The following is a 72,089-nucleotide window of genomic DNA, read 5'->3' as shown; positions in this document are numbered from 1 at the left end:
AATATCCTTCCAATCAATAATAGATAATTCAATAAGTCTTTTAAACCATTCCCTAGCATCTTCAGTAAGTGACTGAACAAACAACTTCATTATAACATCTTTTGCTTCAACCTCATAGTCACTCATCATATCCAGAAAGCTTCTTAAGTGATCTTCATAGGTTATAGCATTATTTCCAGCAAATTTAGGCAATCTTTTTCTCATCTCTTGAGGAATAGGATTAGGGAAACCATGAATTCCATCAAAACATATCTACCTATATCCTTCTAAATGGACAGGTCTTCTTTGCAAATCAATCCTAGGATGGGAGGGAACATTTCTTTTGACATTATCATTAGCATTGCTAGTACTAGCATCACCAAGAGACTTATTTTGATCTACCCTTTGTGAAGAAGAGGATAAAAGAGGAGAAGGTACCTGAGTTGTATCCTAATCTGCCTTATCATGTCCACCATCTACATTAGCCTTAGGCATAGCTACAGATTGCTTCTTAGCAATTTCTAGGAACTTGATCTTATTATTCATCTCAGCCATAGCAGCCTCATTTTCTACAATCTCCAATTTCTTAGCTAAAGAATCTCTCTCTTTTCTTTTCTTTTCTAGCTCAATATTTGAAGGTGATAGAGAATCATGAATTTGGACAACTTGTACTAGCTCATTGATCCTAATAACAGCTTCCCTATGTTTTCCTTTGTCCTTAGCCCCTACAACTAGCTCCACATTTTTTACTCTATTGTTATCAACTTCTAGAGCAGTGTAGTTCTTTATTTGTTGTACCACAGGTCCTTATAAATTAATTTTCTAAGTTTCCAGCAATTTCTACTCCTGCCTCCTAAGTTGTTCAACTTGTCCTACAATCTTAGGCTACCAGACACTAGCTACTATCTCAGCTTTCTTCTTTAGAGCAGCAATTCTCCTCAGTAATTCTTGTTTTTCTTCATAGTTCTTTGTAATCACTTCCTCCCTTTCCTTCTAAAATTTCCTATTAATAGCTTCTACTCTGAACTTCAGTCACAATAAAGTGGTTGCATAGTGACGGATAGGCATCGTAATTGTGATGGTAAAGGATAGACATCGTAATTTGCAACTAAAAAAAAATGACGTCTATTACTGTCACAGTGGCCAAACATTATTGTCGTAATTGCGACACATAGCCTTCACAAATTGATGCCAAATGTATTAGTGCTATATCCAAAAAATTTGTCATATCATCTTCAACTTCCTCTACTATCATTTATACACTTTTTGGCTCTCTATTAATCTTTACAAAATTTCCATCAATATTAAAAGTAGCAAATGATAGGTCACATTGTAAACTTCCTCCCATGGCAGCACTCCATTTTCTAGATAATAACATGCCATATTGAGGTGGTATGTCAACAACCAATACACTCATACTGATTTCTTTATTTGGACAGGCTGTCAATGTATAGTGCAGGGCACTAATAGTTCCTATGACTGTAACCTCCCTTTTATCCATGGCACAACATCTTCCTTGAGTAGTGTCAACCTTTAGACCTAATTCTTTCATTATCTCAAAAGGCATAATAGTACTAGAAGCACCCTAATCAATCATACAATTCTTTAATGTTTTACCATTCACTAAGATACTTAAGAAAAATGGCTCAACATTTCCCAAGCATTCATTGACAAAGTTATCCAAAAACATCTGAGGAATCTGGGACACAACCACTTTAGTATCCTGTTCTTTCATCCTTTTCTTTTTCACTTCCTTAGGAACATGGTTTTCATTACACTCCTAACTTACCTTTACCTCAGTGTTCCCCAACCATGTTATAGCTTTATCTCGGTGCTCTGGGATTCTCAGTAACTCAGATAGAGGAACCTTAATATTAATCTGAGACAAAACAACAAACATATCTATAGCAGAATCAGAAAGGTTATCATTATTCACATTCCCTTTCTCATCATGCTTACCCAAAGTGTTCAAAGGATTATGATGATTCTTATCTTGCTTAGTGACATTCTGTGATATCTTGTCATCTCTTTTCTTGGAAATATTATTTGAGCACTCTATATTCTCTGGGTTGCCCCCTTTCCTTGGTTCCTATTTTTTATTTGTGAATTTAACCTTCATAGCAGGGGACTCTTTAGGTTTTACAGTGTCCCCTTTCTTTTGGTCAATCCCCTTTATGAAAATACTAGCTCCCTTATTTCCCTCCTTTCCTTGAACCATACTTCTAGTCTGAACCTAAGCCACCATATTAGTAGTAATTTGGTCAACTTCTTCTCTAGATAATAGGAATGTCAATAGGTACATCCATTTGTCCCATTAATCCAAAGGCCTCAACAAAAGAATTTTTGTCTAATGTGCATAATACACTCCCATTATGCCTATGGAAAGTCCTGGTTATTGGATTGTAGGAATTTATTAGGGCCTTCAACAAATCAACATCAATGAATACTTCTAGAAATATCAATTTTGTCATGTTTCTATTCCATGGGTTGCATACTGGCACATTTTCTGTTCTATTCTGATAAAAGTACATAAAAAGATCATAACCAGTCACTCTAGGGCATTCAGCATCTTGAACAAAAACATATGGGTGTCTGAAAAATATGGTCATTTGCAAAAATAGCATTTGATGACCCTGGAAGGAGTTTCAGCTAGTCTTCTACATGCTTGTCTTCTTTTCCGACCCTTGATTTTTTATTAGTCTTTACATCACCCTTTTTCCTTTTCCCTTCCACTGTGACTTCCATGACATCATCACCTTCATCCTCAACATCAAATTCCTCTTCAGGGATTTCCTTAACTTCTTTGTTAGCCATGTTCTCTTCAAACTGTATTTTGAATTCTTTTTGTAGTAGCATAGAACACACAAATCTCTATAACTTTCAAATTTTAGAATGGAACAGAAAATAAGCTTCTTCACAATGGAAAATACACTGAAATTCAATCAATATTTGATGTTTTAATCATACATCTACTAGCTTTTTCAATAAATTTAACATACACGAGCTTTAAAAACATTCATGCAAGTTGTCATCAGGGTATATCAACCACAAAATTTGATTCTGATGTACTTTTCAAAGCTCTATTTTACTTGGCTACAACGATATTGTCTTTCTTGCTTATCTAGCATGACACATCAGTTGCTTTCTTTCAAATGACGGCCTCCCATTCTTACGCTGAGTCAAACCTTCAATCTTCATAATACCAGAAATGCCTTTGATGGATCTCTATGTTCACTTGGAGATGCTTTAGCATACCCTAATTGTAAGAATGTAATGATGTCTGTGCACTATATTGAAAATCCCTTTTATGTTCTTATGACACCCTTTACCCCATATGATCTCAAACCTTATCACTTGATACTTCTGTTTTTATGATTTAAGCTTTTGTCATATAAGCATAAAACCCTTATCTTGGCCTTCATCACCTTTTATGCTTATATGCAACCCTTCACACCGCATCATCGAAAACCTTTCTACTGACATGTTTGTTCTCACGATTCAACCATTCCTTATATGAGCATAAAACCCTTGCAAGGCTTTCCTTCTACCCTTTATGCTCACACGTGCACGTATCTGTAGAAACCTTGAAAATTTCTTCTATGTTGCTCCACTTACTTCATTACCCGGGACAGCGTAAGACTTCAAAATTTATCTTCTGCTCATACATTTTTAGCTTTACCTATAGCATCGAAGTACCTTTTGGCTATCTTTTATTATTCCTTTACACCTTTATGGGTTACCTTTACCTTGTATGCACAGAGAGCCTTCTCAACTATCATCCTGCTCTTACGTTTACCCTTTCTCATAAAAGCATAAAGCCCTTTATCTTTATCTTCCTCTATTTACCATTTTACGCTTATACGCTGAGATTGAACTTGTAACCATGGAGAAAGGATAAAATATCCCTTTGTTCATATGCTTACCTTGCAAGCGTAAGGGCATAATGACAAAACTACCCTTTGCAAATATCAACAACCTAGATTTGATCTCAAAAAATTAAAAATAACATCGCCATTGATTTCGTGCACATGCAAAATTCATACCTTAAGTTATATGCCACACGAGCTAGGCCCATCTGATGTGGACATCGTGTCTTCATCTGATTTGCTTACACCAAGGCCCATTTGACACTTCAACAGGTCCCGCTCGACACCTTTACTACTAGAATAGGGCTTTACGGTTGTCCACAAGCTCAAAAACATATGCACGTAAACACATTTGAACCTTACTTTCGTTCTGATGGAAACCTTTTACCCATCGAACCGTAAAACCTTTCGTTGCTCCCTTTCAAATTAAACTTTATGCCATGCTGGGGTATTACACCCTTACACTATCCTTTGAAATGTATATGTGTAGATCACAACTCAATACCTCTCCACCCTTTCACTCAAACTGCTTACTCATAAACCCGTAATAAGATCTTTCAAAGCGCAATAGATCTTTACGCTTCTTCACTTTAAGACCATTTGTATGATCGAGAAGCTTCTGGACAAACCATTCCACTACTAAAAAAAACAAAAGCTTATCCCCATACAACATGAAATCCTTTACACTTCTTCACTGCATTCTAAAGCGCAACCATGGGAAAAAATGAATAAAGTATTCTGCTCTTACATGAAACCCTACACCGTAAGACCGTAAAGGGTGAACCTTAAGCACTTTACAAATCCTTTTCAAAAATTTGAAGGGAAACCTAGGGTTTTCAATCTTAGGATATTTTCATGGTTGTGTTAAGGGACAAACCTTGAGAATTTAATAGAATTTGACAACAAATGAAATAGGGAACAACTAGGGCAACTTAAAATTTTGAAAAATATGAGGAATGAAAAACCCTAATCTGCTTAATTCAAAGACTTAAATGATTTTTCACCCAAATTTTCAGAATTTTTCTACACTATGAAAAATTAAACCAAAAAATTGAATGCCAAGAAGATATTATAATATGTTTGATATATCAAAATAAACATTTATTCGTCATTTGTATATTCACAAGGAAGATGCGAGGTAGAAGTTTGAATATTATTAAATAGTCAAGCACTTCCTAAGCAGTGACGTCTAGACATGGAGATGTGTTACAGGCAATGATTATTTGTAGTATAATTCCTTGTGCAAATAACTAGAGAAGATAGTGATGGTTTAATTAATAACCTTTGAATTATAATAGTATGCTAAGAGTAGTTAATTATCATATTATTTCCTTAGCTATGAATCACAAGAGTTGATGATCAGCTCTTGACCATAGAAGAAATTCAAGATAAGGTTCGATGATCCAGCTCTAGATCATGGATTATATTTAAATGCCAATGCAAATGATTGGAATATTGATGTCGATAGGTAAAACATCTTGGTTTAGAGCATTCTTCCCATTAATTGTGCTCGAGTGTCATTGTTGTGTTTCATAACAATGGTCTATTGTGATCTATGGATATTGTGATATATCATTTGATGCTTTTCAGTTGCTCATAGAGAACTAATGTGATTATTTTGATTATCTTGATGATGCTTTCCAGTAACTTGTATATGGCTGAGGTGATCCTATGATTTGTGATTTCATGAGCTTAGGGTAGGTTATCTATATGTAGTGTCAAGAAGTGGCTTGCAATGGGGGCCAGGGCCCTAAGTGGCTACCAAGGTAACTCATTGTAGGTTGTTTTAATAAGTGAAAACACTATACTAAATGGGGATTAGAATGAACCTAATAAGATAATTGTATGTTCTCACCCATGCCTCCAGTGCTAGTAAATACTAGGATGGGAGTAAAGAGAATGCTTGGTTATGACCTTGCATTCTGTAGTATGCCTCATCAGTAGGAGAGTTTACTAGTGGGTGCATAGGGATCACTAGGGGGCTAGGATCTATTGAGAGACTACCAAGGTAACTCTAGCATGATTCTTTCAATGACACTTGCCCGCTTACATAGTATATTTCCTACGTGTCTTGTGTGCCTCTAGGTATAGATGTTGGTCTATGTTGGAACCTTTGAGTTAGTACACTTTTAAGATTCTTGGACTTAGAGAGTACTTGTGTTATGTTATTTGATATCCTATTTGGGACTTGAGACTATCTCCTTAGCATGGTGGGAGTGGGCCATTTAGGTCCCATGTGGTCGGGTGGTCGTGCTTTTTCACTCTTACCATTTGAGATCTGTCCATAGTCACTATGGATGGAGCATTCTTTGTTGGCATTTACCTTAATTCTATTCTTGGATCATTATGATGGATGTTATTTACTAATACATTTCTTTATATTGATGATTAGCATGTGATAGATGATGTTGTCTACTTTGTAGGATCATCTTATGCTTTGTTCTTGCATGTTAGATTTCTTTATGCATATGTTGTAGCATGTTTTAGGAGTGACATCCCTATTAATATAGTACCGATGATCTCTTTGGTGGCTTGGGATGTTACGTGTGGGGAATGGCTAGGGCCCACGATGGTCTAATGATGCTATTGATAGTTGGGAGGAACCGCACACTTAGTTAGATGTGTTTTATGATGGATGGTTATCTTTTATGATGGTTTTTATATCTTTATTGATGGATGGATGTATCATGTATGGTGGATGGTTTCATTTACTTCATGGTTGATGAGGATGATGTATCTTTATTTTTACATATGTTTAATATTTTAAGCCTTTCATACCCTGTGACATGTATAGTGGATGATTGAGTATTTCAAATTTCATTTGCCAACAAACATTCATAACAAATGTATATTATGGACTGTGGACCTTTAATTATTCTTTCATGTGGATGTGGTAGGTATTAGACTTAGTATTAATTAAATTAAATGTGACTCAACATCTTGAGATTCTTAAGGAATGTAACCTATCATGTATGCTTTTAATTGAATGTATGTTATTTCTTCCGCTACTATGTGTTTGATGTGAATGAGTTACCTTTCTTGTAAAAAAATTTTTTTTGGTAAACTTAGTAAAACTTTAGGTTAATTCTTTTGGATCCCTTGGCGGGGCATTAAAGTTGTGCTCTATAGGGGTTAGGGCATCTTCAAATAAGTTACTTGATATTGCCATCACATCTATATGGTCACGTGTAGTTGTCATGTCTTCATCATAAGAGAATGATATACACATGGATTCTAAATAAATGTTTCTTTGTCTTTTCACTATGAAAGATAAGTGAGTCAAAAGTTGCAAAATAGTTAAAAAGATTGTTTTTATTTGTAACTCTAAATTTGTATACATTTTATATACTTCAATGGTAAACTAATTTAACTATTAATAATCCATTTATAGTTATACCCATAAAATGTGGTACATCTATACACAATTATGTGCATATACCTAAATGAATACTCTTCGTGGTTGTCATGCTAGATATGTATAAAAAATGTGGGAACCAAAAACACAAGGTCAATGTATTGTTTGTCAAAATGCCTCTAGAAGTTGGTGGGAATCTATCAAATATTGTTTAGTATTTAAGTTTTCAAAGTTATATATATTTACAAAAAAAATATTATGAACAAAACTCACTTCCTACCCATTGCATTGTATACATGGAATACTAATTCAAAGTAAGGTTGTGTGGAATGCCATGATTGTAAGGGATACACAAAATGTTGTAAATACATTACCATGAAGGTCACATTTCAAATCCACTAAAGAAGATGAAGTGGAAGTGTGCATTTATTTTTGTATACAAAATTGCCATGAGAATTTTCCCTAGACCAATCCAAGAAAATCTAAAGAAGCTCAAAAAATCCCTAATTTAGTATATCCTACAAATCTAACATCACATGCATAACAAATGTGCCTAGAAGAAAAATAAACATAACTATTATAATTCCTAATTTAGTATGTCCCACAGAGTTTGATGTTTAATTAGTACTTGACATGCACCTTACCACATCTCTACAAGATAATAAGACTATGTGCCTTTTTGAGGGAGTAACATTTGCTGCTAGGAGACATATAAATAAGGATAACTTTGTTGTATTAGTCGTATGACATAGAAAAAAGGTGAATAACTAGGGCCAAAGGCTCAACCAGCTATCCAAACCACCTTGCAAGAGTTAACATAATGAAGGAAAACACAAGAACAACAACCAAAGGAGGAAGAAGAGAGAGATAATTTTATTGATTCATCAAAATGTCTTCATACATGCCCAGCTATAGGGCCTTCTAGGTTATGGCCAATCTCAAATACAATCACATTCAAATATCCAATTGTAAATTTTCACTTTTAGTTCTGCTCTCATAATTCCTCTTCTCCAAAAACTTGCCTGACTCTAAGCCTAAACACTCTATACATACTTGTCAAAATGGGTTATAGATTATTCTAGAACATTACATAAGAGGAAGGCTAACCCAACAACAGTCTAGACACATCATAAGAAAAGATCTTAGTATAAATTTCACGATCAAAATAATTCCCACAAATTGGCTCATAGAAATCAAGTCCAAATGCTAACACTCAGCATTCATTAGGTAACTCGGCACATGAATAGTCACTTGGCATACACTGGATAATTTGGCACATGAAGAGTCACTTGGCATACACTAGGTAACTTGGCACATGAAGGAACACTCAGTCAACACTAGATTGCTATAGTAACTTAGCATCCATTAGAGCTATAGTAACTCAACATCCATTAGAGCTACAATAACTCGAAATCCACTAGAGCTACAGTAACTTGGCATCCATTAGACCTAGAATAACTCAACATCCACTAGAGCTACAGTAACTTGGCATTCATTAGAGCTATAGTAACTCAACATCCACTAGAGCTATAGTAACTTGACATCCATTAGAGCTATAGTAAATCCATATGCAAAATGAACAAAAATGAGCAAGATAACAAGGCAACCTAGGATGCTCCTACATCAGACAACTAAGGTTGAAAGAAATGATTCTCTTGAATCATTGAGATGTCACAATCTAAGTTGAATCCAATATAGATTGAGAAATCCATGAAGTCTTTTCAATAGGCCTATTCTTCCACTTCACCAAATATTCAAAGTAATCTTTTCTTCTTGTGCTCTTGCCAACTCTCTGATCCAATATCTATTCAACTTCTTCAATCTACTTCTTAGGATAATCTTCTAATACAACAAGTTCATCATCTGACCCATGATACTTATACAAATAAGAAATATTGAATATAAGAGATGTATCCATGTCATCAGGTAACTCAACTTCATAAACATTACCACTGTCAAACTTCTTCAAGATCTTGCAATGTCCAAATTTCTTCATCTTCAACTTACTATATGTTCCAACTAGGAATCTTCCTTTCTTTAGATGAACCATCACCTCATCACCAACTTGAAAATTATGGTGTCTTCTAGAATTATTAGCATTCTCCTTATACTTCTGATTATTTTGTTCCAACTTCAACTTCACTTCCTTATGCAAATAATTCATAAAATCAGCAAATTCTTCTCCTGCAGTGCTTTTCTTTTCTTCACCAACAACATCTCTCAAATCTGATATACCTCTGGGATGTATTCTAGTAACAATCTCAAAAGGTGTCTTCCATGAACTCTTATTCACAGAATTTTTATATGCAAATTCAGCTTCTGCTAATACCATCTCCCAATTGATTGGCTTATTCCCAACTAAACATCTCAGCAAATTACCCAAGCTTCTATTCACAACCTCTATCTATCCATCTATCTATGGATGGAATGTATAACTAAACTTCAGCTCAGTACCTATCTTTTTCCACAAAGTCTTCCAAAAATAACCAACAAACTTACCATCTCTGTTACAAATAATACTTCTTGGTAATCCATGCAACCTCAAAATCTCTTTAAAGAAAAGTTTAGAAACATGCTCAACATCTGATCTCTTCTTACATGGTATGAAATGAGCCATCTTAGAAAATTTGTCCACTACAACAAATATGGAACCATACCTTTTCACTATCTTAGGCAATCCAAGAACAAAATCCATACTGATGTCAGTCCAAGGTTTCTCAGGAATAGTAATAAGTATATACAAACCTGTATTTTGACTCACCCCTTTTGCAACTTGACAAATTTCACAACTCTTAAAAATTTTCTAAACATCCTTATACATTTGTGGCCAATAATACTTCTCTTTCAGCAAACTCAATGTCTTATCAATTCCAAAATGTCCAGCTAATCCACCACAATGCTTTTCCTTAATCAGATTCAACCTCATAGAACTTCTAAGAATACACAACTGAATACCTTTGAACAACATACCTTCTTGAATGAAATATTCATGATACTTATTTATGTAATCTATCAAATTTTGTGCTCTACACTCTCTCCATGCCTCAAAAAAATTAGGATCAGCATCATACAACTCTTTCATTTCATCAAAACCAAGAACTTCAACCTTCATTTCAGTCAACAAAAAACATCTTCTATGCAATGCATCAACAACTCTATTAGTAACTCCACTCTGATGCTTAATAACAAATGTGAAACTCTGCAAGTACTCAACCCACTTCATATGTATTTGATTCAATTTATGTTGACTTCTCAAGTATTGTAAAGCTTTATGATCAATATATAGTACAAACTCTTTAGGAATCAAATAATGTCTCCACTTCTTCAATGCCTAGACAATAGCATAAAATTCTTGATCATACACAGAATATTTTCTTTTAGCATCATTTTACTTTTCACTAAAGAAATCAATAGGTTTACCTTCTTGACTTAATACATCTCCTATTGCATGACCACTTGCATCACATTCAACTTGAAATACTTTGTTGAAACTAGACAAAGCTAATACAGGTAATTCAACAACCTTTTGTTTCAAAGTTTCAAAACTCTTATCAGCTCTGTGTGTCCACTTGAATTCCTTTTTATCTCCCCTCATTGTCTCAGTCATAGCATTACAAATAGCACTAAAATTCTTTATGAACTTTCTGTAAAAGCTAGCCAAACCATGAAATGATCTTACCTCACCCACATTCTCAGGTGTAGGCCACTCCAAAATTTCTCTAACCTTCTTAGGATCCATCTTCAATCCATCAGTTGAAATCAAAAATCCCAAATACACAATCTCCTCTTGCATGAAGGAACACTTTATTAGATTAATCAACAACTTTTCCTCTTTCAACCTCTGTAATACTTGTCTAATATGCTCAAGATGTTCTCCCTTAGTCTTACTAAATAGCAGAATATCATCCAAATAAACAATCACAAACTTACCAAAAAATCTTTTTAGAACTTCATTCATCAACCTCATGAAAGTGCTAGGTGCATTAGTCAACCAAAAGGCATAACCAACGATTCATACAAACCATCTTTTGTCTTGAAAGTAGTCTTCCATTCATCACCTTCTTTGATTCTGATCTAATGATAACCACTCTTCAAGTCAATCTTGGTAAAATACTTTGCTCCACTCAAACAATCCATTATTTCATCCATCCTCGGCATAGGAAACCTATATTTCAATGTTATCTTGTTAATAGCTCTTGAATTAGTACACATTCTTCATTCTTTTTGGGTTCTAATACAACAAGTAAAACACATGGACTCAAGCTTTCTTTGTTCAAAACTTTTTGCAACAACTCATGCATTTGTTTGTTAAGTTCTTCATTCTCTACAAGTGTCAACCTATATGGTGCTTTATTTTGAAAACTAGCTCCAGGAATAAGATCCATACAATGACTTATACTTCTTACCACAAGTAAACCATCAAGAATATCATCAAAAATAATGTCTTTATACTCATTCAGTAATTATGTAATTTTACTGGTACTCGGCTATCACTATCCGCTTTCAATTGGTCATTACTACCTTTTGCTACTTGGGCATTACTACCAATGCTCGGTCCTCTAGGAACTATGGCAAAACAGACCTAATTCCTTTTCATTTACTTTTCAAATTGTTTTCCATTAACAATGCAAATTTTTACAGCAGTATAATTAACCTCATCTAGAATTTCAATCAAAGGTAGCAATGTTTGTTTCTTCCATTTACCCAAAGAGTATATTGATTTAGTCTTCCATCATGTATAGCATATCTATCATATTTCCAAGGTCTACCCAACAAAATATAACAACAATCCATGGGCATAATATCACACAAAACTATATCAAAGTAATGTCCAATTTTGAACTTCACAAGGCATTGCTCACTTACCAATATCTTATGCTCATCTTTGATCCACGAAACATGATAAGGTTTGGGATGTTTCAGCCTCTACAACTACAACTTGGTAATGAGCTCTTCTAATGCTAGATTTGTAGAACTTCCACTATCAATGATCACTTTGCAGCATTTTCTAGCCATCTTACATCTTGTCTTGAAAAGACTTCTCCTTAAAATAGGTTCCTTATCACTTAGCTTATTACATAAGCTTCTTCTCACCATCAGATTTTCTCCAGGTTTAGGTCCACTTGGTGAACCCTCATCATCTCCTTGAATCATAGTATTTCTATTACCTTTCCCACTTTCAGAGGATTTGCATTCAAAAGATCTATGTCCCTCTTTACCACATCTAAAACAATTACCATGAAATCCACCTCTAGAATAAGAATTACCACTTCCTCGGTAAGAATTAGTGCCTCCTCAATAAGAAATACCACTTTTTTATTTGTTCTTGCCTTTGTCATCATTCTTCCATTTAGATTTGCCTTTATCTTGCATAGAACTATTCGATCTACCACATTCTCCATAAGATCTATCTCTGCCTCTCTAGAATCTACCGTCTCTACCTCTTTTTCTTTGTTCATGCTTCTTTGTCAAGATCTCCTTAGCTTTCAAGGCATATTGATATGCTTCTTCTACACTTTCCAACTTCACAAAACTTATTTCATCTTGAATTCTAGATCTCAATCCATTAATGTACCTTGCAATTTTCTCAACAGCATCATCCACATGTCTAGATCTGATGTCCAATCTATAGAATTCCCTGATATATTCTTTCATAGTCATGTCCTTTTGTTTCAAGTTTTGCATCTTTCTCAACAAGCTAACTTGGTAATCAGCAGGAAGGAATTTGTTCTTTACCTTGTTCACCATCTTTGGCCAAGTTCTAATCTTCTCCTTTCCTCTGCTTTGTCTATCAGCTTGCAAGTGCTCACACCATAGTGATGCATGACCTTTCAACTTAGTAATTGCAATCTTCACCTTTCTATTATCAGGAGCATTTTCATACTCAAAGAACTTCTCCATATTGGAGATCCAATCCAACACAACATTGGTGTCCAATTTTCCATCATAAGGAACAACTTCTACAATAGGCTTTGAATTTTCCCTAAACAACTCTTGCAACAATCTTTCCTCATTTTGATCTTCTTTAGCTTCTCAATTATGGTTTGGTGTTGCCGCTTCATCATCACTTACATCATCAAGATGTGCTCCTCTCCTCTGAGCTATCTCCATAGCATCTAATCTGGCTGCAATTGGTCTCAACTGATCTAATATAACATTATCAATATTATTTCCTCTACCATGAACCATCTTTACAAATTGGGTTCCTACAAGACCGTAACCCTTTGCAAGTTATAGGTCAAATCAATAGATCTGCCACCCTAAAACCAAATTGAAATTAGGGTTCTACATGATCCAATCTCCACAAGAACAAACCTTAAGCTCTGCTACCAACTGACATAGGAAAAGGGTGAATAACTAGGGCCAAAGGCTCACCTAGCTATCGAAACCATGTTGCAAGAGTTAACACAATGAAAGAAAACATAAGAACAACAACCAAAGGAGGAAGAAGAGAGAGATACTTTTATTGATTCATCAAAATGTCTTTATACATGCCTAGCTATAAGGCATTCTAGGTTACAACCAATCACAAATAGATTCACATTCAAAGATCCAACTTTAAATTCACACTTTCAGTTCTGCTCTCAAAATTCCTCTTCTCCAAAAACTTGCCTAACTCTAAGCCTAAACACTCTATATATACTTGCCAAAATAGCTTACATATTATTCTAGAACATTACATAAGAGGAAGGCCAACCCAAAAATAGTTTGGACACATCCTAAGAAAATATCTTAACATAAATGTCACGATCAAAATAAATCTTTCAAGTCATCTCATAGAAATCACATCCAAATGCTAACACTCAACATTCACTAGGTAACTTGGTGCATGAAGAGTCACTTGGCATACACTAGGTAAGTCGGCACATGAAGGAACACTTGGTCAACACTAGATTACTACAATAACTTGGCCTCCATTAGAGCTACATTAACTTGGCATCCATTAGAGCTACAATAACTTGGCATCTACTAGAGCTATAGTAACTCGGCATCCATTAGGGGTGACTGCAAGAAGTTGGGTCGCAATTTCATGGAAGTCAGATCTACAGAATTGTACTTCTCAAAAATGGGTACCCATTTCTAAAATTAAGCTTTGGGCACCCAAGCCAAATTTTAAAAATCGGGTACCCGATATTGAAAACTAGATCGGGTGCCTGAGCTGCTCAAATATCGGGCACCCACCTTTTTACAAATGGTTTGTAAAAGTTTATTTAACCACTTTTTTGGCATTTTTGAGGTCATTTTCATGACCTCAAAAATGGGAGCCCGATTAGAGACGCATAAGGGAGCCCGATTTTCAGCCATATCGACTACCCCCTTGCTGCTAGTTTTTGATACACCAGGTATTTTAATATGTTTTATACTATTTTACTTTATTTTTTTCAATTTTCAATTTAATATGTATGTTAATTTATTATTGTTTCACTTTCAATATACGTAAAATTGTAAATTTACATTGTTAATGAACTTAGATGTTTAAATTTTTGTATTTGTTAATTAAAATATAGTTTTATAAATGTTTATTTAAAAAATTATTATTTTAGATGTTTTGAAATGTATTTAATTTATGTATTTATTACAATGTTGAATGATTAGATTAGATGTAAATTCATTGTTTAAACATGTAATTTAACAAATAAATATAACCTCGACCTAAAACCATATAACCTCGACCTTGTTTTAATTATAACCTCGACCTAAATTCATTGTTTAAACTATAATATCGACCTAACCATATAAATAAAACCCAAAACATAAATAACTAAGTACTTAATCACATAACAGCCTGCCAAGTGATCCAAACAAAAAACTTATAGTATTTAAAATGATTTTACTTAAATTTTATTGTACTTTGTTTCATGGATCAAAAATGGATGATGTAAACTATTTTATAAATGTATATTCTTTCAGCCTTTCATATCCTATGACATGTACAGTGGATGATTGTGCATTTCGAATTAATTTTCCAAGTGGCATTCGAAACAAATGTATATAAATTATTTAAATGGATTGAATTGGAGTAGTTAATATTCTTTCATGTGGATGTGTTATTTATTTTACTTTTAGTACTTATAATTATTTAAAAATGAAATGTAAATGTGCTCATTGAGGAATGCAATCTCTTATGTTTTTTTATAAATGTAAATTATTGTATGTATGTTATTGCTTTCTTAGTAAAACTTTTGATTAGTTCTTTGGATCCCTTGGCTGGGCGTCATTTAGGATTAACTATAATGTCAATTTGTATTGAATTTAACTCTAATCATAACCCTTACTATCATCTTAACCTTAATCTTAATTTGCTAAAACCTACACCAAGTAATATATAAATAATTAAATAACTTTCCTATCTTACCTTGAGTACTAATTTTATAAATGTCAAACCCTAAGATTGAAAGGTAACCCTAGCCCTTAACTAATTAATATTATACTTATAAACCAAATTGAAGTAAACCATGATCATAAACCTAATTATATATCCCAACTTAATAGTAGAAACCTTGAATTTAACCTTAAAAATCCTTTCCCCAACCATTAACCAAATTGAACCATTACCCTAGAAGATTGAACCAAGTTAAACGTTGACCTTAAGACTAAACCAAATCACCTTAAACTAGAACTCAATAATATATTGAACACTTTAAAACAAAATTCAAACCTAACTTTTTTGAATTAATGTTGGTTTTTAATCTAAAAGCTCTAACTATAATTCTATATCTAAAACCAAATTTATCACTTTAAAACTTAATTCAATTTATTAACTCTTGTCCTAATTGAAACCTAAGCATGCAAACCTAATCAAACAGTACAAACCAAATTGAACCCTAATCCTAAAACTAATTAAACATTGATATCAAGGTCTCAAAATGATACATCATAAAAAAATTAGAAGAGACTTGAACGAATCAGGCATCTAATTAAGTAACCCTCCCTTACCATCAAGAGGTGGAGGTGTCCACATCAGTGTGAGTAGGAGCCCGGGCTACACCCTTGGATGCCTAAGAATATATCTAAAGAAGTGAATAACTTGTCTTTCCACTAGATGCCTAAACCTTTATATCCTCAGTGAGTATTCATCATGTAATATCTAATTAGGAGGGTATTGAAGCACTCTAACACCCCAATCCCTAACTAGATAATTATGTTAGGGTGGACTAATTTCTATTTATCTTGGGTTGGAAGTGCCTAAAAGTTTTTTTTGGAGACTGGAGATTCCCCTATTTGTTTCCTATTTTCCTATATGGGTAGCCTAAATGTTTATTGCCTTTACAGAATGGAAGGCCACATAACAAAATATTGCCTTATTCTATAAAAATAAATACCCACCCCCTAGTGATATATATAGTAAGACCTTTTTCCTAATTTTACTATCATTTTTTTGGTTAGAAGATGATGATAGTTCAAAATGATTTAGAAGATAGGGATAAAATGAGAACCATCATTCCTAGAATGAAGATGCATTATTCGAAGTGATAAACCCATTTCTATCATAAATCAACTAATACATCCAAAAAATTAGTAATGAGAGATCCCTACATCAAGTAATCAATGGAGGGCTCATAAAATTGATCAAGTGATCAACGGAGGGCTCATAAAATCCCTAGGTCAAGTAATCAATTGATCCCCAAGGGGAGATAAGAATCTCATTAAAAATTAGAGACAGGACACTCTTAAATACATATCATACAAAAAAATTATTGCCAAGGTCTTAGCATCTAAACTAGAAGATATCCTACCCAACATCATTAACCCTACACAAAAGTGTTTTGTTAAGGATATTTATGCATATTGGAGAACTTGATAACCTATTGGAAGACTTTGGATTGAGAAACATTTCTAGGATAGAGTATAGGCATGCTCAAGTAATTGATTATGAAAATGTCTACAAAAGGGTGGAATGGAGTTTCACTATGATGATGTTGCAAGCCCTCCATCCAATATTAAATGTCAAATGGTGTCCTTTATTATGATTGGTATCAGGGTTTTAGTAAAGAAATTAATAGGGTTAGATCATAATTTTTAGGACTCTCTAGATCAATTATGAAAGGGTGTCCTCTTACATCCTCTTTATTTTTTATTGTTGAACATTGACTCATTACATTATCTCCTTAGAGATAACCAGTTGTCTCTAAAAGTTAGAGGATCTAATCTCCAAATAATTTATAAGTATCTAACATACATAGTTTTTTGATAATATATTTGTATTCTTTTTAAGCTAGAAGAGTGCAACACGAGTCATTTAATGATCAAATTGGACCTCTTTTCTTTGTATCAGGTAGTAAGATTTATGTCTCTACATCTATCTTATTGGAGCTAAATATTGAGTCCCCTACCTTGTGTAGTAAATATGGTATTGGATGGAGATTTCATAATTAAGTGGTTAGGTACCTAGGGATTCCATTTTTAGTAAACCCTAACATATAAATGAAATGTGTCTTTATATCAACAAGAAAATCTTTGGAAGACACAACAAATAGAACTCTAATTATCTCACTTTGGTTGGTAGAATTCAAGTATGTTAAAAGATTCTCTCCTTGAATATTGGGTGTAAGTTTCTCTTCTTGTTGCTCATTTTATTTAAATCAATTTGATCTTCTATATAAATCTATTAGGAACATTTTGTGGATAGCCAAGGGATTACTTTGGCAATAAAATGGATAGCCAAAGCTTCATAAGGTAATGAATTATGGATTATGATTAGAATTAAGATTATTATACGGTTAGGGATAAGGTTCACATGTATTAGTTCATTACCTGACATGATCTACACTTATAGTTTGCATTAAAAAGCAGATAATAGTTAGGATTTAAACTACAATCATAAATATTTTTTAATCAAATCATAATTCTATCTCTAAGCTTTCATTAGATAATTGTAACCTTAACTCTTGTCTTAATGCCATCTATTACATATCCTATAAACAATAGGACCATAATAAATATCTGAAACCTAAATATAATTCTAACGAAAACCACAATCCTAGGTAAGTTCCCTAACATTAAAGGATCAAAATCATTATAATAATCTTAAGCTTAGCCATCATGAAAATTGTTAACATAACAAAATCGTAAACCATAACCTTGTCAGAATCTTAACTTTGTTTCATCCTGAGATGAACATGTATAATCCATAATGAGTTCATACAATCCCCCCGTGTCACAAAATAAGTGTACATGAAAACAAAATTAGCTCGGTGGCTCCTATTTTAAGAAAAGAAACCTTGAACTAACCTAGATATATTTTTTGGACTATTATTTTATGATTAGACTTAAAAATTTAATATTTAATGTTTAATTTGACTTAAGTGTTTAAATTTATTTATTTAATTGATATGATTTTAATAAAGATACGCGCATTTATATAGATCTAGTTGATAAATTTTAGATTTAAATTTTATTAAATAGTAATTTTGTCATGTTTTATGTTGTGATGTATTTTTGTCATGTTTTATGTTTTATGTTGTTTAAACATATATGCAGATTATATTTGATGGACCCACTGCCACCCCCTCCCCCTCCCATACCCCCACCTTCAACCCTTCCATCTCCACCTCCACCTCCATCTCCACCTCCACCTCGACCTCGACCCACACCTCCACCACCCACCATAGATGAGCTCTGCGAGACCATGAGGTGTAACCTCAATGACCTCATGAGTGATATAGAGGCTATTTGACATGAGAGGCACCCCCTCACCTACTATGTCTTGCAGATAGCATGCAAGGCATGGTTGACTCCATCCATCATTTTGATTTAGACATTGATTCATTTAGATCATGGAGGGAAAGCATGTGTGCCTTCTACTTTGATGGCTTATCATACAGAGAGGTTTATAACCTGCATATAGGTAAAGGGAATTTTCAACATTATTTTGTAAACCCTAAGACGGGTGAACCAATTAGTGATAAGAAGCCTCACATTTCCATTAGGTGGTGTACACATCCACGCATAGCAGCACATTTTTGGGAGTGGTGGTGGATGGTATTTGACCATCCACCACATGCTAACCATGAGGTGCCCATGTACTTCCTTAGGAATTTATGGGCTGAGTTTGAGTTGGGTTTGAAACTCAAGTATTTTGATATGAAAGCATTTCAGGGGGTTGGTAGAGGGATGCCTCAAGATAGGCCTAGGGCAAAGCTAAGTGATAGAATGAGAAATTGCAGGTGAGTTGAGCCCCTTGTACCTCTTCTTGTTCCTGTTGTGCCTGCTCCTCACCATCATCATGTAGTTTCATCTGCTTTTACCCATTTGAGTGCCCTTTCGAGCAATTTAGTATAGCAATGGATGCATGCGGTAAATGCTCCTCCACTTGGACATGTTTGTACTAGCTGTGGAGGCATATGAACAAGCCCCTAGAGTGATCCTAGTGTAGCACACGATGGCCATTATGCTAAGGGTGCAGATTTTGATGATGATGTATACGTTGCCCATGGTGATGGTAGTGACGAGATAGACGTGTTATCATTTTTTGACCTCATGTAGCAGGGAGAGCCTGGAGAGAGTTAAGAGCAGTAGGTAAAATTTTAATTTCAATATAAATATAAAGTGCACATAATTATTTACTTTCTACATACATGTGTAATTGTATTAACTATATTAATTTTTACTTTTCAAATAACAGAGGATGGATGATACTGTTCCTCCTAGGAGGCAGTATAGTCTTTTTCTGAGACCTACAGACATTGGCATCCCTTATATGGTATGCACTTTTAATTACACTATAAAAATGTACATTCAAATTCAAATTTAATAACATGTGCTCATATGTTCTTTTTATTTGATTTTGTATGGATTGTCTGCATCTACACATATTGATGTTAGTACAAGTCCTACTCCAATTACCACTGAGGCATAGCCTCAAATACATGCGGTATGAACTTTTGACTAAAGACAAATAATTTGTATTATTTTTATGTATGTACATTATTATTAACTTATAATCTGAAATTTTTTGACTCACATGTATATATATTTTATGTGTTTTGATTTTATGAACAGGAGCCATATCATACTCATCCATACAGGCCTCAGTATGGTCTATTTTCGACTCCATCTTATGATTATCATGCTAGCATACTTGTAGACACATCTGTGACATTGACTACCACTCAAGTATGATATATACATTATATATACATGTTAAATTTATAGTGTATAAAAAATGTAGTGTACAAATTATATACTTCGTAATTTATTCATGTATATTTAATTTTGACTAAACGTTTATGTATCCATAATTTTAGGGCTACGTCACCATGAGTGTTATCGAGAGCATAGGACTTAGCCAGATAGAGGTACCTACATCATCATTTGAGGTCAGTATTGTGATTTATGTACATAATGTATAGTTCATTATGCTCTAAAATCAAATTTTAAAAATGTATGTATTGTAAATTATAGGACCTCATCACTGCTGCATTTGGTAGTTTTGATAGTGCGCCTCCTCCTGTTACTGAGGGATACCCATCTCATGTGGTATAATTTATTTTATTATGTAGTGAATATTTAATTTATTTGCAAGCTAGATTTTGAGACCCATTTCAATTAAGCATGTACATGATGAGACGTGCCTCATGTTACATAGGGTGATACATCTACCTCACAAGGTGTCTGACATGACGAGACAACTCATATTACACATGATGATCCATCTAAGTCCTCTTTATGTGGAGCAAAGAGGACATTTAATTAGATAAATTAGGTCTTGTTGGCACCTATAAATTGTGTTTTTATGATGTATATTATTTATGATGTATACACTTTGTGTTAGGATAGTTAAAACTGTACGTTAGACCATGTATTTTTTCACTTCATAGATCATGTTATGATGTATTTTAGACCATGTACTATTTTTTTATGACTTCTTATCATGCTTTTTTATGTAGTACATATATTATTATGTTTCACCATGTTTTAAGTATATTCAAACCATTTTCTTTATTCTAACATATTTTATTCATGAACATATGACACATTTTGTAAGTATATATGCAAGATGAACAATAATTTTAACTATCTATAGAGCATTATTGGATAAATATCACATCAAATTTATGCATTGAGATTCATACAAATAAAATTGACAGGTTACTAGATTAAAAAAATGTATTGATAATGTACCTAACAATGTATCATAAGTGATCTTAATGTGTTGTTTGGTAATGTAAGACTCATTATCACCTAATAAGACCTATTATGTGGCAGTAAAAATATGAATACCTAACATAACCTATAATAGACATAATGACCTATTAGGACTCACATGTCCCCTTAAGACACACATGTATGGATAACATACCTAACAATGTATCATAAGTGATCTTAATGTGTTGTTTGGTAATGTAAGATATAATCAATACAATGAATACAATGAGTAATGATCTAAAAAATAATCAATACAATGAGTAATCATCTTTAAATTATTATGTGCAAGTGACTTTTTTTTAATATTACAATCAATAGTAATTTGAAACTTCAAACAAACATTAATTTAAACATGCTTGAATGTAAAAGTAATGGAACAAAATAGGAGGTCATTACTTAAATTGACAATTAATTTATAATTTATCAAGTGCACATACCTTTAACTTTCAAATAGAAGTAAACTCTCATTTTTGAATTAGTTTGTACAACATATTTCACAATATATGTAAGACAATGTCAATGATATATTTATAGTTTAGTGAACTCATTTGAAACATAAAATTGGTTGAACACATCTCTACAAATGAGGTCCTATAAAATAAAAATGTAAAACAAAAACACACATGTTAATAAACACATAAATTAATATTCAAGGTATCCAAACTATGCAAATATATGTGTAATTTGTATGTACTTACTATGTGAAATTGCACAAGATGTTGATGTTTGATCCACTTTAACATTTAAATTTGCATAAATTGTAATTGAGACCTGAATAAGAGGTATATAAGTTCTCTAAATTGGTATTGACAACACAAACATACATGTAATTAAATTATATAAGTACATATATATAAAAATAATACAATAATGAAAAAAATTACATGTGTTTGATATAAATGTAGTCATCCCACTGTACCATCTGCATCCTCTCTCTTTTGCAATGTATCTATGATTGTCTCATGCCCGTCCATTGAAATTGTCCATAATACCTTATTGGCAGGTCTCCCTTTGTATCTTTCTAATTTGATATTTGTTTCCACAACCAAATGAGAATAGTGTAAAATCTTCTTTTTGGTTTGGGAGTCTTCAAATGTTGGCAAACCATTTCTTCTTGTCAGGTATCTACATAGCTAGGTTTCAGCTACAACAATAGACTCGATTGGATACTCAAAACCATCATCATCTACTTGATGACATGTCAATTTTTTCTTAGGTTCCACACATCTAGCTAGCCAATACTCAATCTGTTCATCATTATCACTAGGTGCAATAATAGCATAAACATGTCCTACAAGATAAGATAAAGTATAGAAACACTTTAATCACATGAGTGTACATATGAAAATTATATAATTGAAGCATGAGATCACAAAAAAAATCTAATTAAATTGTGAATACCAGGTTCTATGAGGTTTGAAATATGATCATAGTCTTCTGATGCAAAAGTAACATTCTGGCCTTCATTTACTATATCATCTTCAAAATGTGTGTCAGTAGGTGCTAATGATCTTTGTTGCCAATCTTCAACCCATTCACTTACAAGACAAAATTGACAAAAATAAGCAAGCTCCCTAATCCATATAGTCCAAGTGTTAGAATCTGAACTCCTAAATGAATGCCATTTAGCTGACCCACTAATTGTATCACAATCATATCTTAAAGGGATATTATTTTCTTCAACTAGGTAGAAGAAACATTTGATTGTAGAGTTTTGACTTGATCGTGTGTATAAATATTTGTTACACCATTCAACAATCTCATGTGCATTTTTGAATTTAGCTTTTTCCTCAAATTTTAATTGCTTTCTACTAAGGGCTCTCTTCACACATGCACTAACACCATCATGTTCTCCTTTACCATGTCCAGCCTCAAAAAAACTCCACACATGTTGGATTTTAGTTTGCTTATGTGTCCTACTCAACCAATAGAACATTCTAGCATTCTTGAATTGTCTTGTACAATTATCTGACCATATCCAATGTTGTGTCATTTGAATTTGTCTCTCTTTTAAATTATCATAAAAGACCTTGAAACAATATTGGACAAAATCAGATGAATGGAGTTTATTATCACTTAAATAAAAATGGTACTCTCTCAATATTTTTTGATCCTCCTCTGTACTATCAGGTGCATGCCTATAAACTATATGAGCTTAAATTGTTACTTGCACTAAATTGTAATATTGTGGTTGTACCTCTTCTTGTGATGCAAGCATGTAGTTCTCTACAAAGTCAACAACTGAAAGTATAGTACCAATTGGAAATGTATTCTTACATATGCAAAATTTTCCATCAAGCCATCTAGAATATTGAGAGTGTTTAACATATTTTGGTATGATCACACTCTTAAACTCATCCATAAATGCATGACAACTAACTTTATCTGTAACTAGATCACACCTTCTTCCAATCTTCCCATCGTTCAATGGATATTCAATAGTTTTGAATCTTTTTACCTCAACTAATTATTTTCCAAAAGTAGTCAAAGCATTTTCATGCAAACATTCATCTAACAAAGAAAGATTGCCGCACATATCACATGTACTAGAAAGACATGCATTGAAAATAAAGTATTGATCATTAGGTGGCTGACAAAACAAACCTGATATGAAATCTTTTATAGTTTGAGGTGGTATTTTTATACCACATTCTTGCAACATTTCTTTACTATGCATGGTACCACGTATAGATCAAAATACATCATAATGGTAATGAAATTGAATATGATTTTTACAACAACATGTGATTCTATCCTTGTTAATCCTTACATACAATGGCTTACACTTTTCAAAAGATCTTTGACTAATGGTAATATTTAATACCTTACCATCTACAAAAATTTTAAACAATTCAGTTTGAGTCATGTCCAAAAGGTGTTTAGGATGTGGATCACGTATTTTTGACCCAATTCTCAATTTAAGAACATCTCTTGAATTAGGTGATACTCTTGTATTATCATGACAAAAAATTTCAATCAAACTTTTGATTTCACTAGTAAGTTTCATATTACATCTCAGGAGTCTACCACTAGAAGTCCATAAAATATTTGTTGGATCACATTCAAAGTTAACCCTTCTCTTTACAACTCTTCCTAAAGTCTTATGATTCACATTAAGATATCCACTTATGTTGGTAATCAATCTTTTGTCAGATGTTGATTTGTTAACTAAAGCTGTTGTTATTGCTTGTCGTGTTGCATTCTTATTTTTAGACTGACTTCTCTTTCTGATAACATCAAAGGCACTAGCAACAGTGGATACAACTTATTTTAAAGACTCATTTTTATTCTTGGGTTTTGCATACATTCCCAACCTTCTCATTACATTTTGCATTTTAGACATTTTAATTAGTTGCAACATTAGCTGACATTGAAACCCAAATTTCTTATTATAAAAAAAAAAAAATGCCTATACAATCTATTAGCATGTGCCCTAATTTGTCTCCATGAAACCAATCCCTCAAGATTATCTAACACATCATTAGGAATATTAAAAGTATGTTAAGACACTTTACTATCATTCTGACATGTTTGTTCAGTAGTTGGTGTTTCTATGTCTACATTCATGCAATTTTTATTTTCAGATACTTTACTATTTTCACTGTTATTTGGGATTTGAATATCATTTTCAAATTTTCTTGGTACTTCTTTCAGGGCAAGCATTTCAATTGGAGTGTTTTGTGCATGATCTTTTGACAATTGCTTCTCATGAAAAAAATCTAAATTGTTTAAATTGTAACCTACTTCTAAAAAATCACCAATTTCATCATGAGAGAAAATTTGAGGGTTTGGAGACACACTTGTATTGAATGCATGATTAGAATGTGCACCTGAATTTTCTTGTATTGGGTTCTCTTCTTTGACCTCTTCATCCATCATGGTATCCTCAATGTCTTTCTCCTTTGAAAAATTGTTCAAGTCTCTCATTCTCTGTCTTCTCTCTCGTTGACATTGTGCTTCATTCTCTTTATTTGCTACAATCTCCTCATCTGTCAGAACTCTTGCTTTCTTCTTTCTTCGTTGTTTTGATCCCATGTTTGCACCAATTTTGAATTTGAATAAGTACCTTGCAAATTGTATAAGAGGACAAGAAAATAGAATAAGCATGACGAAATTCGGTGTTGCAGATTGAAACTGTTGTTCAATCATTTCAATCATTAAAATTGGGTTGGGGGGTAGCTTTTGGGGCCCAATGGGTACATTAGAAATGGGTACCCGATTGCTTAAAAATTGGGCATCCGATTCTTTAAAAATTGGGTACCCGTTTATAAATCGGGTACCCAATTTTCAAAAAGTCAGGTACAACGGTTCAAAGCAATTGGGCACCCAATTTTTGAATTACAAATCGGGTGCCCGATTCTTGAGACATGAGCAGAAATTTGGTATGGCTCCCAACTTTTGCATGGGGTTTTGCCTTGGGGAAAGGCATGGCATAGGCTTGGTCCCACCAAGCCATGCCTTTATGATCCTATTTTTTTCTAAGGCATTTAATCAACAATTTTTGGTATTGTCATAATTTTTTTATAGTCATTCCCATTGAATTTTTTTGACGAGACAAAAACTCATTATAGGTCTTACTGTTCTGATTTCAAAAATGTAAATTTTATAGTGTTATTAGTTTATTTTCTATTTTTCAATTATTTATTAATCAAAACTATCTCCTAAACGTTAAAAATGACATTCACTAAAACTTTAATAACTTTTTTATTTTATAATTTTTCTTAAATTAATTTATGTCATCAATCTACATACAATTCTTTTGATGTTAAAAAAAAAAATTGAAAAAAGTGAGATTTTGATCAAATTATGTGGTCTGTACATGAGAGGTTTTAAAATTTACCTTTATAGCTAATTAATAATTAATAATAAAAAAATTATTCAATAAAAAATTAAGGAATAATATTGTCATCAATCTTAGGTGTATTAGGTAACTCACTTTAAAAGGATTTGCAAAAATTCATTTATTTGTGTCAAATTATAGTGTCCGTACACGAGCATGGTATGGTCTTGAAACAGGCATTTTGAAAAAGTGGTTTTTAAAGATCCATACCAAAAAAATAATCTATCGTATGGGTGCACAAATAAATTACATATTCAAAAACTAGATTCCGAACACTAAAAATTTTATTTCTAGAGTTTTTTAATATTCAATTTCTAAATACCTCAATTTTTGACATCAATTGAAAACAAATTTCAAAAACAAGAAAAACACTTCCACTTTTTGGCCAAAAGTGAGACCCAACTTCTTGCACTGACCCTTAAAGCTATAGTAACTTAGAATCCACTAGAGCTATAGTAACTTGGTATCCATTAGAGCTATAGTAACTCGGCATCCACTAGAGCTATAGTAACTTGACATCGATTAGAACTACAATAACTCGGCATCCATATGTAGAATGAACAAAAATGAGAAGGATAATAAGGAAACCCAAGATGCTCTTACATCATCATAACAAGGTCTATTGAATTTGGAATCACTTCGTTGATAAACATCTACAAGTACCTTAAATTTCTACATGAGACATTAGAAACCTAAGTCTTCAATAATACAGTTTCACATCTTGGATCCAAAAAATATATATAGGGAAACCATTAATTCGAAAAAGGTCCTCAAAGGGTATGTGTAGGTGAGTGCATGTAGGGATGTGTACTTGTCTCTACAATCACATGTCCATGTACAGTGGTGCATGTGCACGAGAATGTGTATCTATTTGTCAAGTTTGTGGGTAAAAGTACAAAGTTGTGTCACCTTTCATGATGACTTATCAAAATGATTGAATTTGAGTATTTCTATCCAAAAATCATTTTTTCTCAAACATATGATCTAGATAAATTCATTCTAGCTAGGTTATATATGGTCTCACAATTTTTCAATTGGAAATGTCTATTAAATGCATGTTTTATACTAGTTTGTATCTAATTACTAAGGAAATAAAATTATTTTAAAAAATTGACATTTCAATAACTCTTACTATTTTTTATGATATTTTCCAAGTAAAATATTAACACCATTTTATAGAGATCAAAGTCAAGAATATTTGCATATAGAGTATATAGTGTTTTAATTAGATACAATATGTTGTAATCAAAAAAGTCGACAAGCACATATTTTAACACTAAAAAAGATGTCAATTTTGAGAAACAAAAAAATATTAAATCATATGAATTTTTAAAAGAAATTATATGATGTTCTAGAGGAGAGAGTCCTCTTTCAGAATGTATAATTTTTTTCTAGTAAGAATATATTTGTTTTGAAAAATATAGTGGGAGGTGAAATCTATCAATTTCAGGTGAGTTGAAATTTGAATCACTATAAAAGAGAATATATTAGCCTAAAGTCCATTTTTATTTTTTATTGTTCTAGCTATATGTGTTATCTATAACATAGTCTGAGTTCAAATGAAAATAAGTTTATTTCCATATAGTTTTGTGGTTGGAACTAAAGCCCTAATTTTTAGTGTTTTTTTAGCAAAATTAGAAAAATATATAATTTCTTATTCCAAATAATTATTAAAAATTATAATCTTGAACTTCAACCATTTCGTTAGTTTACGTCATTTTGAAATTGTAAATAATAATACCATTTTTATGTCTTTGAAGATGAACAGTTATACTTTTGTTAGTCTTTTCCTTTATACAAAAGGGTGACACTGGTTTGTACTTTTACTCTTACAATAATGATATTTAATGTTCTCCTTTGATACACCTATGCTCTTCCTTCTTCCCTCTTTCTATACACCCTAACTCACTTCTTCACTCTTTATATCAAAGTTAAATACCCTACCTTTACTTATATATTTAAGCTATTACTTCTTATTTTTATTATATTTATTTGTTTATTAATTTGGTCACAAATTAAAAATCTAACTATTAACTTCATTTAAAACAATAGTACTTCCACATCTATAATATATTACTATACTAATATATAATCATTCTAAAATCTCTTACATGAAAAATCATGCTTGACAATATGTCAATACATTTTAACTCATTATATAACTAATTAAATTATATCAATATATACTCAAATTTTATTTTATTCTTAATATCCTATTAGCATGTATGGGTACAAGAGCTGGATATAGTATTAGCAAAACATTTTGAAGATATGAATCAAATATAATTAAAATATAAATGAATTAGCAAATCAAGCATTAAAAAGACTATTTGATCATACCTTAACCAATTTAGATAAATGAAATAAATATCATGATTATTATGCAATATGCTTATTAAACAAGGCTATTGTAACTTAAAATCACTGCACTGATGCCTAGACTAAGAGCATGCTTCAAATAATCATTTAATTGTATATATAATCCAAGCTATAGTATCCTACCGAAATAATTTACAAAGAAAGCTTTATAACTAAATGCTATTTTAAATGCTAATTTTCCTCCAAAATGGAAAAAAAAGCTTTCTTAATTTTGGAAGGTCAAAATATTTATTCTAGAATTTGACAATTTCATAATATGCTCATTATCAAATGAGATTTCATTTACCCTACTCATGTAACACACCTCTTCTCTTTTGACCATTCGTTATACATTTGACTCCTCTCCCTTTTCTTGTTTTGCTTGTTGAAGGATTTTACAACTAAGGATGGCTACTCCTTAAGGTTAAAGCTCTTTGCCACATGTCCAAGATGAATTTTATTTTCCACATTTATAAAGAAAATGTTTTATATTTTAAAAGGCAGGCACATAGTTTCAAAGACGACAAAGGAATCTCCAGATTTTGGAAGAGGTCAAAAATAAATTATAGAGTACAAATAATTATAGACAATAAATTATAGAATACAAATAAATTAAAATTAATTTAAATAGCTAGTAGAAATACAATTTCCAACATTAACCTTGCATGGCATTACATTGTCTTTCCTCTATTATTCATTCAAATTATTTTGGCATGACATTTCATTTCCATTTCTATTTTCTAGTGTTGGCTATTTCACCTCCGCCAGGTAATACAAACGATTGTGACCAAGCCCTTGATGATGCTACTAATGGCTGGACTATTCCCATCCTACTTGCTAATCCCAAGGATGACTGGGGTTTACATGATTGTGATGACCCACCCCCCTTTGTTGGCACTACTTTGGTAGCTTGAGGGGTTGCTTAATGTTTTTTCTTGATAAATAGTTGTTGATTCTAACTTTAGATGTGTGAACTCTCGCAGGGTGATCTTGCATCCCCCAACCATTTTTTGTGGATTATAACTAGTATATTATTTATTAATAGAAAATGACTATTCATAAAAAGAATGGTAATGTAGTGAGATCCAAAGATCATCAAATATTTTTCAGCCTAAAATGGTGATGAAAAAATTGGTAATGTAGTTAGATCAAGAAACCATCAATCTTTTTATTATAGACTGTAGATTCATACATTTAAAAGAATATTCAGTGAAAACTTCCTTAGGATAAATTTTAGGTACATGTGAAAGATAACATTTAGCTGAGTTGTGGAAATTTCAAATGTGAATATGAAATGTGTTTTAGACTTTTAGCATATTATCATTAATTTTAATAAAAGGCAACTTATAAATGAAGTGGACAATGATGAATCGTGAGTATGAAGAAGCAAATGCAATATGTGAAATTGAGACCTTTAAAAAAGTAGATCACAAAGACAAAGATTTTTTTAAGAGAAAATATAGTGTATGGAAGGGACATAGTTTCAGAGACGGCAAAGGAATCTCCAAATGTTGGAAGAGGCTGGGAAGTGTAGCTATTTAAATCATATATAGACTTGACTATTCTTTTTATCAATCTTGGCATTTGAGCCACTCATTAGTTGTCTTCAACAATAAATAGTTTGATATTTACCCATGATCTCGTTGGTGTGTTTTTTTTGATAGACAACACAATAAAATATAAAGGATATTCTATTCTATTATGAAGTAATTCATAAATGTTTTCTTGGTATTAAAAATGATCAAGAGATCAATATATACAAAAGAATGAACAATGTTTCCTTAGGAAACAATCATAAAGAAAATAAATATTATATTCTAGATACACAAAACTAAATATTAGAAACATTCTAATATTTACAGTAGATTACAATAGATAACCATTAAATAATAAATAATAAAATAGAAACTATCTATTATTATAATACCTTCCTTTAATGGTTAATCTATCCACAACATCAAATTATCCTTTTAATTAGACAAACTTATCTAGACCAAGAGGTTTGGTGAGAATGTCTGCAGTATGATCTACTATTGCTATAAATAAGTATTTACTTATTACACTTTACTCAAGTTTACTTAGGTCAATGCATTATTTTATTATTTATTAGTTTGACACCTAGGGGTTTACATACTCTTATGAGTTGTCATGTTGATAACACTAGATTTTGCATAATTAACTAAGTTGTCATATAGACAACATAGTTATTCACACTCCTATTTTAGCACATGGTGTCTACAACATAATTTTACATGCTACACCTTTGTAGGCTTATCCTCTCATCATCACACTTACTCCTATGCTTTATGGAGGATAATCCACTCTTGGTGGACATGTGCTTGGTTGTAAGACTTATCAATGTGTTGACTCCTATACATTCTAGAAGCATTCTAGAGGCCTTTATATTCAGGCACTCCTAGTGTGTATGTACATAACATTAAATGATAATAAATCAATTTTGGATATTGTTATTCTGTTCATACCTTGGTCTATTCTTGTGCTTATGCTTAAGTTCCTTGATCTTGGGTGATTTTTTCCTAAGGAAAATTCTTACATGGTATTAGAGCTATACCAAATTCTTACATGGTATTAGAGTTTAAGGAAATTCTCTTCACATAGCCATTGGAGACTGATCTTGCTTCACCTCTCTGAAAATACCTTAACCCAAATCCAAAGTATCATAGTTATTAGGAGTGTCTAGAGCCAAAGAAAACCTCACCATTATGTCTGGAATGTCAAGTTGATGAAATTTGACTATAAATTTGCTTATCCTAGGCCATAGTCAAATTTGAGGCAAATTTTTTTTGCAAACTGACACCCGAAGGCTAGATTTACAAATCTAGTATGATCACTTTTTAGATCTGCAAATTTAAGTTTCAGATTGATATTTTATTCTCTTCAAATCCATTTGCATTTTTCTACCAATTTTCAAATAAATTTAGGCCAGTAGGGCCTGTAGAGAATTTTTTTGTAGGAATCAGGTGGTGAAACCTTGGCCCCTACAAGGAATATTCAATATTACTATTGGAATATTCCTCATCATTTCCTGCAAATTTTGGTTATTACCATTCTGGCACACAAGTCACATTCCAAATTTGATGGACCCCATCAACTGGTGGCCAAGGTTTAAACTTCTGATGAGCAACACACAAGCTTTTATAACTGGCAGCCAACTTCATGTTACAAAGCGATCAGTGTTTGTTTTAAACTCATTGTGAATAGTTCCCATGATCAATGTGGGGTTATTCACCAAACCCTTGGCACTGTAATTGAATATCTAATCACCATTTTCTTTTATTGGCCACCATGAAAGCTTTCTTTGGCTTCCATCTTTTGGTCCCTAGTGCCTGCATCCTCTTCATTCCTAGCACACGGTTTCCTCCAGGAAATAGCACATTCTTCGACTACCGTGCAGTGATTTTGGCCCTTGTCAACTAAACAACATCGCACAATTTTTGTTCCCAATAGCAACCTATAGAACTCTTGTTGAACAACCCTTCTTTGGCCTACTGCACCAACTTTGGCGCTACATCATCAAACTCTGAGTGGTCAAATATGACTTTCTAATAGACTTTCATCTGCCATGTGATGCTATATCAATTTGCACATGTGGACTATAGCTCATTGTCCAATCAACATGAACCAGCCACGTGGCACATTATCAATGTTAGTAGGACTATACCATTCTGTACTCTACCATGTCAATGGTCGTACACCATGTGGACCAATCCATATGCATAGTTAGCCTACCACATTAGCAAGAGGGAATTTTTTTGCTGACATCAACATTTTCCTATCTTAAATTTGATAGCCATTTGACCATCATTTCCAAGAAAATTTAAACTGCTGCAATGGTCATTTGACTGTCAAATTTAACCTCATAGTTTTCTACCTAGACCCCTCTATAGATTCAATTTTGATTTGATAGTCTAACTTTGGGAGGCCATAACTCAATCATCCAAACTCCAAATTAGGTGCAATTTTATTGTTTTGGGTAGAATTTCTTGAACTTTTCAGTGGTACAATTTGTTACTATTTTTTTACAAGGATTTGTCATAAATTACATTTTTTGGTGACTGTACCTATCCAATCCTACATTTTATAAGTTCAAATGCTCCGTACAAGCTCATATGGACATATTTTTAAGTTCTATTTTTTTTAAAGTGCTTAATTTTTTGTCTACTTTCCAGATCTACAATCAGATTATAGGGTTGTGTGGATATAAATATCACTTTTAGACTTAGGGTCTTTTCTGCATTGTATTGCTTTGATTACTTTTCAAAATTGTTGTGCATCTAAGCTAAAATTCTTAGTGCCAAATTTGAACCTCAAAAGCTAGAGTTAAATAGAAAAAAATTAGAAGTCCACTTTGTACATTTTTGACAAGTGGCCTATTGTACACACACTACATATAAAGCACCAAATAATACATTGGGGGGTTGATTAATTGTTTGCATTTTGGGGGTTCATTAATTGATCTCATGGAGTCTTTTCACATATTTTAGTTTTGTGTTAGAACAAAGTTGACAACACGAAACTATCATAGATGGAGTGCATCGATACTTGATCATCTAAGAGAACATCAAGAAGTCCTTCCTTATCTCTATTCGAAGATGTTGCCACCAAATCCTAATTGGACATATATTACTAAACTTCTTCACTTTCTGTATAATAGTATGAGTAAGGAATGTCTTGCTCCTCTCAAAATGGAAAGTTTCCCTCATGATGTTTGGATGGATCTTTGGAAAGCATATGGAGATCCAATAGTTCCTCCATTTCCAAAGGACATTCTATCACCAATCACTCTAGTCATGGTCCCTACAACTCTAGTTGAGACCTCACCTCTTGATGCTCTTGTTGCAACTACTAATCTAGTTCTAGCCATTGATGCTTCTGATTCAGTCCAGCAAGAGACACCATGTCTTCCTACTTCAGCTTCATGGGATGAATTCCTTGCAGACATTGCAAGGCTATTTTTGGAGATCCACATTGAAGATGTGGGAGACATCATCGATGATATTCATTTTCTCTTTGTTGAGGCAACTACTTCATCCATTTCCATAGTCATAGGTTCATGTACTTTAGCACATCAGGGTACACCTTGTCTTCTAGCTCTAGCATCAGTGGATGACTTCTTGATAGATATTTTAGGTTTGTTTGTGGAGTCACACATAGTAGATTTGGGAGACATCATTGATGATCTCTGTCTTCTCTTTGATGAAGAAGATCCTTCTTCAGTTATTGCAAGGGCTCACTCTAACCCTCTTGTCCATTCTCTACATGATCAGTCTTCATAGGTTGATATGCTTGTGGATCCTCATGTACAACAATTGTAGTTGATATAATTATGGATCAACACACTTACTCCTGTGCTTAATGGAGGATAATCCACTCTTGGTGGACATGTTCTTGGTTGTAAGACTTATCAATGTGTTGACTCCTAGACATTCTAGAAGCATTCTAGAGGCCTTTATATTCAGGAACTCCTAAGGTGTATGTACATTCTGATCATACCTTGGTCTATTCTTGTGCTTGTGCTTGAGTTCTTTTATCTTCAGTGATTTTTCCCTAAGGAAAATTCTTACAGAATCCATTGCAAGTCAATAGTCTCATCTTTAATTAGCTACCCTATGTGGTGATAGTGAATATCCACATGCTTGGTTCATTCATGGAAGAATGGATTTCAAAATAACTTGATAACACCTTGGTTATCAACAAATAAAATTATCGAGCCCGCTTGTGACTTCTGCATATCCCTAAGTATTTGAAAAATCCAAATAGCTTCACAACCTACCTTCATCATCCCTCTATATTCAACCTCTCTAGAGGAGAGAGAAATGACCTATTGCTTCTTACTGGTCCATGTGACGATACTAGAACCCAAACTAAGCTCATATCTAGAAGTTGAATTTTTATCATAACAAAACTTGCCTATCCTAAATATGTGAACCCATTGTGTTTAGGATTGTAACTTTGAGAGTAAAGAATTTCATAATCAATAGAACCCTTTACACATAACAAAGCACACACTTTGTTGTCATCCATGATTAGTCATAGGAGCTATCATAAAACATGAGATGTAGTTAACTGTGACATTGATATAAGGTCTAGTAGTAGAGAAGTAGATGAGGTTTCCTACTAGTTTCTTGTATGTACTATAATCAACTAGAGGAGAATAAAACTTGGCTAGTAACTTCAAACCTTTCCCCATGGGTGTAGATTTATTCTTGCAATCCTACGTACAAAATTTTTCTAACAAGTCACTAGCATATTTGGATTGAGAAATAGATATATCAATAGACTACTTCCAAACCTCAACACCTATGCAACAATGCATGAGCCCAAGGTTAGTCATATCAAAAGACTAGCATAAACTCTATTTGATTACCTAAATCAAATATGTTGAACTGATGATAAAATCATCCACATAAATAACAAGAAGGATGACGTAACTGTCAGTAGTATTGATGTATAAATTTGAGTCTAAAGAACTCCTCTTAAAACTTTGATCACTAAGGTACTTATCAATTTTCATGTACCATAACCTAGGGTCTTGCTTTAAACCATAGAGATCTTTCACCAATCTAAGAACCTAGTGTTCTTTTCTAGAAACCTTGAAACTAGGAGGTTGTGTCATGTAGACCTATTCTTGTAGGGGACCATTCAAGAAAGCACTATTGATGTCCATCTGATGAACCTTCTAGCCAAACTATGTTACCATGGTTAGGACTAATCTAATTGTGCTCATGTTTGCAGTAGGAACAAAGGTTTCCTCATAATCCTTGACATTGAGAAAAGACCTTTACAACTAAATGAGCTATGTAATTATCCAAATTACCATCAAATTTTCATTTGATTTTGTAAGCCCATTTGTAACCAATGGGTTTATTCCCTATTGCAAGATCAGAAAGGACCTAGGTGTTATTCTTCAATAGGATTTGGCACTCAGATGTCATGGCCTATGCCCACTTTGGAATTCCTTTAGCCTCAGAATATGTTTGAGGTTCAAACACACTATGAATGTTGGCCATGTGAGTGAAGTTAATTAACTTTGTATCTTTGCTCTTTCTTTTGAGTAGTTCTCACATCATTGAGTTCATCATTGAGAAGATTAGCTAGTGTCTTGGCCTGCCAATTAGGCTAGAGAGGAGAGCGACCAACATTAGGATCAAGAGATGCTCTATGATAAGGACCCTAACTAGAACAACTAGGATCAAATTCATGTGAAGCATCTGCATATTGAGGTGATCTTATAGTGGAAGTTGGAGGTTTCTATATAGGAATCATTGATCTAACTAAAGCTATAGGGGCCCTTCCATTATGTGGACCTAAAGGAAGCCAAACTCCCAAATAATTAGCCTTTATAGGCTGGTTTACTAGATCAAGAACAAGAGAAATAGGCATGAATTATCCTCACTACTCATCAAACACTACATCATGACTATATAGGAGACAAGATGCCTCAGTTTTGATCAAGTAGTAGGCTTTGTAAAGAGTATTGTATCCAATAAGCATGAGTTTCTAACTCTTGGCATCCAACTTGGTGCATGATGCATCATGGATCCAAACAAAAGAAAGAGATCCAAAACCCTTTAGGTCATTGATTCTAGGCTTGAGACCTGACCAAGCCTCTTTCAAAGTCTTACCTTTGACTACCAGTGTGGGTGATCGATTCAAAAGATAAATTGTAGTGTTAACTTCTTCTACCCAAAAGTTCTTCAAAATATGTTTCTATTTGAGCATGGACTGAGCCATCTTGGTGATTATTTTGTTTTGATAGTTGAATACACTATTATGTTGTGGTGTGGGGTGTGGTTAGCTAGTGCTTGATGCCCATGAATATCATAGTAGCTAGAGAATTCATTAGAAAAAAATTCCTTCCCATTGTCTGACCTAAGAGTAATAATAGATTTCCTAGACTCTTTTTCAATTAAAGGTTTAAACTTCTAAAATATAGTAAATGATTTAGATTTTTTTTTAAAATATACCCACATTTTTCTACTAAAATCATCAACAAAAAATAGAGTACCTCAACTAAAGAACTAAAGGAGTGGCCATAGGGCCATAGATATCAGCATGAACAAGCTGAGCTACCTAAGTGACTATCAAGTCTGAATTACAAACTCCAAGCTATTGAGTCTAAATATTTGGTAATCTGAGGACAAGATCTTCCTAAGAAACCTGAGAGAGATAGTGCATATTTAACTACCCATACTACTGATGCCAAAGTGTATTGACAAAACACCATCGAGAAACCATAGCTAAGTCCCAAGAATAACTAGAGTTAGTAAATCTAAAAATACCATGACCCTGAAGATGCACTACAAAAATAGACTGAGTTGCCCTATTAGTGATGGTGTACTAATGTGGATTGAAGGTGACATCCAACTATAGAGAGTATCATAACGATGGACTGATTGAGATTAGATTTAGTTCCATCCCTAGAATTTAGTATACATCAAGAAAAATTAGATTCCTCCTAGCAGACTAAATCTAAATGTTGCCTATCTAGAAAATAGTGTACTCTTTCCCTCCACAAAAAATAATAGAATTTGAATAAGGCTGGTAAACAATGAACTAATCTCTATAGTGGGTGAAATAAAAAGAGGCACCTAAATAAATGTACCAAGAAAATGACTTCACATGATCTATAGGTCTTTTAGCCATGAAGGCATAAAAGGTAGATTCTATCTACTTAGTATGCTCTACACTATTTTCTTTGGGTTACGAACCAAATTCCTTAGCTTGGGTAGCTAAATGTTTCTAACATTCAACCTTTATGAGACCATACCAAGGTATATTTTAGTGGCTAATATTCACAAATTGGCTAATTTTAGAATTTTTTGGCTAGTAACTTGGCTAATAACTTAAGATTTGATACAACCTAAATCACCATAGTTTTATAAAATTTAGTTCTAGAATATTTTAAATCGCTCAATAATTTATTTTATTGAAAAATTTAAATTCAAATATTTGCCACAATTTTTCATTATATGATTAGATTTGAGTCACTTAAATATAATATATTATTTGAGAAATTAAATTGAACTAACCAATAATTATCATAATAATTAGTTACTTTAGGGATATATCACTAATATTTAGTTTTCACTATTGATTTAAAGTATGTGTAATGATCCTCATAATATTCCATGAGGTAAAAAAAATGTTCAATTTTGATTTATAATATTCCATGGTGATTAATGAACTTCCTATTATTATTGACATTCATCAATATTTTAAACAAAAAAAATATGACTAAAAAATAATCGCCAATATTAATCATATTTAGAATAAAAATTTGAGAAATTCGCCAATATATATATATATATATATATATATATATATATATATATATATATATATATATATATATATATATATTTCAAAATAATGAAAGATTCGCCAATATTTTATATCCTTTTTTGGAGGTGACTTTCTTAAAGTTTACCTTAGACCATACATGTGGTAGTAGTTACATTGAATGTTATTTTTTTTGGACCCCTATGATACTAGAGTAGAAAACTTCTATTGAGAAAACTAATGTTAATGAGACTTTCCTTTATCCTTCTAAAAGGATTTAGTAGCAAAGGCTTGTTATGTGGAGGTGGAGCTAGAACTGCTACCGAATTGTTGTTTCCACCAATCTTGCTAAAGAAGAAGTGTGCATAAATCAATGAAACTCATATTAGTACCAATAGAAGTGATGTTGATTGTCGATAAAATGCTCATAGGACTTGGGTAAAATATCCTCTTCCTCCATATTACATCCAATGGCAAGCAACTGATCACAGATTTCCTAAATCCTATTTAGGTTTTCCTAGAGAAATTTCTGCTCATCCATGTCAACAAAAAAAAGAAAATTCTTGAGAAAGAAGGATCTTGTTTGAAGTCTCATGAAGATTCTTGAGATGCTCCCATTTCTTGGCTGTTTTCTTATAGGATGGAATCTTAGGGAGTTGATCATCAGCTATGGATAATTTGAGAAGCATCATTGTCTCTCAATTATTCTAATCCCTTGCAATCTAATCAGGACTAGCTTGACTAGATCAAGTTGTAGTATCCAAAAACACCCTATCATTGTTACAATATTCAAAGATAGTTAGCATCCATTTTTTCCACTTGCCGTAATTGTGACTATTGAACTTTTGATTACCCTTGAGCAAAAATTAGTAAAAGATGTCATAGAATTTTTTCAAGTGAAAATCTATGAAGGGACCTACTTCAAGGGAAAAAAGTGGAATATTTAGAAAAATGAAGAGGTACCTAGAACATAACTCAAAAAACCCAATAAGTATATGTTGTTAGGCTTTGGATCCACTCACTCAAAAATTGAGACCTAAAAATTGAGTCACCCAAAAAAAATTGAAAATCAAGTTGAGATCTTGAAAAACCCATTATGAATCTATTAAAAAAATTGATCTAGTGTAGAAAATTAGGGTTTTGACCAAAAATGGCCCTAGCCACAAAAAAACCTCCAAACTAATTGTGGATTTGTAGAAATAATGTGGTTTTTGGGTTGCATTGGAGGCATAAGCCAACAACAAAAGGTTTGAAAACCCTAGACACCTCCAACAATGGTGATTGGAGGCCACAAAATACCTCAAAAAGGAAGAAATGACACATAGATTATACTAGCTCAGAAAAAAAATGTTTTGATCAAAAAAATGCCACTTGTAGAGGTAATAAACCATAGGTAGGGTCACAATTTGCAGAGGTAATAGCACCCAAAAAAATGTTTCCCAATAGACCTGACTAGAGAAAAAATGACCAAAGAAAATGATGCTATTTTTCCAGATGTAAGCAACAAAAAATCATAGGGATACAAATGACAATTATAGAATAATGATTGTGAGTAGCAGAAAAAACCTTAGCTCAAAGAAGATTACACACAAACAATTATTTTGAAAAATATTTCTCTAATAATTTTGAACAAGAGATTATAATATATTTCAAAAGAAAATCAAAACTTAATTGGTAAATATTTGTTTGATATTAACAATGACCAAGAATTCAATATATACAAAAGAATGAACAATGTTTCCTTAGAAAACAATCATAAAGAATACAAACATTATGTTCTAGATAGAAGAAACTAAATATTAGAAACATTCTTCTATTTATAGGAGATTACAATTAATAAACATTAAAAAATAAATAATGATAATAGAAACTATCTATTATCATAATATATCCTAAATAAAAAAAAGTCTCCAATGTGCTAAGCATATGAATTGTCTAAGTGTAAAGGTCAACTCCAAGGTTCCAAAATTATGTGAATTTTTTTTGTTGGCATAACTAATGCATATTGTGTTGAAGATATTTTATAGAATATAGTACATGTTTTATGTTCAATTGATCAATTATTGTGTTGTCATTGATGTCAACTTGAAGGTTGTTGGTAGATAGTAAACTCAGAGTGTTGTTCTAGTATATGTAGAGTGGAAATCATCTTGAAAGTTATTGTGTTGTAGTATTTAGGTGTGTGCTAGCTATGGATGACTAAGGGATTTCTAATGATGTAGTCTCTACCATTGTGCAAGTTGAAAACAAGCTGGTTAAGAGTTATTGTGAAGTGTGACCGAGCAACTTAGTAGAACTGGTAGTGATAGGCAATGAAAAATTTGATTAGTATCCCATAGGATTCAAATTTTGAAATTCATGATTTATGATATATACTTAGTTATATGATAAGTGTTACAATTGCACATGATTCTTGTTTATAGGAAGATAGGGTTTGGTCGATTGAACTATGTTCATGAGAAAGTGCAAGAACACTTCGAACGATTTATGTTTGATCCTCAACTAAAAATGTTTGTGTTGACTCAGATGGAACTTCCACAATTTAAGTTTTTCTAATGATGTGACAATGATGTGGAATCTGTGGCTTATAATGAATTGGTCATACATTGGTCTTTGTGATCAGATTTCTCAAAGACATGTTGATTAGAAAAAGTAAAAACGATCAGGTGTTCTTTGTTTAATCAATGTGTGATTCAAATTGGTAATCAATTTAGTAAAGTATGGATAGGGTTTGGTAATATTTTTTGGTAGGCCATTGGTGAAATTGAAGTAAAATATGTTTTGGGTGGGATGGTGAGTGTCATAATATGTTTATATGATAGGATGTGGCAGTTGTAAGGTTGTACATCTTATATAAAGGGTGAGATCAAGCTAGATGTTGAATTCTTACAAGAAGAAACACATTAAGTTGAATTGGATCTATACACACAATTGAGAAGTGCTATTTCCAAATAACTTTCCTTGTTAAATCCTAATAGGTTCTCCAAGTCTATATCCCCTAACCTAGTCACTATTGACATAATGAGTATGATCCTAATAGGTCTGATGATTAATTCCCTTAACCAAGTGGATCATTAGCTAGAGTTAGAAATAATTCCATAAGGTTACTCCTAACAGGGTAAAGCTCTTAACAGGGCTAGAGGAAAATTTCTTAACAAAAAGACTCTAACATGGTGTACCCCTAATTGGGCATCATTGTAAGATCCTACCAAGGTGAGGCCTTTTACAAGGAGCATTTTTCAAGAGTGCACAATATTTCTAGGTAGCAATTCCCACCATGGTTTTTCCCTCTTGCAAAGGGTTTCCACATGAAAATTATTAGGTTTATTGTGTTACTTGTGTGGATTTTTTTATGAGTTGTTATACTTGTTTCTTCAAAAGTTAACATTGGATGGATTTGGTGAATGATTAAGTGATTAGATCTAATTTGAATTGATCATTCTTGATAGGTAGATTAATAGTTTGAATTTGAAATCTTATTGCATCACCCCCCTCTTAGTAAAGTTGGACCTTAACTATATTAATTATTGGTATTAGAGCTTAGGTCCTTATGGTGGAAAGATTAACATCTTGAGGTAAAGATCAAGATGATAAAGAAAGGTCCAAAGTTTTGTAAGGAAAACTTTTCCATCTGATGTGATAAGATGGAGATCTACATTAGAGGAATGGGGCCACAGTAATAGACACATGTTGAGATCAAATATGTCAAACTAAATGGAACACTCAAGGAAAATTAGTTGAAGGTGGAGACAAAAAATACAAGCTTTAGATACCATTAAAAGTACTTTGTCTAATACTGATTTTGTTGATATTTATAGACTTAATATTTCACATTATTTATGGGAAAACTTAAGTTAGTTTATAGTTGAGATTAACATGTTCAAAGAGCAAGGGTTGATAGTTTGGAAGGAAAATATGATGACATGAAAATGGACGAAGGTGAAAATAATGCTCAATGTGGACATAGGTTAAAAGTAATAATTGTTGCAATTATAATTGTCAATGGAACCATAGAAGATTAAGTGTAAGAAAAATTATGAAACCCTTTTTTTTTGTCTTAAGTCATTCAAATTTCTACAATTCATGAGTTAACAACTTTTGATAAAGTTTCCATCGATAAAGTCTAGCATATCTCAGACCCATTTCTATTTTAATTATTCTATAAGTTTTGCCATGTCTTGTGTTGGCACTTAGTTTCATGCTTGAAAAGGTAAATATGTTTGTCGAGTAGTTTTGTTTAGGAATGTAACTTGATTTGTTATCATGTATTGTGAATAATTTAGGTTCTGCTTGTATGACATTTGAGAAGTGAAAGACCTTCCCTACTTGGGTTGTTGAATTTCTAGTGGGATTTAGGTGTGCCCTATTCTAATTTGGTTCTCTTTTTTTTGGTCTAAAAATTCCAAACAATACCATTATCAAATGTGAAGAATTCTTGGCATAATATATGTTGTGTACTTCTTGGTGTAATAATCAAATTGTGAATTCCTTAGTATTAAATCTTTCTATTCTCCTCGGACTCCAAACAAACAAACATCACATTCGGAACTCACCTTTTGTGCACCATTGAGTAATCCTCATTTGTATCTCTACCTAAATATTTTCATGTTACTCTTGAATCAACAACCATTGACCATCCCATTTTGAAGATTCAAGACAATACCCTCAACATACAACCCATTAGACATCACCTCCATGTAGCATTCCTAGCTCCCTCCAATGTATAACATCTCTATTTCACCTTCATCATATGACTTTCCAAGAACCAATTCTATATATTTTCCTATCCCAATCTATCATATGACATACTCCATTTCTTCACCATACAATAATAGGAAAAAAAATTATATGACCTTGCATCACTATACAGATCCCACTATCATCTTGGTACATCAAACTTATTACATTTCACCATATGGTAGATCCAAACTACATAGCCCATACAACCAATTTCCAAGTTGTTTCTAGATTTTTGTTCTATAGTCCATAGCTAGTCAACTCTATACTTATAGATCTAGACTAAACAACCCATACGACAAATTTGCAAGTTGATTCTAGAATGTTGTTCCACAATCCACACACCTATCAACTCTAGACCTATATGCTAATTCAAACACTAGGGCCTTTGATTGTTCAATTTTTGGTTTGGTACATTACTATGGTATAAGAGCAAATGTGCCTACCTACATGTGGATAATGAATGAAATTTTATAGCTAGAAATGAAGACAGTCCCACTCAATTAATATAATGGAAGATTCATGAGAATCCACTCCCATCACAATTATGTGTTAAAAAGGGAGGTCTCAAAGAATCATGTATAGGTTAATTAAACTTAGTGGCTCATGGATGAAACACCATAGAAACTATTTGAAGGTAAAATATTGGGTGAACAATATGGTCAAAAGAACAACTTAGTTATCAAAAACGCAAATCCTCATCCAACAGATTCTTGACCCTCCATGCCAAATTTTCCTCCATGAACTGATGTTATTATAGAGGAAGAGAACTAACATTCAAGAAGAAGTGCAAAAACAATCATGAGAAGATAGGAGGAATGAAAATATGGAAGGGGATATATAATACAAGGATTACATGGAATTAAGAATGAGATATTTAGGTGGTAGAAACTGTGTGTATTTCAATGATGATATCAAAAGAATGTTAAGTAATGTAAATTAGACACCATTTGATGGATCTAGATCAATACTTGCACAAGAATGGATCTAGACATTTATTTTGCTAGTTGTAGGTTTCCAAATCTATTAAACTTTAGTGCATGTAAGTCTTTTCTCTTGAACCTAGTGATTTGTCATTGCTTTTCTTATAAAGTTAAAAAAGGGTTCATTTTCACAATGACAATTTACTAAGTTTCAAAATTGGTGATGGAAGAGGTGAAATATAGAGGTTCAAGGAAGTTGTCTCTAACCTTTTTTGGTGATTCCAAGGTAATTTCCTTTCAAACCTACTTAGTGTTATTTTCATGTTGTTACCTTTGTATAAAAACTTGATGTTTTTATGAATTTCTTAACAAGAAGTCATGAGGTCATTTCTACATTTATTTGGTAGTGTTCATGGAATGAAATTTAAAGGGCCTTTAATTACATATAAAAAACTTAAAGGGATTAATGTAGAAGTCATTTGGTCTAAATTGTTTAACAAGGCAGAAGTACCCTATTCAGGAAAAATTCTTGTTATTAGTCTATTAGCATCTGCAACTTTCCCACCAACCACTGTGAGCCCCAAATTAAATCTAGAATGTTTAAAGCATTATGATATTAGGGCTAAATGCATCATGGGAAATGATGATAAAGTATTACTCTAGGTTAACTTGGAAACCATAATGTCCATTTTCAAAATTCCTAATTGAACTTTCTTAGACTATGTCCCTACTCAATCCCTAGTTGAGATTAATGAGGCCCCTGAAAGGACCATAATGTCATAGCCAAAGCCTGGATAGATAAATTTATATAGAAGGTTCACATAGAAGTTTGAATAAAGGTCACATGAAACATTATATTCATGATTTGGTGGTTCTTTTACATAGAATCAATGGGTCTTTTGAAGCCTATCTTTTTGAGGACTAGATCTATGGTTACATAGAAATCATTTGATATGGAAAGAAATATATGGACTAGGGGGAGTTAATTTCTAGTTCTTTAAGGGGAAAATTGAAGCTCACTCAAACAATCAAGAAAGAATTTTTCATGCCTTCATACCTGATGTAGTGCGTAGCATGGACACAAGACTTACCAAAAATCCCACATGAACCTTGGATCAATGATATTATTATTTATTATTATTTTTCCTTGCTATGAAAATATCATGTTTTGGTTGATTAAAAGAAATTAAATGATGTTTTTATGGGTATTCTATGCTTTGAGTTAACCGGTTTGTCAGAACACAAGATTTCCCTTGAAGCCTATAAACCAGTCTAAACCTATGGAAATGTGTATATTCAATTCCCTAAGTTCACCTATATTAGGAGATTTTGATGATGAACCTACTAAATTACCTAGATATTCTACAGACTATTTTATACTTGTAGAAGTATGCAAGCAGTTGGCATTTGTGGTAAATAGATATGTACTTGAGGAGAAGTGGGAAAATGTTTTTCCTATCAAACTAGGAAAAATCACTTTTGAATCCATGAAAGATGCAATTAGTATTGGATGTGAGTTTTTTAGTTTTGATTTTAAATAATATGATGGAAGATAAGTCAATAAAAGATATCACTCAAGATTATCATCGCCTTAAATTATCTTTTCTAAGTTAAAAATGAATACACATGGATTTAAAGAGGATGGTTCAAAAGTTGTTGAATGTAAGTATTTGAACCTAAAAGAAGTAACATTTCCTGCTATTGATTGGACAATAGATGAAGAGGTTGATATCACTTGTAGAATCAAGCCCATTATAGAGCATACAAATGCTTGGATAAAGAAAAAGAGAAATGAAAAGGTACTAAAAACATAGTTTCAAGAACCAATGAAAAATTTATAGTGTTCCCCTTTAGCTATCAAAGTTCTTTTGGTTGAACCTATAGGTGTAGAAGAAGGTCAAGTGAGACAGTTTGTGAGCAAATCAACAATCAACCCACTAAGCGCAAAACTAGATTACTAATGTTTAAAGGTGAGTAGGATGGAAACTCAACATTTTGCAATGAGGGATTTAATCATGATAAAGCTCAGGCTGCCACCTATATGGATAGTGAACTCCAAGTTCAAAGGATGGATACAATTTCACAAGTGATTGATACTCTAACCACCTTAGTTAAAAATACATCAATGAAGGAAACCTGGGAGGTGGTACCAAATTGGTTATCCATTTCCATAATTAAAAAAGAATAGTCTATGTCCAATAGTCATCCCTATCAAGGATGTTGCAAAGAAGTACACTACCAAAACTCCCAAAACTAAGAATACTAAAAAGGTCACTAGAATGACCACTGACTCTAAAATAGGGAAGGCAATTTCTGAATTTTCTTAGTACAAATCAAATGGAGACTGCTGATTTGAGTGTGAGTAATTTTGAAATAATCAAAGTGGAATTAGGAGTGCTCGATAGGAAGACTAAGGAAAACTGGTTGGAATAGTCTACCAATAATATGTTGGTTCAATCATAGAAAGATGGTAAAGATAAGAAAAAACTTAAACAAATCAGCAATGCCCTACTGAATACATAGACTCATTCAATGGATTTGGAGTGCTACCAATAGAAAAGGAACTACATACCTTTGATCCAAATTCTCTTGACAAGTAGAAATTGTTAAGCCAATTGCAAAGAGGAAAAACTATTGTTGATGTGGTGGAAAATTGGATTGATAAAATAACTCAAGAAGGGTAAATTTTATTTAGGAATCTAGTATCACTTTTAATAATTTAGATTCTTTACTTGGGGAAATTCAAATGCAAGTACCACTTTGGGAAGAAGATCAAACTAAGTGAAAAGCAATCATCACCCAGATTTCTAAAATAGAAGAATACGAATCTAATAAGTTTTTAGAAAAATATCCCCTAAAGATACTAGATGCAAGAATGCTTTATGTGCTAGAGAAAAATATGGAATAGAATTGTTCCACATATAGGTTTGTGATTGGCCAAGATGAAAGCATCTGAAGTGAAATAAGAGTTATGTATAATAAACTTATCAAAGATGTGAAGATTGTTAACCCAATCAGTCTTTTGCATTATGAAGAAGGGACCTTAGATCAAGAAGCAGTCATCAAGATCTTTGAAGACATGATGAAAGAAATCAAAGATGAGGTTAACCTCATGCAAAAAGATTTTACCAAGTTTTCTCAGTTGGAATCAATGCTCAATTTTTTACAGTTTAACTTCCCAATTATGCAGACCAAGTCTAGAATATGAGATGGGATAGGGACACATGGAAGATTGAGATACTAAACCTAAAGAACCCCAACATAGGTTCCAGTCAAGAGACAATGAATCTATTCTAGACTTGAAAGCTAACATCTGGGACTACTAGAGAAGATGAGAAAAATGAAGAAGTGGAGAGTGATTTTCCCAATTAATTTAGCTATTTTCTCATGTTTCTTTATATTTTTTTAACTTTGGGGATAGTTGTCTCCTGTGTAGTGCCTCTCGTGTTTGTAGTTTGTTCCTTGTCTATTTTGATTTGAGAGATACTTGATATTCTTATTATATGTATTTTGAGATGAGCTAAGGGTCAAATGTTATACTATGATATAATACCATAGATGCTTTACTGCTATACTATTCAATTTATCATATTTTCATGTTGATGCCATTTTGAGATGACAATAAAGCTATGATGATATCTTGTTTTATCGTTAGTGGACATATTTGTTGGTTATGTTATGAGATGAATTTTATGCCATGGTTATTTACTTCATTCTTGTATTCTTACACTTTCTGCAAATGTGAGTGATGTAAATGGATTAAATAGGTATTTTAATACATGTTGCTTCAGCTATGATATTATATGCAATTGCACTTAATCATGTATTTTAGTGTGCAAGAATTATATCCCTAGCACTGGCACATGGAGTTAATGATTCAACTATTCATATTTTGCCAATGTCATCCCTATATGGTCAATCTATCCTTATTTTAATTTTTTTAATTAAAACCTTTTAGTGATTAGTAAATCTGAACTCATCTACATTATGTGATTAGACTAGTGAGTGTGTCTATACATTTTAGAAGTTCTCATTGTTGTGAAAGTATTAAGATTTTTCTGTGTTTTTGGGTTTTCAAGCTTTAAATCTTTTTAGATTTATTTTCTGGCAACTTTTCCTTAGTTGAATTTCTATTACAAATAATAACCTATTTTCATTTGAGTCAATTTGGAGTTTAGCTACTCTAGCTAGCTATTTTCCATAATTGACTATTCACTCAAAAAGTGAATAAGTATTGGAAAAGTGAATTCATTCTTCACTTCTCACTTTTCAGAAATAGAAATTGGAGAGCTATTTTGGAAATCCTCCTCTTAAGGATTCATTTTCTGCTCGTTCTAGCAATTGTGAGCGTGGGATTTTTGCGAGGTTAGTCTTGTTGGATCTAGCTCAGGGACAACTTGCTTTGCTGCCACTTTTGGTTGTTTTAGTGGGTTATTTATTTTATTAGGCTATTTATGAATTCTGCCCCTTTTTCTGTCAGGTAGGGCCTTTCTATTTTATTGCTTTTTCTCTGTTTAGCTTCCATTTTTTGTAGCAATATGTTAAGAGGTTGAGAACTAGTGTTTCCATCCATTTTTGTTTGTTGGTTCTACCCAGTTGGTCATGTATGAACGTTTTCCCTATTTTTAGGATGAGGGTTTGGGGTTTTGAGCCATTTTTGCATACAATGTTCGATTTCATTTATTTTTGTATTTTTGGGGTTTTTGCATTGAAAGGACAAATGGGTTTTAATTTCAAAAAATTTCCAATTTTTGGGGTTTTTGCCTCATTTTGTATGCTGCCCAGTTTTCTTGGGTTTTCTTGGCATGAGTTTTGTTATGGGCTTGGATGATCCATTTGGATGTCAGTCAGACCTTTATTGCATTTTTGGTTTTTTCTTTGGGATGCATGTAGCATCCATCATCCTAATTATGTTTTTTATTGACTGACTTTCTACTTTGTGTTCCCATGTAGTCCTTTTGTTATGATCTTTGTGATGGTGGTGTGCCACACATGAGTACATCTATTGGGTGACCTGTAGGGCCGGATCTTCCATGGTACTTTTGAAAGTTGTGAACATTTGGGATGGGTTGGGAATTTGCATGCCTATGGGCACCCATTGTTAGATGAGCATGGGTAGGGTAGGGTAGCATATGGAGGGGGCTTCTATCTTCACAACTCAGTGTCTATTTCTAGAGGGTTGGTGTGTAGAAGCTTTGTAGACAAGTGATAACTAAACTTAAAATTTGGGTTGGTAATAAAGCATAAAGATAATAAAAATGATTGAAGATGTGCTACTTCCATTGGGAAGTGGAGAACTTCCAGTACTAGCTTGGGCTTGTTAATGCAATGTGACTCTCCATGATGTTAGCCCCGCTTAGTAGCCCATTGAGGTGTTTGACCAGGACCTGTAGTATATGCATTGTCTTTATCTTGGATTCAGTCATCATACTGCTTGGCATGTGTGTTAGCCATGGATTTTTTTGTGTGTGTTTGTGCTTGGATCATTATCTCCATTAGCACGGTAGGTGTGGACCTATGGGTGCCACATGGTTGGGAGGCATAGCTACCTTCACCACTACTAGAGACTGGCATACAAAGATGGTCTATTGTTCTAGTGTGACCATGGTTGGATGTTTCACTTGGTACTTCAATTTTTGGAGTATACTTTTTGGTGACTTATGCTTTCATTGGGATGCTTGTATATCATGTTTAGATGATGTTAGATTTGATGCATCTCCTTATTATGATTATTAACATGTGATTGGTGATGTTATTTACTTGTAGGATTATCTTTTGCTTTGTTGCTAGCATGTTAGACTTCCTTATGCTTATGTTGTAGCATGTTTAGTAGTGACATCCCTATTATGATAGTACCAACAATCTGGTCAGTGGCTTGGGATGTTACACATAGGGGATGGCTAGGGCCCATGATGGTCTTATGATGTCATTGATGGTTGGGAGGAACTATGTACTTAGTTGTTTTGTTCATTGCAATGTTAATTATGTTATTGTGATGTTACTTTTAGTACACTACGATGTTTCCCTTTGTACTTTTACTTCTTACTATTTGTTAGATGGTTAGTTGTTGTTCTTTCCATCTTTCAGATTTGGTTTGAGTGTTCTTGCCTCAAAATGCAGATCCAGTACTCCCTAGTGTGGAGGTTTTATACTTTGTTTTACCTTCTTTATTGTCTTTTTGGTGTTTCTTGTTTTCCTGGGTGACCATGTGTCAGCATGGTGTGATACAATAAAGTATCACATGCCCATTAGGATTCTATTGTGTGATACTGGAAAGTATTGCACCCCTTTTTAAGAACTATCGTATGATACTAGAAAGGTATCGCACATCCTTAAGAGAAGTATCACTTAGTCCCTAAAAATATTTCCCTCCTTCTTTAGAAGTATCACATGATACTGAAAGTATTTCCCAATGTTGATTTAAAGTATCACCTTGATTTTTGCAAAAAACTTGTGCGGGCAGGTAGTGAGCACTTTTTGGTAAGACCCAAGCTATTTTGGAGTTGTTTTGGATACCATCTTTGGTGTTCTTCAATCCTTTGGTGTTGCATTTTGATTTTGGTTGAGTATTTTTTTGTAGTTAGTCCTTTGGGGTTTGAAATATATTGTCTAAGTATAAGTTGAAGGATATATTTTAATATATGCAACAATTCATTTGAGATAGGTTCCAAACCTCTACGGGCTAAGATAAAGATTCTAGGAAATTTTAGGGCTTCAAAAATTTAAACTTAGCCAAATTTTAGGGCTTCAGGATTTCAGACTTAGCCAATTTTCAGGAATCAACATTTGTCTTTTAGCTTGGATGATCTCTTATGTTTTCTTATTTATGTTTTGGTTAGTAGTGGCATTTGGGGATCCATTAGTGTTTGGATGATTGTCAAAATTTTGTTATGATCTTTGTGATCTGTGTATGTTGTTGTCATGTGCACTTGTTTTTAAATTTTTTTATCTTATATCTCATCCTTGTTTCCAAGGATCTCTAGGTGGGGCATTACATCTGGTATCAGAGCCCATGTTGAAACATTGGGATCTCTGTTTATGATTCCAGTATGGTTTTTTTTTTTGTTGTAGACTATTATATTATGTTGTTATTTTGATATTTCTTGGGTTCATGTTTTGACTCTTATGCTTGTGATCTAACTTTTCTAACATTATCTTGTTGTTTCCATAGTGATGCCTCATGCACATAGACCTAGTGCCCATGGTGGTACCCATAGTGGTAACCATGGAAATGAACACCATGAGGAGGGATGATAGGAAGGAGAGGGAGAACAAGGTAATGCTAATAAAAATGCCATGGGAGCATTGATGCCAGTGCTTCAAAAAATTCTTGCTCAATTGGGCCCTTATGTTGAGGAGCACCAATAGGATCATGATCAAGAAGAGGGATCTTATCATGTAGATTCCCATCATTTAGAGAATAGAGAGGAGGAACATGAACATGAATGTTCCCTTACTCCACTTGGTGGTAGAAGGCACCATCGGGGTGGTAGGGACCATGAAAATGAGGATTCCATTAGGTTGGATATCATGAAGTCCCTTTAGCAATCTAGACCACTAGTGTATTGGTAAGGGAAGTGGCCTCAAGGTTGAGACTTGTTTGTTGGACATGGAGTTCTATTTCACCATGTATCCTTATTCAACCAACATGAGGGTCCATTGTGCAATTATGTAGTTGAGGGACCGCACATCCATTTGGTAGAATATTGAGAGTCAAAAGATTTAGGTTAGTGTTGTTGATCTCACCTGGGAGATCTTTGAGGAGAGGTTTCAAGAGAGATTCTTATCTCCTTAGTTTAGAGAGGCCCATGCTGATGAGTTCCATGCAATCTAGCAAGGAAATATGACCATGGATTAGTACGAGATCTAGTTCTTTGAACTTAGGCAATATTCATGCTATAAAAATGATGATTTACTCTTAACTCATCATTTCATCTAATCTGAGGCCTTAAGGACTCCCTCATTGGAGAAGTTCATATGCATCAACCTAGGACTATTGTTCTTACTGTAGAGAGGGTACAAATTATTGAGGAGAATCTAGCTAGAGGTTTCAATAGTAGATCTAGTTCTTAGAACCAGAGTGCAAAGAATTCAGGGCAAGATGCATAGTATTCTCAATCCTCAAGGAAGGGTCAAACCCAATCAACACCCTCTCAGGGTGGATCTCACCATAAGTTTAAGAAAGGGTTTTGGACCAAGGGTGGACAAGATTCTAGTACCTTAGGTAAGAAAGGAGATAACTAGAACCAAGGATAGAAATTAGAGTAGGGTCATCCTCCATAGGGTGGTTAGCAGAATTCTAGCAAAGGTAGTGCACCATATCTTAGTGCTACTCAGGGTGGTCGTGGGACAGGTCCCAACTTTACTGGGAACTACTACTCTTGTGGCTAGCTTGGCCATAAATCATTTGAGTGTTCCATCAAACCATCTATAGGACTTGGTAAGTTCATAGTGAGATCTGAGCCTACTGTAGGAGATGCGGGTAGGAATCACAGAGTCTTTGCAATAGTTGACAACCATAAAGCTAAGCATCAAGGTATAGTAGTTGAGGCTATAGATACGTTACATGGTATTTCAACTTTAGTTTTTTTGACTCTGGTGCTTTTGATTTTTCATTTCACCATCTCTTGTTCAATAATGTGGGCTAGTGGCAATGTGTCAGGTTGATAGGTGGCAGGTTGAGTTAGCCACAAGTTCTAAGGTGTTGTTGACTCATTGGTTAGGAGTTGTGTTTTGAATTTGGGAACCTTCACCACCATAGTGGATCTACACATTCTACCTCTGGGATTGTATGACATTGTGGTTGGCATGGATTTTTTAGTTGCCCATTAGGTAAGTATCAATTGCCATTGTAAGGTGGTATAGTATGTGGATGACATAGGTGAATAGGTGGAACTTTGGGGAGTTTAGAGACCAGTCTCACTTCATATGATCTTAGCTAATCAGCTGAAGTAGAGTGTGTGGAAGGGTTGCCAGTTGTTTCTTGTGTCTCTTAGTGATCTCAAGGAATTCATGAGTTGTATGGTGACTCTTGATGATCACCCACTCCTTTGTGAGTATGCCAATGTGTTTCCTAATGAGATTCTAGGTATGCCACCACAACATGACATTGATTTTCAGATTGACCTTGTACTAGGAGTAGAGCTGATGTCACAAGCTCCTTATCACATGACTACTTAGGATTTGGGTGTGCTCAGATTGCAGTTGGAGGAATTATTGGCCAAGGGCCATATTCACCCCAGTGTATCCCCGTGGGGTGCACTAGTCATCTTTATGAAGAAGAAGGATGGTTCTTTATGGATGTGCATTAACTACCGACAATTGAACAAGGTGATGGTGAAGAACTGTTATCCTTTGCTGAGGATAGATGACTTGTTCAATCAGATGAAGGGAGCACGAGTGTTCTCAAAGATTGACCTAAAGTCAAGATACCATCAACTTCATATTTAGGAGGCTGATATTCATTGAACAAATTTTTGTACATGGTATGGACATTATCAGTTCACGGTTGTACCCTTTGGGTTAACCAATGCGCCATCAGTATTTATGAGTTTGATGAATGGTGTATTTTGCATGTACCTTGATTAGTATGTCATTGTATTCTTGGATGACATATTGATCTATTCCAAGATTGTGGAGGAGCACAAAGTCCATTTATGTTAGGTATTGTAGTGCTTGAGGGACCATCAGTTGTATGGAAACTTGAGTAAATGTGGGTTCTTCCAATCAAAGGTGGAGTATTTAGGACACATCATTATAGGTGATGGAATTGCGATGGATCCAGAGAAGATTTGTGCTATCATGGACTAGTCGATACCCACTAATGTCTCAAAAGTTCATAGTTTCATGGTATTGGTGGGTTACTACCATCACTTTGTGAAGGATTTCTCATGAGTAGCTCATCCCATCACTTCTCTTCAAAGAAAAGGGAAGAAATTTGTTTGGTTAGACCAGTGTGAGGCAACATTTAATACTCTTAAGGAGTTTTTGACTAGTACACTAGTCCTTGCAGTGCCTAATCCTATAGGTGATTTCATGGTTTGCACAAATGCTTCTTTGGAAGTCGTGGGTGCAATGTTAAGCAAGATGGTTGAGTGATTGCATTTGAGTTTAGAAAAATCAAGGACCATGAGCTTAACTACCCCACTCATGATTTGGAACTTGTGGCCATAGTACATGCCCTTGTCTATTTGAGGCATTTTCTTTTGGGACATAGGTTTGAGTTGCATAGTGATCATAGGAGCTTGTAGTATATCTTTACTTAGCCAAACCTGAATGCACAACATCATCGTTGGATGGATTTTTTGTGTGAGTATTACTTTGATGTTCATTACATTAAAGGAAAGGAGAATGTCGTCATGGATTCTTTGAGCATAAGGCAACATGAGATACCAGTGTTATCATTGAGAGTGGATTTGTGAGGCCATATCTTGAAGGCTTTTCCTAGTGACACTTCTTATCAGGAGGTGAGGGTAGAGATTGAGTCTAAATGTACCCTTGAGGGGAAATCTTTAGGTTATTTGTTTGATTCTGATGAACTATTGTATCACATGGGGCATATCTATGTACCCATTTTGAGTGATCTTCATACCTTGGTTTTTTTGGAAGCACATTGTGCACCGTATTCTGCACATCTCAGAGTCAAGAAGATGCATGCTGATCTCAAATAGCTATACTTTTGGGTAGCAATGAGGTGCCGTGGTGCTAATTTTTTTGCTCAATGCCTTGAGTGCGAGAAAGTAAAGGTAGAGCATCAGAATTTGGTGGGTTTTTTGTATCCATATACCATTCCAAAGTGGAAGTGGGATATGATATCTATTGATTTTATCACAAGGCTACCTATGTCATCATGAAGACATGATTGTATCATGGTGACAGTGGACAAGTTGTCTAAGGTAGCACATTTTTCACCCATGAGAGCATCCTACACAACTTCTTCTATAGTGCATGTTTTCTTGGTAGATATTGTTTGTTTGCATGGGATTCCTCATTAGATTATTTCAAATAGAGATCTAGTGTTTACTTCTACACTGTAGATGTCTCTCCAACATGCTTTGGGTGTGCAACTCAATTTCAATTCAACTTATCACCCAAAGACCGATGGTTTGACTGAGAGAGTGAATTAGGTTCTAGAGGATATGCTTCACATGTATGTTATGGATAGGTAGGTGAAGTGGGAGGACTATTTGTACCTTGTTGAGTTTGCATACAACAAGAGGTATCATAGTTCTCTTGGCATGTCACATTTTCAGGTGGTGTATGGTAGACCATGTCATACCCCTTTGAGTTGGGATCATTTAGAGGATTGAGTTCTTTTGGGTCTAGAGATGCTTCAAGATATGGAGTAGTAGGTTGTTCGCATTAGGGAGCATTTGGTTACTACTCAGGATAGGAATAAGAAGTATGCAAATACCCATAGGTTGAATCATCAATTTTCTATTGGTGATAGGGTGTTTTTGCAAGTGCATCTGAGGAAGAGCCCCATCCATTATGGGAAAGGCTCTAAGTTGGAACCATGTTTTATTAGAGCTATTGAGATCCTTGAGAGGATTGGTCCTATTTCTTATTGAATAGGGTTTACACCTAGCCTATAGCACATCCACAATGTTTTTCATGTTTCTATTTTGAGGCAATATATTTTGGATGTGACCCATGTTCTTAATTGGGATGCTTTGTAGGTAGTGGATAGGTAGCTTACTTTAGAGCCCATTTTTATCCTACAGCATCAGAAGCTGACCTTGTGAGGTTGAGACATAGAGTAGGTAAGGGTCCAATGGGACCTGAGTAATGAGACCTCTGCAACTTGGAAGGATGCTTCACGATTGAGGGGATTGTACCCCTACCTTTTTGTTGGCTTCCAGGAGTAAGCTTGTACTAGTGGGGGAGGATGTACTACCTCTCATGTTTGTAGTCTGTACCTTATCTATTTTGATTCGAGAGATACTTGATACTCTTATTATATGTATTTTGAGATGATCTGATGGTCAGATGTTATACTATGATTCAGTACCATAGATGCTTTATTGTTATACTGTTCAGTTTATCATATTTGCATGTTGATGTTATTTTGAGATGATAGTAGATCTATGATGATATCTTGTTTTATCATTAGTGGACATATTTGTTGGTTATGTTATGAGATGAATTTTATGCCATGGTTATTTACTTCATTCTTGCATTTTTACGCTTTCTATGAATGTCAGTGATGTAAATGGATTAAATAGGTATTTTAATACATGTTTCTTTGGCTATGATATTATATGCAATTGCTCTTGATCATGTATTTTAGTGTGCAACAATTATATCCTTGGCAGTGGCACATGGAGTTAGTGATTCAGCTATTCATATTAGTCCAATGTCATCCCTGTATGGTCGATGTATCCTTATTTTAATTAAAACCTTTTGGTGATTAGTAAATTTGAACTCATCTGCATTATGTGATTAGACTAGTGAGTGTGTTTATGCATTTTAGAAGTTTGGATTGTTGCAAAAGTGTTAAGAGTTTTCTATGTTTTTGGGTTTTCAAGCTTTAAATCTTTTCAGATTTATTTTCTGGCAGCTTTGCCTTAGGTGAATTTTTGTTACAAATAATAACCTATTTTCATTTGGGTTAATTTAGAGTAAACTACTCTAGGTGGCTATTTTCCATAATCGACTATTCACTTGAAAACTAAATAAGTATTGGAAAATTGAATCCATTATTCACTTCTCAGTTTTTAGAAATAGAAATTGGAGAGCTATTTTGGAAATCCTCCTTTGAAGGATTCATTTTCTATTCATTCTAGGAGTTGAAATCATGGGATTTTTGCGAGGTTAGTCTCATTGGATCTAGCTCAGGGAGACCTTACTTTGCCACCACTTTTGGCGAGTTATTTATTTTATCAAGCTATTTATGGATTCTACCCCCTTTGCTATCAGGTAGGGCCTTTCCATTTTATTGCTTTTGCTCTATTTCATCTTCCATTTCTTGTAGCAGTATGTTAGGAGGTTTAGAACTTCCCCTCCATTTTTTTTTGTTGGTTCTACCTAATTGGTCGAGTATGAACATTTTTCTAGTTTTTGGGATGATGGTTTGTAGTTTTGAGCCATTAGGCTGGCTGTTTTTGCATATGGTGTCTGATTTCATTTATTTTTTTATTTTTGGGGTTTTTGCACCCAGAGAATGGGTTTTAATTTTAGAAATTTTCTAGTTTTTGGGGTTTTTACTTCATTTTGCATGCCACCCAATTTTCTCAGGTTTTCTTGGCATGAGTTTGGTTGCGAGCTTGGACAATCCATTTGGATGTCAGTCAGACCTTTATTATTTTTTGGTTTTTTCTTTGGGATGCATGTAGCATCTGTCAACTCGATTATGTTTTTGGTTTATTGACTTTCTACTTTGTGTTCTCTTCTAGTCCTTTTGTTATGATCTTCGTGATGGTGGTGCACCATACACAAGTATATTTTGTCAGGTGACCTACAGGGCCCAATCTTCCGTGGTAATTCCAAATGTTTAGATCATTTGGAATGGGTTGGGAATTTGCATGCCTATAGGCACTCATCATTGGATAAGCATGGGTAGGGTATCATATGGAGGGGGATTCTATCCCCATAGCCCAATGTCTATTTCCCAAGGGTTGGCATGTAGAAGCTTTGTAAACAAGTGATAACTAAACTTAAACTTTGGGGTGGTAATAAAACATAAAGATAATAAAAATAATTTGGGATGTTCTCCTTTTGTTGGGAAATGGAGAGTTACTAGTACCATCTTGGGCTTGTTGATGCCAAGCGACTCTCCATGATGTCAACTTCTACTTATAGCCCATTGAGGTGTCTGGCCAGGACCTATAATTTATGCACAGTCTTTATCTTGGATTCAATAATCATACTGCTTGGCATGTGTGTTAGCCATGGATGTTGTTTTTTTATGTTTGTGGTTGGATCATTATCTCCATCAGCATGATGGGTGTGGACCTATGGGTGCCACGTGTTTGGGAGGCATAGCTACCTTCACCATTGCTAGAGACTAGTGTATTGAGATGGTCTATTGCTCTAGCATGATCATGGCTAGATGTTTCACTTGGTACTTCAGTTCTTGAAGTATGCTTTTTGGTGACTTATGCTTTCATTGGGATGTTTGTATATCATGTTTAGATGATGTTAGATTTGATGCATTTCCTTATTATGATGATCAGCATGTAATTGGTGATGTTATTTACTTGTAGGATTATCTTATGCTATGTTGCTTCCATGTTAGACTTCCTTATGCTTATGTTGTAGCATGTTTAGTAGTGACATACCTATTATGATAATATTGATGATCTGGTTGGTGGCTTGAGATGTTACATGTAGGGGATGGCTAGGGCCCATGATGGTCTTATGATGCCATTGACTATTGGGAGGAACCATGTACTTAGTTTTTTTTTTCATTGCAATGTTGTTTTCAATACACTACGATGTTTCCTTTCATACTTTTACTTCTTACTATTTGTTAGATGGTTAGTTGTTGTTCTTTCCATCTTTTAGATTTTGTTTGAGTGTTCTTGCCTCAAAATGTGGATCGAGTACTCCCTAGTGTGGAGGTTTTATGCTTTGTTTTACCTTCTTTATTGTCTTTTTAGTGTTTCTTGTTTGCCTGGCTAACCATGTATCAACATGGTGTGATACAATAAAGTATCACATGCCCATTAGGATTCTGTCATGTGATACTAGAAAGTATCACACCCCCTTTTAAGAACTATTGTACAATACTGGAAGGGTATCGCATGTCCTTAGGAGAAGTATCACTTAGTCCTTGAAAATGTTGCCCTCCTTCTTTACAATATTGGAAAGTATAACCTAGTGCTGATTTAAAGTATCACCTAGATTTTTGAAAGAAAACTATGCAAGCAGGTAGTGGGAACTTTTTGGTAAGACCCAAACTTTTTGGGAGTTGTTCTAGATACCCTCTTTGGTGTTCTTCAATCCTTCGGTCTTGTGTTTTGATTCCTCTTGAGTGTTTTTCTGTAGTCAATCCTTTGGGGTTTAAAAAATATCATTAAAGTATACGTTGACATAAGGATATATTTTTAAAAATGTGAAAATTCATTTGAGATAGGTTCCAAACCTCTACGGGCTAAGATAAAGATTCTAGGAAATTTCAGGGCTTCAAAAATTTAGACTTAGCCAAATTTTAGGGCTTTAGGATTTCAGACTTAGCCAATTTTTAGGAGTCAACATTTTTCTTTTAGCTTGGATGATCTTTTGTGTTTTGGTTAGTAGTGGCATTTGGGGATCCATTAGTGTTTGGATGATTGTCAGACTTTTGTTGTTGATGCAGGAGCATCCTGGGTTGCCTTTTTATCCTGCCCATTTTTGTTCATTCTATAATTGGTGCCAAGTTACTTGGTGCTGAGTTATTGTAGCACTCTTCATGTGCTAAGTTACTGTAGCACTCTTCATGTGCTGAGCTATTGTAGCATTCCTTCATGTGCCAAGTTATTGTAGTATTCCTTCATGTGCCGAGCTACCCAGTGTATGCCGAGTGTTTCTTCATGTGCCAAGTTACTCAGTGTATGCCGAGTGTTTCTTCATGTGCTGAGTTACCCAGTCTATGCCAAGTGTTTCTTCATGTGCTAAGTTACTCAGTTCATGCCAAGAGTGTATGCCAACTATTTCTTCATGTGACAAGTTACTTAGTGTATGCTAAGTGTTTCTTCATGTGCTGAGTTACCCAGTGTATGCCAAGTGTTTCTTCATGTGTCGAGTTATGCAGTGCATGCCAAGTGTTTCTCATGTGTCGAGTTACCCAGTGTATGCTGAGTGTCAATATTTGGATGTGATTTTGTGAGCTGACTTGTGGGATTTATTTCATTCATGACATTTATGTTAAGATCTTTTTCTTGGGATGAGTCTAGATCATTGTTGGGTCAACCTTCATCTTATGTAATGTTCTACAATGTCCTATAAGCCATTTTGACAAGTATAAATAGAGAGTTTAGGCTTAGATTTAAGTAATTTTTGAAGAGAAGAAGTTTCAGAGAAGTTTTGGAGAAGCTTTTGGGAAGAAGATTAGAGAGCAGAATTGAAAGTGTGAATTTACAGTTGGATCTTTGAATGTGAATGTATTTGTAATTGGCTGTAACCCAGAAGGCCTTACAACTGGGCATGTATGAAGATATTTTGATGAATCAATAAAGTAATTCACTTTTCTTCCTCCTTTGGTTGTTGTTCTTTCTGTTCATTTCCATTGTGTTAACTCTTGCAGGGTGGTTTGGATAGCTAGGTGAGCCTTTTGGCCCTAGTTATTCACCCCCCTTGCCTATTTCAGGTGGTATCAGAGCTTGAAGTTTGTCCTTGTGGAGATTGGATCATGTAGTATCCTGATTTGGATTTGGTTGTAGGGTGGCAGATCTATGGATTTGACCTATAACTTTTAGAGGGTTACGATCTTGCAGGAATTTTATTTGTGAAGATGGTTTGTGGTAGAGGAAATAATGTTGATAATGCTATATTGGATCAGTTGAGACAAATTGTAGCCAGATTAGATTCTATGGAGATATCCTAGAGGAGAGGAGCACATCTTGATGATGTAAGTGATGATGAAGCAACAAAACCAAACCCTAATCAAGAACTTGAAGAAGACCAAGATGAAGCAAGATTGTTGAGAGTATTGGCTAGAGTGAATTCAAAGCCTACTATAGAAGTTGTTCCTTATGATGGAAAATTTGACACCAATGTTGTGTTGGATTGGATCTCTAATATGGAGAAGTTCTTTGAGTATGAAAACACTCCTGATAATAGAAAGGTGAAGATTGCAGTCACTAGGTTGAAAGGTCATGCATCACTATGGTGGGAGCACTTGCAAATTGATAGACAAAGGAGAGGAAAGGAGAAGATCAAAACTTGGCCAAAGATGGTGAACAAGGTAAAGAAAAAATTCCCTCTTGCTAATTACCAAGTTAGCTTGTTGAGAAAGATGCAAAATTTGAAACAAAGGACATGACTATAAAAGAATATACCAAGGAATTCTATGGATTAGACATCAAATCTGGACATGTGGATGATGATGTTGAGAAAATTGTAAAGTACATTAATGGATTGAGATCTGGAATACAAGATGAAATTAGTTTTGTGAAGCTAGAAAGTGTAGAAGAAGCATATCAATATGCCTTGAAAGCTGAGGAGATCTTGACAAAGAAACATGAACAAAGAAAGAGAGGTAGAGGTGATAGATTCTAGAGAGGCAAAGGTAGATCTTATGGAGAAAGTGGCAGATCTGATAGTTCTATGTAGGAAAAAGGAAAATCTAAATGGAAGAATGATGAAAAAGGAAAGACTGAATGTAAAAGTGGTAATTCTTACTAAGGAGACACTAATTCTTACTGAGGCAAAGGTAATTCTTATTCTAGAGGTGGATTTCATGATAATTGTTTTAGATGTGGCAAAGAAGGGCATGGATCCTTTGAATGTAGATCTTCTGAAGGTGGGAAGAATAATAGAAATGCTATGATTCAAGAAGACATTGAGAGTTCACCAAGTGGACCTAAGGCTGGAGAAAGTTTGTTGGTGAGAAGAACCTTATGCAATAAGGAAAGTGATGAGGAACCTGTTTTAAGGAGAAGTCTTTTCAAGACAAGATGTAAGATGGCTGGAAAATGCTGCAAAGTGATCATTGACAATGGAAGTTCTACAAATCTAGCATCAAAAGAGTTGGTTTCCAAGCTACAATTGGAGAGGCTGAAACATCCCAAACCTTATCATGTTTCATGGATCAAAGATGAGCATAAGATATTGGTAAGTGAGCAATGCCTTGTGAAATTCAAAATTGGACATTATGTTGATGAAGTTTTGTGTGATATTATGCCCATGGATTGTTGTCATATTTTGTTGGGTAGACCTTGGCAATATGATAGATATGTTGTACATGATGGAAGATTGAATCAATATACTCTTTGGGTAAATGGGAAGAAACAAACATTGTTGCCTTCAATCAAAAGTCCAGATAAGGTTAATTGTACTGCTATAAAAATTTGCATGGTCAATGAGAAATAATTTGAAAAGGAAGTGAAGAAGAATAAAGTTTGTTTTGCTATAATTTCAAGAAAATCGAGTTCTGTCAATGGAGACCGAGTGCCAGAAAACAATGTTAACCGAGTGCTAGTCAGTGGTGACCAAATGACAAATGGTAGTATTGACCAAGTGCCAGGAGAAATTGCAGAGTTGTTGAATGAGTATAAAGGCATTATTGCTAAAGATATTCCTGATGGTTTACCTCCTATAAGAAGTATATGTCATTATATGGATCTGATACCTAGAGCTAGTTTGCCAAAAAAAGCACCATATAGATTGACACTTGTAGAGAATGAAGAACTTAACAGACAAGTGCATGAGTTGTTGCAGAAAGGTTTGATTAGAGAAAGCTTGACTCCATGTGTTGTACCTACTATATTAGCACCTAAAAAGAATGAAGAATGGATAATGTGTACTGATTCCAGAGCTATTAACAAGATAACAGTGAAATATAGGTTTCCTATGCCAAGGATGGATGACATAATGGATTGTTTGAGTGGAGAAAAATATTTTACCAAGATTGATTTTAAGAGTGACTATCATCATATCAAAATCAAAGAAGGTGATGAATGGAAGACTGCTTTCAAGACAAAAGATGGTTTGTATGAATGGTTGGTTATGCCTTTTGGTTTAACTAATGCACCTAGTACATTCATGAGGTTGATGAATGAAGTTCTGAAAAGATTCTTGGGTAAGTTTGTGATTGTTTATTTGGATGACATTCTAATATTTAGAAAGACTAAGGAAGAATATCTTGAGCATATTAGACAAGTATTGCAGAGGTTGAAAGAGAAAAAGTTGCTGATTAATCTGAAAAGAATGTTCTTTTATGCAAGAGAAGATTGTGTATTTGGGATTTGTGATTTTAGTTGATGGATTGAGGATGGATCCTAAGAAGGTTAAAGCAATTTTGGAATGGCCTACACCTGAGAATGTAGGCAAGGTAAGATCATTTCATGGTTTGGCTAGTTTTTATAGAAAGTTTATAAAGAATTGTAGTGTTGTTTGTAATGCTATGATTGAAACAATGAGGGGAGATAAAAAGGAATTCAAGTGGACACATGGAGCTGATAAGAGTTTTGAAACTTTGAAACAAAAGGTTGCTGAATTACCTGTATTATCTTTACCTAATTTCAACAAAGTATTTCAAGTTGAATGTGATGCAAGTGGTAATGCAATAGGAGCTATATTAAGTCAAGAAGGCAAGCCTATTGCTTTCTTTAGTGAAAAGTTGAATGATGTTAAAAGAAAGTATTATGTGTATGATCAAGAGTTTTATGCTATTTTTTAAGCATTGAAGAAGTGGAGACATTATTTGATGCCTAAGGAATTTGTGTTGTATATTGACCATAAAGCTTTACAATACTTGGGAAGTCAACATAAATTGAATCAAAGACATATGAAGTGGGTTGAGTATTTGCAGAGTTTTACATTTGTGATCAAGCATAAGAGTTGAGTTACTAACAAAGTTGTTGATGCATTGAGTAGAAGACGTTCTTTGTTGACTGAAATGAAGGTTGAAGTTCTTGGTTTTGATGAGCTGAAAGAGTTATATGATGCTGATCCTAATTTTTTTGAGGCATGGAGAGAGTGCAGAGACCAAATCTGACTAATCACATAAGAAAGTATGATGAGTATTTCATTCAAGAATGTATGTTGTTCAAAGGTATTCAATTGTGTATTCCTAGAAGTCCTATGAGGTTGAATTTGATTAAGGAAAAGCATAGTGGTGGATTATTTGGACATTTTGGAATTGATAAGACATTGAGTTTTTTGAAAGAGAAATATTATTCGCCACAAATGTATAAGGATGTTCAAAAATTTGTAAAGAGTTGTGAAATTTGTCAAGTTGCAAAGGGAGTGAGTCAAAATACTAGTTTGTATACACCTATTAATGTTCTTGAGAAACCTTGAACTGACATTAGTATGGATTTTGTTCTTGGATTCCCTAAAATAGTGAAGGGGTATGATTCTATATTTGTTGTAGTGGATAGATTTTCTAAGATGGCTCATTTTATACCATGTAAGAAGAAATCATATGCTGAGCATGTTGCTGAACTTTTCTTTAAAGAGATTGTGAGATTGCATGGATTACCAAGAAGCATTATTTTAGATAGAGACAATAAGTTTGTTGGTTGTTTTTGGAAGACTTTGTGGAAGAAGATGGGTACTAAATTGAAGTTTAGTTCTACATTCCATCCAAAAAAAGATGGATAGACAAAGGTTGTGAATAGAAGCTTGGGTAATTTGCTGAGATGTTTAGTAGGGAATAAGCCGAGTAATTGGGAGATGGTATTGGCACAAGCTAAATTTGTATATAACAATTCTATGAATAGGAGTACAGGGAAGACGCCTTTTAAGATTGTTACTAGAATGCATCCTAGAGGTATATTAGGTTTGAGAGATGTTGCTAGTGAAGAAAAGAAAAGCATTTTAGGAGAAGAATTTGCTAATTTTATGAAGTCTTTGTATAAGGAAGTGAAGTTGACGTTGGAACAAAGCAATCAAAAGTATAAGGAGAATGCTGATAAGTCTAGAAGACACCATGATTTTCAAGTTGGCGATGAGCTGATGGTTCATATAAATAAAGGAAGATTCCTAGTTGGAACATATAGCAAGCTGAAGATGAAGAAATTTGGACCTTGTAAGATCTTGAAGAAGTTTGACAATGGTAATACTTATGAAGTTGAGTTACCTGATGACATGGATATATCTCCTATATTTAATATTTCTTATTTGTATAAGTATCATGAGTTAGAGGTTAAATTTTTTATACTAGATGATTATCTTAAGAAACAAATTGAGGAAGTTGAATAGATATTGGATCAGAGAGTTGGAAAGAGTACAAGAGGAAAAGATTACTATGAATATTTGGTGAAGTGGAAGAATAGACTTATTGAAGATGCTTCATGGATTTCTCAATTTGAGTTGGATTTAGCTTAGGTTGGGACATCTCAATGATTTAGGATAATCATTTCTTTCAACCCTGATTGTCTGATGCAGGAACATCTTGGGTTGCCTTGTTATCTTGCCCATTTTTGTTCATTCTACAGTTGGTGTCGAGTTACTTAGTTGGTGTCGAGTTACTGTAGCACTCTTCATGTGCCAAGTTACTATAGCACTCTTCATGTGCTGAGTTATTGTAGCATTCCTTCATGTGTTGAGTTACCTAGTGTATGTCAAGTGTTTCTTCATGTGCTGAGTTACTCAGTGTATGCTGAGTGTTTCTTCATGTGCCGAGTTACCCAGTGTATGCTGAGTGTTTCTTCATGTGTCAAGTTACTCAATGCATGCCGAGTGTTTCTTCATGTGCTAAGTTACCTAGTGTATGCCAAGTGTCAATATTTGGATGTGATTTTGTGAGTCGACTTGTGGGATTTGCGACATTTATGTTAAGATCTTTTTCTTGGGATGAGTCTAGACCATTTTTGGGTTAGCCTTGTAATGTTCTAGAATGTTCTATAAGAAATTTTGGCAAGTATAAATAGAGAGTTTAGGCTTATAGTTAAGTAATTTTTGAAGAGAAGAAGTTTCAGAAAAGTTTTGGAGAAGCTTTTGGGAAGAAGATTAGAGAAAATAACTAAAAGTGCGAATTTGCAGTTGGATCTTTGAATGTGAATGTATTTGTAATTGGTTGTAACCTAGAAGGCCTTACAACTGGGCATGTATGAAGATATTTTGATGAATCAATAAAATTAATTCACTCTTCTTCCTCCTTTGGTTGTTGTTCTTTGTGTTTGTTTCCATTGTGTTAACTCTTGCAAGGTGGTTTGGATAGTTGGGTGAACCTTTTGGCCCTAGTTATTCATCCTCTTGCCTATGGAAGTTTTGATCTTTGTGATCCGTGTGTGTTGTTGTCATGTGCACTTGTTTAAAAAAAAATTATCTTGCTTGTATTTCATCCTTGTTTCCAAGGATCCCTGGGTGGGGCATTACATCATGTATATTGTTAGTTTTCATAACTGTACTAACTATCATTAGGAGGTCAAGTTTTCAACAAGATGTCCCAATGATCTAAAAGTTTGAAACTATATATATGTTGAACCTATCTTAGTTAAGGTTAGAAGTAAACATTGGGGAAAGGCTATCACTTGAAAAACTAGTAGTTTTGGCTCTATTTTTCTTTGGCAAGTTGAACTTGATATGTTATACATGTTATGAACAAGTATTATCTTGCTCTTTTGAACTCTAATAATAGCATCAGATGGTTCTATGATTTAAATCTTTTGAATTCATTTTGATGAGAGGAATATTTCTTTTGTAAATATTTTCTCTCATGTGCTAGATTATCTTATCATTTTGAAAGTATTAATAGTTGAAGTTCACTTGTCATATTTAGCAAAGTACTCTAGTTATTTCCATGAGAATCTAAAAAAGCTTTGTTCTTTCTTTGAATTCTTGTGATATTTGATTTAAAATTGTATTTATTGAAGTTGCTTATCTAAGAATAAGGATTCCTTTATACTTTTTGGTTAAAAGTATGCATGTTTGTTTAGAATTGAGATTCATTGTAAATCTAACAAGGGATTCATACCTTATGCAATTCAAAAGGAAGAAATCAATGTATAATTACCCAACTATAGTGAGATTATCTTATCTTCTAAAAGGGGATAAAATCAATTAAAAAAAATATTTGTGCGGAGATAGATCTATTCACCAACACCAAGTTAACTAAAAGAATAATAAAAATAACCCCAAGGGTGTATTTCAACTCATGACACATCTGTTAAAGGATACTTTCTTGTTTTGGTAGTCATGTTCTCTAAGAAGTGCTATGTTGCAATGTGTAGCTATAATTGTTTCCTTTCATATTTGAAAACTTTCTTTACAAACAAAAGGTGGAAATAAGAGCTAGTTATTGGTGGAATTTAAACACAATAAATAGAACATGTGAAAAAATAGTCAAGATAATTATAACCAAATAGAACAACATATATACATATACAAAATTTCAAAAAAAATACCTTTGCCATAATGACTGATTCTAGGGCCTTGTACATGGACAATACCCTAAGATGCATCTCAAGTGTAGTCCATTTTCTCTATTTATGAGTTTGCATCATTCCATTCACCTTGATATGATCTAGAATATTTTTTACTAAAAGCTCATTCAAAGGAACACTATGTTTCTATAGTTATTTCGAATAATCCATCTCAATAGGCTACAAAAATAAAATAGCTTCCTCCTTTTGTCCTAGATGACCTGTTCTACCAACCCTACAAATTTAAACAACTCAGAGAAAATTATTTATAATAAGCACTAAGCAATAAGAGAGACAATGCTATTCAAATTATCTCAATAAATACTAAATTACAAATAAATAAAGGCTCTTAAAAAAATATTGCTATAAATATCAAGGCTACATAAGACTAAAATCTCAAATTGCTCATTAAGTGTGGTTCTCAAGCTATCAAAGTGTGGTTCTTTTCCCAACACCCTAGATTAAGGCATTGATTAACAATTTTTCTCTTCAACTAGGTGTTTTTTCAATCTTCCACCAATGGACCAACATTTTGAAAGTTTAACACAGAGATTAGTCTACATTATACAAAAGTGTTCCAATCATTGCATATAGATGTAACTTATATGCATCTTCTAGAATAGAACCAATTGAAACTATATACGAATAAACTATTTGGTAGTACTTGTAATAAATAATTGTATGGTTTTAATTTTATGTTGAACAATACCATGGGAATGCCCCAAGGAGATTTTTTCAAGGCTTGGATGTACTACTTCATTGAGGAGATAAAAAGAAGGAATACAAGAATGAACTAGGCCAAGATGATTAGTGAGAAACTGGATGGTCAACTAAGGAACTTGGAAAAAATAAAGCAATTTTATATGTGTTCCCATGTGATTTATTTTCTAGTAATAAATATTGAGTATACAACTCTCATATGTTGGGGCATGATTGGAACTAAAAAAGAGAAATTCAAGGTATATAATTAATATCTTGATGTATAATTGCATGAGAAGACAATTTATAAGAGGATTTATGACATCTTTACCATGAACATCACAAACATGCTCCATGATGGATTACATTATCAAAGGAGGTAAAGAAATGAATGAATAGTATGGATATTGGTAATTCCAATCCCCAGTTACATCTAAATCTTAGGATTTTCATCAGAGCCAAAACTTCAAAGTATCCTATAGATTAGACGGTTTTATTAGAGGTGGTCTAGAAACTATCAGAGTTTCACTTTATGTAGAAGGAGAAGAATAAACAAAGAATGCCTTCCTCTATGACATTGGAGAAGATGCCCAAGTCATGTCCTTCATTATAGACAGCTAAAAAAACAAATATGGAGTCACATTTTTATCAGCTTGGAAGGTACAAGACAAGAAATGAATTTGATCTAATCCTAAGAATCCACACTAATAGTGATAGGAAATATAGACATAAGTTTGACATTGAGTACTATAGTGAAAATCTAATAGATGAAATTATTATAAGGAGAAAGATGTGGTCCATGATAACAACTAATCTCATAAGGAAATGTGATGTCATTCCTATCTAGGTTAAGGATGATGGATATCTTGTTCACCTTGATTATGAATATGAAAAGAAAAAGTTAATCCAACTACCCAATTGGTCAAAAAAAGAAGATCTTAAAAATTTGGGCATTCTAATGAGGTGGAAAATAGATAAGGTCATTAATTGATAGGCAATTCAACAAGTTAAGGAAACAAGGTGTTATATTCACTCATGCAAGGATGTAGAGTGAGGACTCTTCTTTCAAAGGGGATGATAAGGCCATCAATATTTAAGGATTATACATTGAGGATGAAGGAAAAGATTCAAAGAGAGGGGTTAATTGTTGATAACAATTATTCAATTGTATATTATCATTTATGTTACACAAATGCTACACTCTAACTGAGCGCTACTAGTTGTAACTGAGCTCAAAAGATTCTAGTATCAACCAAGTAGAAGTTCAAAAGAAGCCAAGTTTAGTGATCAAGTGAAAGCCAATCTAGGTCAATCATTGAAGGATTCCTATGTAAATTAATTTAGGCTAGTTACCAAGGGGGTTCAGTGTAAACCAAGTCAGGTTGGTTACCAAGGATCTTAGTGGTAATTGAGTGACCTAGTTTCTATGTGTGCTGACTTGCAGTAGAATAGTTTTATTTATTATTTTGTTTATGCAAGCTAACTTAGTGGATGTTAATTATTTATTTGTAAGGGTATTCAAGCTAACTTGACATTGGAATTCATATGTATGAAAGGTCAAGTCATGGAAGAAAATAAGATGCAGATAAAGAAGGATATATGATTAAGGATAGAATATCCAAGGACATGTAAAGAATATTGTAATTAGAAAGGATCCAGAGTATAAACTAGAATAGTGATATAAATCTGCAAATTAGTTTCTTCATCAATCAAATCAATCATTGTTACTCTCTAAAAATTGTAGCAATGAAGAAATCTCTAGAAAGAGTTGACTTAATAATCATTTTTATAAATCCTCTAACAAGGTGGCATTTCCAGAATGAACTATTTGAAGAGCTCTAACAAGGCCACTCCTAATAGGGTAATTCAAATCCTTTAATAGGGTCACACCTAATAGTGTGTTTTGTAACCTTTAACTAGGATGGCTCCTAACAGGGCTCACTTTAGAAGAGTGAAAAGTTGTAACTAGTTTTCCAAATTAGGTTTCCACATTAAATCTTGGTGTCTCTTGTGTTCATGTTATTTTCTTACTACATTATCTTTCTACTACTAAGTTACTAAAGGTTAATACACATTAATATCTCAAGATTTCTTTGTTAACCAATTTACAATGAATATCTAGTTCTAACCAAGTTGTGCAAGAATTTGAGTTAATAAGAAGTTTTTATTAACATCTAAGGGACTTGGAATTTTTTTAGTGGTAACTGATTCACCCCTCCCCTCTTAGTTACTCCTCTTATATTTTTGACAATTGGTATTAGAGCTATTGGTGCTTGTAGAAAAAGTTTCAAGGACATAAGCTAAAGATAAAGATGTCTTACAGAAGAGAGATTCCTAAGTTGAACATATAAAACTTCAAAGCATGGAAGGAACTCATGAAGTTACATTTGGAAACCATTGGAGATACAGGCCTACACTTCTTGGAGAACTAGTATGTGGCACCTCTTAATCCTTTGATTTTGGACTAGTTGGTAGATAAAAAGAATCACAACACAATAATGATTGGCATTGCTTCATCTCTCAACTATTCTGAATTTGATGAAGTCAAAGACTTCCCTACTACCTTTGATATGTCACTAGTACATTTGGGTTCATTTTTCAACCTTTATTGGTCAAATTTTTGACTCAATTTTTTACCAAATTTTGACCTAATTCGACCAACCCATTGGTCGATATTTTTCTAGTCAAAATTTTGACCAACTCACTGGTTGGTCAAAATTTTGACCAATCTATTGTTCGAAAACCTTCCAAAGCCATTGTCTAAGTTCAATAAGGAATTGGTCAAAATTTTGACCAACAAAGGTAGAAAAAAAATTAGGCATTGGTGGAAATTTTGACCAACAAAGGTGGAAATTTTTTTTTGGCATTGGTGGAAATTTTGACCAACAAAGGTAGAAAAAGATTTAGGCGTTGGTGGAAATTTTGACCAACAAAGGTAGGAAAAAATTTAAGTGTTGGTGGAAATTTTGACCAATGAAGGTGGAAATTTCCACCAACAACTAGGTGTAAATTTTTTTCAAGCATTCTATAAAATAGTTCACATGCCTTGCCTATGATATGACATTTTGCATCCATCCTACACTCTCTCATCCAATTGATGATGGATTACGCAGAGTAATCTAAAATCATGATTCTAAAAAACACAAACAATCAAATCTAAAATGAACTTGCACTACTAATGGATTGTGGAAATCTGATATTGTTAATTTTGCATGCATGTCTACCAGGACAAATATATGTTTAAGTTGTGATTGTCCTAGCTGACATGCATGCAATTTTACCAATATCAGATTTCCACAATCCATTTGTAGTGCAAGTTCATTTTGGATTTGATTGTGTGTTTTTTAGCATCATGGTTTCAAATCACTCTGCATAATCCATCATCAGCTAGATGAGAGAAAGTGCAGGATGCATGCAAAATGTCATACATATGCAAAGGCATGTGAATTGTTTTATAGAATGCCTAAAAAACACCAACAGTAACTAATATGAAGAATATATAATTAGTTATATGATTGAGACAAATCATGTACATTGTATGAAGGAAGTCCATGGCTGACAAGGCCCACCAAAAGATAGAACATATGATAAAAAGAATTATTTTCATGTTTTGAACATATGGGGTACACATAACATGACTTATTTTTGCACAATTCAACTAAGTTTAGTTAATTTCCATAGGGATTGTCCCCATTTAATGGTGAACATTTTGCCACATTTCAAACCTTTTGATTATATAAAGAAATGGATAGCATGAAAAGTTTAAGTAATGTCAAGCCATTGATTTACTTGATATATAATGTGAATAGAACTATTATGTTGCTCAACAACAACCACCAAATAAAATTATCATCATGTACCCAAAAAGGGAAGGATGGAATGTTGGAACCAACCTCCAACTAACTACTATCACCATCCCTCTATATTATAAGTTATAGTGGTGCTCTAGATTTGCTCTATTCCATCATACACTTACATATCATACACTTTACCATAGTCCATATCAACAAGGCCAGAGAGATCAATTTCATTTGACTGGTATGTGGAAGACCTTGATGTTGAGAAGTTGTGTGATTCATGTGGAGTGGAAGGTGTTTTGGACCCTTGGAAGGAAGCTTCATCTCTTTTACTGGCTTCTTTATTTTTACTTGGAGAAGCATATTGCTTTGAATTGTCCTCATGGCTCCTTGCAGATGATGCTAAGAGTGCCCTTGCTATTTTCTTCTGCCATAACATAATGTTCACAAAGTGTTAGAATTGTCTCAAGATGAAAAGAAACTATAGAGGCTTAATTGAATGTGATCTTAGTTAATGTAGACGATAGATTATGAAATATCATCTAAAATGTTGATACAAAAGTCTTCCTAAAACAAAAATGTAAACCATATCAATCCTAAAAATGATACCATTATATCATTAATCAATGTAAAAGAGAGTAGAAAGAAATCATAACTGATAGTTGAAATGTGAACATTGTAGGCATTTGATCCTTTGAAATGAACATGTTCTCCTAATGAAGGCTTAAACTAGTCTAGATCCCTGCAAAAATGCATGACATGTAATTGAATGGATAAAAATTTATGGTACAAGCACTTGAAACACTTAGACTGGATACTATAGCTCGAGTGCCAAGGTGTTGAAAAATGTTGAACACATTTACTTATTGGTGAAGTTTATATGAAACATCAAGAAAACGTTTGTTATATTGTGCAACACATTCACTCAAAGCTAGTGATCCAACTAAAATCATCTATTTAGCAAGAAAAACTCTTTACTATTTTTCCCATTGTTCTTTGCACCATCAAGTTTTATTTTAACTATTCTATGTGGAAAAAATGTAGTCTGGAGAACAGTTTTTGTTCTACCAAC

The sequence above is a fragment of the Cupressus sempervirens genome, chromosome 2 (assembly GCF_028749045.1).
Source record: "Cupressus sempervirens isolate cs-2001-9-10 chromosome 2, ASM2874904v1, whole genome shotgun sequence".
Classification (NCBI taxonomy): domain Eukaryota; kingdom Viridiplantae; phylum Streptophyta; class Pinopsida; order Cupressales; family Cupressaceae; genus Cupressus; species Cupressus sempervirens.
Note: the sequence above shows the minus strand (reverse complement) of the source record.